This window comes from Dipodomys spectabilis, unplaced genomic scaffold (assembly GCF_019054845.1).
Source record: "Dipodomys spectabilis isolate Male_0828 unplaced genomic scaffold, ASM1905484v1 ptg000075l, whole genome shotgun sequence".
Taxonomy (NCBI): Eukaryota; Metazoa; Chordata; class Mammalia; order Rodentia; family Heteromyidae; genus Dipodomys; species Dipodomys spectabilis.
Window position 1 is genome coordinate 3,543,502 of NW_024870752.1, and position 72,089 is coordinate 3,615,590.

General features: G+C 34.7%; 1 protein-coding gene across 1 annotated transcript; it reads right to left on the reverse strand.

The window, feature by feature from the left end:
- Positions 1-13,150: 13,150 nt before the first annotated feature.
- Slitrk1 (SLIT and NTRK like family member 1) lies at positions 13,151-15,339 on the reverse strand. Its single transcript, XM_042682690.1, has one exon. The coding sequence runs from the start codon at positions 15,273-15,275 to the stop codon at positions 13,188-13,190; it is 2,088 nt and encodes a 695-aa protein (XP_042538624.1). The 5' UTR covers positions 15,276-15,339; the 3' UTR covers positions 13,151-13,187.
- Positions 15,340-72,089: the final 56,750 nt, after the last annotated feature.

Sequence of the window (72,089 nt, forward strand, 5' to 3'; positions counted from 1 at the left end):
TTGTTATTACTTCCCCTTGGATTATCAATTTTCTTTCATGTGTAATTGTGACTAAGGCTATTTCTTTGCAGTGTTACAAACTTAGTGGTTTCTAAGATATGATGTGATGGCTTGCTATTTTAAACCCTTTCTGGAATATACTTCTAAATAAGTGTCCTGGAAACAGAAAGAAACAAAGATGATTGGGAGACAGAATTGAAATAGATTGTTAATACAATAACCATGGAAAATATTCATCTTCCATATATTCAAAGTATTTCTTGGAATCTCTATGATATTGTAAAAAAAAATATTACTAAAGCTACTTAACATAATACTTCTCCAAATTCCAAAGCAAAAACAGCTCCTTTTCAATGCCAAATATTTTTATAACTTTTGAAGCATATGAATCATGCACCACAGTCACAGTAGTAGAAAACTCAACACAGATTACATAAAAACTAAGCTATGAGAAACAAGTTATGTATTCTGATACAGCTCTTGTCCTCTTAATTTTGAGTATTGTCAAAATGAACCTCTGATAGCATGGAGTATGCTTTTAGTCAACTTTTATAATAATAAAATTATGCATGCTTCTGTACATGGGGTCTTATCCAAAGAAAATCCAAAGACTCTGGTAGACAGCAAATGAAACACAATAGTTGTTGCAATTGTATAGTTATTTTAATTGAGGAAAATTTTGTTTTATATAACTACAGGTCTAAATTGCCCTTCCAATTCTGTGGGAGACAGGAAATAAGTCTCTCGTTTTGTAAGATAACAAAGAAGTTGCTAAAGGAGGTCAAAAAGTTGTTTGGATGATAGCTGTGTTCATTTGCTTGATTTAACCTTTCTGAAACACATATTTTCAGCAAAACAGCACAACATAGCCAATAATTTCATATATTATCAACTAAATACATAACATTTTAAATAAAAATTTCTGTAAGATGTTTAAAATCTGTTCTTGACTTTTAAAACATAAATTTGCTCTATAACATGTATGATTTGTATTTGATGTAACGTAAAAACATTCCTCCTGCCAACCACCTCATCGAAACTGTAGCACAAAAATTACAATTTTATAGATTATCATACAGTCATTAATATTTTAAAATATCATTCCTATGGCAGAAAATGTTTCTCCAGTGGCAGAATATTGCCATACAATTCTACAAATGTTTCTCTTTGTGTTTCGTTTATACTGAAGACTAGCAAAAATAATTTACCATGGAATGAATTAAGTGAATCTTCTTGCTTTCTTTCTTATCAGGAAGACAAATAAAATACTACAGTAATAGCTACTGATCTAAAAGAAAATCAAGTTTTGAAGTAGAATAAATTATATTGAAAATTGTAAAAATTATCTGTTTTAAAGGTATGTATAAAATGGGCAAGTATGTAGGTAATATAGTATGTCACTGTGATTTCAAGTAAAATAATAAAACGATTGTCCCAGGACTGTTATAGAAGATTGAGGAGAGTGAATACTGGTAATCCTTTACCAAACGTAATTGTGCAGCTAAAAACATGTTTGTGTTTACATCCTTCTGATCTCTGCCACTAATCAGATTTATAATGCTCAAGTACCTTACAGGAAATACTAATTTAAATATTACCTACCAAATATGTGTTATAACATTGCATAAATAACATATTATCCTTCATGCAGCCCATATCCATTACTAATAGCTAATACTTTCTGAAACTATATAATGTATTTGACATATTTCTGAATTATCACCATTCTTATGCACATTAACATACTGTGACACTAATCTGAGATAGGTGGCATTGATCTATTTTGTAAGAAAGCTAAAGTGCTGTAAAGTTAATAACTCAGTCACAATTACACAGCCAACAGCGCCCAGCTCTAGGGTTAGAAATGATACAGTCTGTTGTAGAGATGACACATAATTTAACCACTGCAGTAAAATTCTTGATCACTTAGCATTTTAAAATCACTGATGTGTTTTAACCCATACCATTTCAATCAGTATTTGTCCCCACTCTATTCCATATATAATTATAAATATAGTTTGGTACAAATTCACTGGCATAATTTTTAAATGTCATGAATTAGATGGCAAATACTGCATTTTAATTGTGAAAGTCAAAAATAATTTGTCTGATACAAAACATTTTGAAGATATTTGAATGAACATATAATAAATGTCCAATCTGAATTTTGTCAGGATACCTTAGTTTAATCTAGTGCAGAGATTAATCTCATAGGTCAAATCTATTCTGCTGACTGATTTTTTTCCCTGTCTATAAATTAGTGCACTTTTAAATGATTGAATTGTGAAAGAAAAATATTTATGGAATTCCAATTTTGTCTGCCTTAACATTTAAACTTTTATCAAGGTAAACATTAGGAAATTGATTTCTGTCTTATTTTCTACCTTTTTTGTACAACCTGCATATACACCTATCCTATACACATATACAATTCACTTTTTTTGTACAAGCTGCATATATACCTAATTGCTCCACTTATCATACATGTTATATCTTGGCCTACAAAGATCTAACTAGTTCTTATGTAGCTCGTTAGAGAAAAGATTACTTATATTTTCATTCTAGTCCAATAAGTAATTCAAATGTATAAGTTGAGACTATAATTAAGAGCTTTGCCTTAAAAAAAATCCCAGAACAAGATAGTGGAGACTCTAATCTAGAACAAAGAACCCCTCTCTCACCAATATAAGTCTTTCTTCTTGAAATTATTCAAAGGCTTTTAACTCATTTGTACCAGCTGCTGTGAAAAATCAAGTGGCAGTCTCATACAAATTTAACTATATAAAAAAATAAATAAGAAATCTGTTTATTTTTTAAAAAAGCCTTGCACTTGTTACAGAAATAACTAAAGATACTTGTGGTCTTATAAAGGGAGAAATTTGTCCTTTGGCAATGAGTAAAAGTTTTATTTCTATTATACCAGTAAACAATTTTTATAAAGTAATCCTAACTTATTTAGAAGATTATATTCAATTATACTTAGGCTTCTATAGATTAGAAACAGTGATAGTGGGCTGAAAAATCATGTATAGATGAATTGTTCTAGGAAATAAATAGAAACTTATAAAACTGGGCTGCCTAATCAGTTTGGACTAGATACCAAAATACAGTGCAGGGGTCTTAAGAGATAGGCAGACTACAGAGTTTCATTTAAAAAAAAAAAAAGGGAAAATAAGACCTCTCCAAAACCAGATGGCAAACCTTATCCCCACAAGTTAATATGGTCTTATCACCAGTCTTATCTTATTGTTTGTTACTGAAGTTAATCTTCTTCCCAGACATTTTCCCCTTCAGAAAAAAAAAAGTCTAAGCCTTTTGTTGCTTTTAATAGATAAAATTGTTTGCTTTGTTCACAAATACATTTAAATGAAGAGCTTAAACATTTCAATTTAAGATTTTTATTTTATTTTATTTTTATTTTTTGTCAGTCCTAGGGCTTGAACTCTGGGCCTGGGCGCTGTCCCTGCGCTCTTCAGCTCAAGGAGAGAATTCTACCGCTTGAGCCACAGCTCCAATTCCATTTTTCTGCTGTTTAATTGGAGATAAGAGCCTCATGTACAATCCTGCCTGCGCTGACTTTGAACCGCAATCCTCAGATCTCAGCCTCCTAAGTAGCTAGGATTACAGGCATGAGCCACCAGCACCCGGCTCAGTTTAGGGTTTATATTGCCCTTTTTGGACACATGCTATTTTTATTCATTCTGGTTGTATTTGTCTGTTTCAGTTGATATTCAGAAAATTATATTTTACTGTTTACTTAGTATTCCAGATATATGAAAATGTACAGAATTATATAACTGTTTCATAGTCTTTATGTGTCAATTATGTCAAAATGAACTTTTAGCTGGGCACCAGTGGCTCACACCTATAATTCTAGTTACTCAGAAGACTGAGTTCTGAGGATCATGGTTTGAAGCTAGACTGGGCAGGAAAATCTGTGAGACTCTTATCTCCAAATAACCACCAGAATACAAGAAGTGGTGCTGTGGCTAAAAGTGATAAAAGGCTAGCTTTTAGCAGAAAAGCTCAGAGACATTGCCCAGGCCCTGAGTTCAAGCCACTGTAAGGACAACACACACACACACACACACACACACACACACACACACACACACACACACAGAGCTTCAGTAAATCTGACCTAACGTAATATACACCAATTAAGCGCAGCCAAAAGCTGAATTTTTAAGCCCTAAAACAAAGGCACCAATAGTCATCAGTAAGAGAATTGTTCAACTCCACAACTATATTTTACGTCCTTAACTTTTTCTGAGCTCTCTTTTTCCATATTTGCAAACTCAACAAAACAGGTAAGTTGGCACTTAGATCTAAGATTGCAATGTCAAAATCTGTCAGCTAAAATCTGCTTTCTCAAGCTTTACTGCTTAATATTAGCCACCAATATTAAATTAATTGGTTAAGTTAATTGGTTACGTTAAAAAAAAAAAGCTTTCACAAAACTATTTTTTCTCTCCTTTATCAAACCAAACTCCCACCTAGACCTCATTTCTATCTCCATTTCTCTCACTACTCTCCAAAATACTATCTTCCCAAAATCTACCAAATAAGCAACTTCCCTTTCACTTTGCTTCTACATATCATCCTAATAAATAAGTCACAATGCATATTTCATTATAACACTTAGCTTAAAATTTCTATTTTCTTTTCTTTTCTTCTTCTTCTTCTTTTCTTTTTTTTTGGCTCTGTCTGCTTCCCAATTTCAGTTCTACTTATATCGAGGTCTCAGTCATTCTAAACCACTTCCTAGTCTCCATATACACCACACTCAGTTGCTCATCAGGATATTTTCCGCTCTGGCTTATTCCCCAGGATCTCTCTTCTCCAAACTCCTACATAAACATCTTTTTGTTTTCATTTTTCACTGATCCTTAAGAATTTTTATAAAGAACTTCTCTGACCAATCATAAAAGAGAAATGTTGCTCCCCTTCCCATTTTATTCATTGTTTCTCAAATTTGTGTTAGCTATTATTTATTTTCCACTTATTTTTTACAATCCTATATACAGTGTCCATTCAGATAAGCAAAAGTCTAATGTGTTCTATATGGCTTTAGAGCCTCGGTATCATTAACTGGGATAGAGTAGGCAGTCAAGAAATGCTCATTGAATACAAAGTGCAACTGATATAATTCAACTTTCTCTCTCTTTCTCTCTCCCTCTGTGTTTCGTGACTTTGGCATGACTAGCATGTATGTCCCTGACCAGAATGTTTTGTTGCCTGGGCAAAACACATTGAACAATGTACCATTGACATCTGCTTATTTCATAACTTATTACAAATGCTGAAGTGAATATATTTCTCAAGTATAATCTTCAAAGACAGCATAAATATAAATTTCTTCTTAAAGTGTGTATCAGTTTAAGTTGGCATCAGTGGCTCATTACTCATGTCTGTGAAGGTTCACACTGCAAGATGAAATCTGATAATCACAATTGGAAGTCAGCCTAGGCAATATAGAATTTGAGACCATTACTCCAAGGTTCTAGAAGTAGAGCCCTGGCTTAAGTGGTTAGCTTTCAGAACAAAAGCTCAGTGACAGTGTCCAGGTCCTAAGTTCAAGACCCAGGACCAGCAAAAAACAATACAAACCAAACAAAAAAGTAAGCAAGTTTAGCATACTGAGAACTTAATTACATTTTGACAGTTTGCTTCAACTTTACCCATCATCATCAGTCGTGTAAACTGATTTTTATAATAGTAGCTGTTCACATAAAAAAAAAATGTATATTTTTAAAAAGCTTGTGATAACTTTCAGATAAATGTTCAAAAGTACTGTTTTTTTGCTTTTTTTTGCCAGGCGCTGGTGGCTCACACCTGTAATCCTAGCTACTCAGGAGGCTGAGATCTGAAGATCATGGTTCAAAGCCAGCCCGGGCAGGAGAGACCATGAGACTCCTATCTCCAATAAACCACTAGAAAACTGGAAGTGGCACTGTAGCTCAAGTGGTAGAGCGCTCGCCTTGAGCTGAAGAGCTGAGGGACAGCGCCCAGGCCCAGAGTTCAAGCCCCACAACGACAAAAAAACATTATGAAATATTATAACAGTAATATAATACTCATGTCATTCACTATGACTGCTTTCCAGTTTTTAATAACTTAACATCAAACCTTACTTTTTGTGATATTGTAAAAAGTTGCCTAACCTACTGAATCTCCTCTTTTTAATCAAATTTTTTATCAAATTTTGATCAAATTTCTTAATTGTTGGAGCACTCAATCTCGGTGAAAATATAAGCCACATTCAATTCAAGTTTTCACAAACCATAGCATTTCATAAAGAATAAATTAAGGATTATCTCATAATACTTATTTGTTAGTAATTACAATCTGTTTATAATAATTTGATAACTAGTCAACACAATTAATTTGCCTTATTTACAAATTTTGAAAAGTTTGTTAAGTCTATTTCTTGGCTGAGATTACAAAACCATTAATGACCATTTGGTATATAAGCTACTTTACACATCCTAACACTAAGTATGTTAATAAAGTACACTTGACTCTAATCACAATTTAGTCAGACTTGCTGCAAAATGAAACTGACAAAAAATTAGCACATAAGTATAGGGCATTAGTTCATCTTTCCAGACCTTTCAACAGAACATTTCCAGCAAAACATTTTATGAAATAATACTTTCACCACTAATGTGGTTTTACTGGTATAAACAAGTTATTTCAACAAAAATCTACACTAAGTTGTGAGGATGTGATGATATAAAGTCAACAGCATTATTTTATACTCTTCACTAATTTGGACTTTTTGCTTTAGGAAATTAATATTGATATAATCCAAATTATGTTGAATCAAAATGAATGCACTCATATCTCATTTCACACACAACTTAGAAAATGTTGAACAAGATAACAATTCAAAAGAAAAGTATGCAGGAAATACACAGTTTCTGTGGATTCATTAATGTTTATGGTAACAGGAACCCTTCTGCGCAGCAATGACTACAGTTTTTTGCTAATGTTCAAGTAGCCATTGCTCATTTGACATTTCCCATTTTAAACAATATATTGATTTTCTTCTATTGAAAAGCTGTGGCATGATTCCTTTTGTGTTCTGCCAAGAAAAGAAATGGATTAAAGGCAAGAGAATAAAATATACATGTAAATTAAGGCATGGTTTGTATACTGTCTCTTGTTTGTTAAACCTTTGGACTTAAGTACCCAGATGTTAGACCAAGTAATTAGATATTGATTTTTAATTTAAAAAATGACAGCAATGGAATTTCATCTTTGTAGTATATATGTATGTGTGTGTATATATATATATGAAAAAAATATATATGTTACTAAAACTTTTGGGGTTTTTTCCAATTTTTCTTTCTTGTGGTTTGTTTGTTTGTTTCACTCCCTGGGCTTGACCATGGGCCTGGGTGCTGTCCCTGAGCTTTTGTGCTTTTTTGGTGGTTAGATATTTTCTCATGAACTTTCCTGCCCAGGTTGGCTTCTAACCACGATTCTCAGATCTCAGCCTCTTGAGCAGCTAGGATTAAAATCAATAGCCATGGGTACTTGGTGTATATCTATTTTATGCATAGAAATTAGAGACATCAAAGATGTCTTCTTATAACATTATAAAATACCTTAGTCAAATTTTTAAAATACTTGATTTCTTGACTAACTGAAATGGAAAATGTACTATTTGCTAATTGAAATTAAATCTAGTCTGTGTCTTTTTAGAATGATTAGCCCAAAAATTTTTTTAATGAATTTACAAAATAGTAGAATTTCGCTTTGTTTTAAACAAAAAGAAATAAAGTAAAACCATCAAGGTATTTCAAATATCTTTTTTCATTTAACACATTGTTTTAAGATTGTCACCTTGTAGGATTGACAGTGAAATTCTACTTTACATTAAAGAAAAAAATGCAAAAGTTTCTAGCTAGATTATTTAAGCATTGCTAATTATATACTACTCTACTATGTTTACAATACTGTGTGCCTTGTTTTTATACACTCAGGCACTCTTTGAGAATAGAATGACCTTACTTACTTTCCCCAAGAGAGTTCTTAACAATATAATTGCCTTTACATCTATTCTAGTTCTGCATACCCGTAACAAATTAATCAGACATTCAATTGTTTGTTTTGTTTTTTTTTTATGTGCATCTAGATGAGTAGAGAAGGCTACTCTGGAGTTTGAGGCAGGAAGATCACTTGAGCCTAGAAGTTCAAGTCCAGCCTAGGCAACATGTAAGAGACTCTCAAACCAAAACAAGAGCAAATCTGTACTGAACATATATCAAAATTTTTCTCCTTGTTATCTTTACTAAACAGTACACAACTACAGCTATTTACATGGCAGTGACATTGCATTAAGTATTAAATGTAAGCCAGAGGTGATATACAGAAGAATGTCTCTGGGCTGTTCAAATTCAATCTCTATTTACAGAAAAGACTTGAGCACCAATCAATATTGGTATCTGTAAAGATTTTGGATCCTATCTCCCATGATATCCAGGAATGTATTCTTGAAGTAACAAATTCTATTAAATGGTGCCCATTGAATAATTTGGTATATGACGTTCAAAAAATTTTAGACTATTAAATAGTTTTCCTGTAAGCACTGTAAAAAATTCAGGTATAAAAGATATTTCAAGAGTAAAATAGTATGAAATATCCTGAGAAAGTAAATGAAAGAAGAGTAATTATTTAGATAATAAGTCTAATCTAGCAATCTGTAATTGCCAATCAGTTGAAGTGAAATGTTACATTTGGCATTAAAGATTGATGAAATTCTAAGATGGTGGTCTATTCATTTGAAAATTGTATTTATTAAACTATTCATTTGTCTTTATATTCAGTCTCCTTATTTTTCTGTAATTCTATCAAATTGAAAGAAGTCACAACACAGTCAAGTCAGTTTATATTTCCAGATTACCCTGCAACGTGGGCTTCTATGAAATCATTTCACAGTATTTCTTCAAGTTTCAACATCAAACACAAATTCCTTCATGTCTTATATTTTACTTTGGGAAATATCATTTTGGTAATATTATAGATGAAAGAAATGCCTGGAAGTTTATATATATATATATATATATATATATATATATATATATATATATATATATAAAAGCCCTCTTTCTTTTAATTCATAACTATTTTACAATAAATAATATAGCTTTAAAATTTGATCATACTTTTAAATTATCTCTGTTGAAACTATATAGAGATTAGATTATTAGCACTGGTCACAGCAGCTATTATTTTACTTACAGCAATATAACTAAACAAGGTAGTTTGGGGCTTTTTGCCCCCTCTTTTCCATTGGGCACACCCAAAATTTCCACATTCTTATTTTATGAATTAAAAATAATTTTAACTGAGAACAAGCTATGTCACTAATGCACTTGACAACTACAGTTACAGGAGCACAAACAAAAAGAAGATGCTAGAAGATACATAGTGAGAACACACATATTATGTACCTTAGGCACTAAACTTTATATATATATATATATTATACATATATGCATAATTAAGTATAAATATATAAAATTATATAATTATATTACTCTATAATTATAGTAGAGATAACATAGTACACTAAATGAAAGGAACTGTCAGTTTAAATTATAAATACTTACAATATGAAATTATTGAATATATTTTCTACATGAATTTTAGTGTACATTATTATTATTTATTAACATATTCTGACAAGCCTATATATTTTGTGGTATATATATATATATAATTTATATTTAACAATTTGAACATGTACCTTTTCTACAGCACATTCATATTTTAATGTATCATATTATTTTTGATACTCTAATAGAACACATGAATGTAAGCTCTACTGAATTAAGGACAAGTTGCTTTTGTGGGAAGACATACTAGACATACAAATATCCATTAGTGATACTTAGTTTTGTGAACAGAATCTAGGTTGATTATGTACAGCAGAATTTTATAGCTTTATGTTTTTAAATAATTTCTTTAGAGTGAATATGTGATCATCTCCATAGAGAATGAGGTTTTGAAGTATGAAGGAAATTATTCAATGCCACTTTAATATTTACAATGTGTATCTGAGTCATTACTCCATCCTCAATGTCCCCATTAGTATGATAGAAATAACATTATTTTACTAAGCTACTCTGGATTTGTCAAAGTATGACATTTTTATATAAACGATTTAGCATAAACTTGACACATATTAAATACTCAAAAACTATTGGAGGTGCTATTAAAAAATGTTACCCACTTTTACATAGTTTTTACATGGTAATTTCCTCTCAATTGAATGAAGAGAAGTTTTTGCCCTGGACAAATTTCTGAGAGACTAATTTTCTAGCTTCAACTATTTGTATCTTTTATAAATTACCACCTTTTTGTTTATAAATTACCTCTTAAACCTCAGTGTTTTTTCCTCTTCTTGAAGTTATAATACATTGATAACTCTTTACCTTCTGCAATTTTCCCAACACAAATCTGGCAGATGATGGCTTACCACAAATCCACTCACTCTTTCCATGAAAAGAAGGAAAAAAAGGGGAGGAGGAAAGAAAAAGAGAAACTGGACAATGGTGGCTCATGCCTGTAGTTCTAGTTTCTCAGGAAGCTGAGATGAGGATAGCAGTTTGAGGTTAACCAAGGGAGGACAGTCCATGAGACTCTTGTCTTCAATTAACCATCAAAAAACTGGAAGTGGTGCTGTGGATCGAAGTGGTAGAGCTCTAGTCTTGAGTGAAAAAGCTCAGGGACACTGCCCAAGCTCCAATATCAAGCCCCAGGAATGAAAAAAAAAAAAAAGCTTTCATTTGCATAGTTCACTGATTTTTACCTTATGAATAGTGATCGAATAACAAAAGAATCAAGAGAAAAAATGAGGAATGGTCTTAGGACTAGTCATGATTTATAATGAAGTTTTTATTTTAAGAGTTAAAATAAATAATACATATCCCAGAATAGCACTGTTCTGGGCAATTATTTTTCTTTAGGTGTTCTGGATGGGAAATCTAGTTACAGGAGGTGTTTATTGGCTGATTCGTAATCGTGTGTGTGTGTGTGTGTGTGTGTGTCTGTGTGTGTGTGTGTGTGTGTCTGTGTGTGTGTGTGTCTGTGTGTGCAGTCTTTTGATGTATTCTTAAAGGTGGATATGTAGTGGAATGCAGCTCCCATCAATATGTGAGGTTTCTTAACTGTGGATAAAACGACTTACTTAGAATCCCAGAGGAATATGAGTTGAGGCCAAAATTACATTGAGTTATAAAATTCAAATAGCTCAATGCTTTTCTTCTTTTAATTATTGGGGTACTACCAGAAGTCCAGATGATGAGGGACAAGCACTTCTTTAGGATAATGATTGATTTCCATAAAGATGAATACTTCAACAAATTTCAATATGCAGTTGCTGGGGCGGAGAGGGTGGGTGGGCACTAATTAGTTTTGCTGTTTTCAGCAGATGTTGGTTTCAAATGCCAGCACTATCTCAAATGCCGGTCATTAGGACTGTCTTTCAAAGAGGAGTGCTGACCAATGAAATCGCCACTCTGTTTAATGAGACCGATCTAGGCAGTCAATTAAATCAAATCTCTCCGAACATCCTTAATCCATCTGCAGTGTGGGCAGCACCAACCAAAGCAGCAGCGAGGGATTTCCAGTATTAATAAAGGATTCACTGCCGCATTCCGAAAGGGAGGAAGGGGAGGAGATGGTGTTGGGGGCGGGGAAGACCTTACTTATGGATTGGCAAAGGTCAGTAAAGTCTCAGCAAGGGTGGGGGCTGGGAAAAGAGGAGCCTGAGAAGAGTAAAGGGCTGTGGTGATTACAGAAACCGGTTTAATATGGCCCAACCAGGGTTCCATCCCCCAACCATCCCCCGCCCTCACTCTTCCACCAGAAATCCAATTTACCATTTGGAAATATGAGGCTGGAAAAATGTAAGGACCCAGATTTGAAAACATTTTCACTTTAATACTGAAAAAATATGCCATTATAAAATCCTCGAATAGAATTAGTAAGTTTCACGTGCTTTCTCGGTTCTTTGTTCCTACTTTATAAGTAAGATTTATACCAGCACAGAATTGCTACCATAAGATCGCAGCCTAAGCACTAGAGTGACATTAATTGGTCATGCTTAACTGCCTCAAAATCTTTTTTTTCTTAAATAATTACACTGATAGTATAATAGAAATCATGGGTACTTATTTTACATTCAGATGGAAGGCATTATTGGATATGTATAGAAAAATATTCCCCTTCAAAAAAAAAAAATAAAAGAAAGTAAACATCACCATCAAAATAAAAGAGCCCCAAACAACCCCTAAAAACTTTCCTCAACAAAATACATTGGTTAACTCATAAAATGGACGGATGACTTTAGCCATGCAAATGTCTTAAATAAAACCTTTACATTTTCTTTTCTTACTTTTTTTTCACAGTAAACATACGTTCTGAACGGCCTACCAATCACAAATAATGGCGAAATGGCACTTTCTGATTATACTGTATTTTTTTTATAGAAAGTTTGATACGATGGGACTTATCAGGTAAGAGGGTAGGTGCTGTGACGTCATCTCCAGCTGCGAAGGGAGGATCAGGAGTGTCCCTGGAGCGTGTGTGGATTTCATGCGAGCCATGCAGCACTTGTTTTTTTTGTTTTTTATGTTTGTTTTGTCAGAAGTCAAAGTTCTCTATATACAATACATTCATGCCTTCGTGCAACTGCCCAACCCTGCATAGTCAACAGGGAGCCATCGGACGGGCTATCCACAAGGGGGGAAAAATAGATATTGATCTCTCTATATAGACGTGAAGAATATATGTATATATGTATAGGACCATGGCAAGTCACCCCACAGGTCCTTAGGCCAGGGGCGGGGCACCCCATTCTTCTTGTAGCACCCTGCAGCTGGGTGGGCTTGCATTCAAAAAGGAGCTCAGAGCGAAAAGAGCAAGCTAGTTGAGTTCTCCCAGCTCTTCACAGTCTGCTTGCTTTCTTGTTTGTCTCGATGGGGGAGCGAAAGGGTCAAGGCCGCTCGGCGGAGTGAGTTCCTAATCGTTCACTTAGGCTCATCGAGGCTTGGGGCACCCTAGATTTGGGTCAATGCTCTGCTACCTCCTGAGATGCTGGCAGCAGTGGTGGTGGTGGGGAGGGTGGACGTCTTCGGGCTCCCCTCCCCCCTCCCCACGTGGGGCTGGGGATTTTAGTCTGAGAGCGAATGAGAGCCACAGTCATACACTCTGTGGCCTCCATCAGCGTTGTAAGGCCCATTGTGCCAGTAGGAAGAGTCACACACGGTCTGGAGGGAATTGATTTCGGACGCTGAGGAGTTGGCGTCCCTTCTCTTCGAGCGCTTCCGGTTCCTCAGGATAAACACGAGCATGCCCACCACGGTGAAGGCGGAGGTGACAAATACCAGCAGCAGTCCCGGGACCAACACGGAGATGGACACCCTGCTGGTGTCTAGGTAGGAGTTGGAATGCGTCCCGGTCTCCGCCAACCCGGTGCTGTTTTTACTGTGCGAAGTTAACGTGGGCGAGATCCTGGCGTACAGCTGGGGGCAGATCTCGTCATTGGAGAGGAGCATGAAATCCTTCCTGAAGAAGTTCACTGGCGTCTCGCACTTGAGGTCGCTCATCAGCACTTCGGAGCCCAGTCGTTCTGCCCATTGTTTGAAAGGCACAATGGTGCAGGCGCACTCCCAGGGGTTTCCGTGCAGGTCGATCTGAATGATGGAGGTTAACTGGTCCAGCACCCCTGCCACCGGGAGGTACATAAAGTAATTGTTGTGCAGGCTGAGCTTGGAAAGCGAGACCCCCGCGAACACGTCCACCGGAAGGGAGCGCAGCAAGTTGTTGTTGAGAATGAGGATCCTCAGTTTGGGCATGGCGTGGAAAGTGCCGGGGAGGATGAGCTGGATCGCGTTGTATTCCACGTTCAAATATTCTAGATTCTGCAATCCAGCGAATTTCTCCCGGGACAGCGTGTCTAGGTAGTTACTATCCATGTAGAGCCACCTGAGATCCAGAAGGTTCTTGAAAGTGTTGTTCTCCACGCTGGCGATGTTATTGTTGCCCAGATCTAACAGAATGAGGTTCTTGTAATCCACAAAGTGGGATTTGCGAATGCTGTGGATCTTATTGTCGCGCAGGAAGAGCTCCTGCACGTTGGAGAGTTTAGGCTTCAAATCAGCCAAGCTGCTCACGTTCCGGTTGTTGCAGTTCATCTTTAAGCCCGCCCCGGGGATGTGGTCGCAGCTGCAGCCCCCCGGGCAGGGCAGGGCATTGCCTGAGGGTTTGTTTCGGGCGCCACCGGTGGCGATCGGGGCGGTGGGCTTGATCTGCCAGTTGCCAGGAATCTTTGTACCTCCATTTGGAGCAGCCCCTGGGGTGGCGTGGTCCTCGGCTCCATTTGTCTTGAAAGGAGTTGGCAGGGGACCAGGAGCAGCGAAGGTCTCTTCTTGGGCAGGGGGCGCCGGCAGACTAGAATCCACTCGGTTTTTCAAAGGACACAAGTCCTGCTCAGTAGTTTCATTGAGGTCTTTCCCCTGCAGTCTGGTAGGGGCTTCGCAGACCACTCGGCCGATCAGAGCGTTTTTGGGAATGTTCTCCAGCCATTCTTTCAGGGAGAGCAGATCGCAGGTGCAGTCCCAAGGGTTATCCTCTAGCAGGATCTCGGCGATGCCCGGGATCTGCTCCAAGACCTCCTCATAGGGCAGTGTTTTCAGCCGGTTTCCCCGGAGGTCGAGGTGGGTGATGGGCACGTATTGGAACACATTGGCAGGCAAGGTGCTGATGAGGTTGTCATTTAAAATGAGAACCTCCAGCTTGTTTAAGTCCTGGAAAGCCCCTGGGTCTATATCCCTTAATAAATTAAAATCCGCCTGGAGGTATTCCAGATCGTCCAGCCCCAAAAAAGTCTGCTTTCGAAAAGACTTGATCTTGTTATTATTGATATGCAGCCTCTTCACTAGCTGCAGCCCCAGAAAAGCCCCCGGCACGATTTCATGCAAGCCATTGTTTTCCATATGCAAACTAACCGCATTGTAAAAGTTAGCGAACTCATTGGGGAAAAGTCGAGTGAGGGAATTGCCGTGCAGAAATAAATGGTAGAACTGAGAGGTCGGGGCGGTGAAACGCTGCAGACTTGCAAAGCCTTTCTTCTCACAGTCTACGTGTAGGTCCCCTTCTATCTCATTGCAAGAACAGATCTTCTCTTTGCAAACGTCCCCTGTCACGTTTCCAGCGGCAAAACAAAGAGACGTCTCCAGCAACAAAATCCAAAGCAGCATTTTTAAAGCGAGCAATTCATCCCCGATCGCATCACAGAGTAACGGCAACCATCCTGCTCGCCACAGACACGATTCAAGTTCATTTAGTGCTCCAACGTCCGATCTCAGGGAAGAAGAAAAGGGTTTGGGGGGTGGGGGGGTGGGGGTGGATTCCTTCCTCCCTAACCCCCCCGCACTGCAATAGCCCAGAGACCAGTCAATAATTATATTAACAAACTACCCAGGCACGTAGTGCAAAGCAAGCAAAAATAAAATTAAAAAAAAGTAGGAAACAAACAACAACCCCCAAACCTGACACCCCCTCAACCCTTAAAAATGTATCCACAAGAAGTAAACATAGAAAATTAACAACAACAACAGAAAAAAAAATACAGCCTTACTGAATCGCGTCTAGTGGTCCTCACTAACCGGAAAGGGAACAATGCTAGTAATTAGAAGCGAGTGTATGTTAGAGAAACAAGCAGGGTTGCAGCCTAGTACAGGCGCACTGCCTTGGGCATGGCTGTGCGTCGGACTGACCTTGCCTCTGATACAAAGCTGGGGTTTCCGCCGCTTCTGCTGTGGAGCTGGCTGGAGAGGAGTTCCTGGTCTGGTTGCGGGTGGCCCCGAAGTCCACCCCGCGGTGCTGCTGTCCAGTCCCCCCGGTGCTGAAATCACGCCCGACTAAAGGACTCACGCTGCCCAACCAATGGCGCTGGAAATTTTCCGCAACCGCTGCGTTTTGTGATGGTCCATCCTTTGCCTTTGCTTCTGCTTTAGTCTTCTTTGGCCTCTTTTTTTTTTCTGTCTTTCCCCCCCTTTCTTTCTCTCTTTCGTGCTCTCTGACAATCCTGTGCTCGCGCTCTAGCTTACTAGCTCTTCTTTTCTTGTTCTCCTTCTCTTTCTTCTGCTCTTTCGGAATTACGTGCAGGGGGGAGGAGAGAGGGGAGCGAGTTGTCTGAGGGAGGAAGAGAGCGCGAGAATGGGGGGGGGGCAGGGAGAGAGGAGGAGGGAGGGGGAGAAGAGAGTTGCTAAGAAGCTCGGCTCGTTCCAGCCTGGTGCACTCGGAAAGATCTGACACCCTCTGCTGATCTGCAGTAGCAAAAATCCATCTGGTGAGGGAATGCTGAAGGGGGGAAAAATCAATCCTCGTACAGGGCAAGCGTTAAAAATGTGGGCATTAAAAGCTGTCAATCTACATAGACGCTTATTTTAAATGGATTATTTAATTCTTTCTGTGTGTTGGAAACTTTACCCTTTCCTTTCCTTACCGACCTCACGGCCCCCCCGCTTGTTCTAACATTCTGAAAAAGCAGTGCTTTTAAAACATTTATTTCCCAATGGCTTGAATAAAATTAGTGTCAGGGTGTCAAGCGAACAGCAATTTGAGGTAATTATACTGCACGCCATTTTCATTGGTGCTTTAAATGCATCTCCCTTCTCTGCGGTAAGGCGTTTTATGCCATTTGATGTGTTGGAAACCTTTCTGAAAAAAAAAATGGGGGAGGGAAGAATGTAGAAAGTGGCTGTTCGGAACATATGTATTACATAAGATCATAAGCGTCCATAGGATATTTGTTTCAAGGTGTATAATTTAGACACATAGATATCTTTGTTGTTGTTTTTGCTTTTAACTTATTGTAGAATTTTAGTCAATTTTGTCAGAGAGTTAGGTTCTCTCATGATATTTCCTGAACGTTATTTAAGTCTGCAGGATAAAAACACCATACATGCTTACATCTTTGCAGACCTAAAAGCTATCCGGAAAAGAAGGGAGGGGTAGTGAAATATCACAATCCTTAAATGTTCAGAAATCCTAGTGTGTGTCTCACACACACACACACACACACACACACACACACACACACACACACACACACACACAAAGTTTCCATAGACAGGGCAAATTAAAAATGCAGACAAGTAAATAACCAGTTGCATTTTGGGAAGAGAGAAGAGCAATGTCCCCTCTCTAAAGCCGGGAGTGGAGTGGAGGTTATCTGTGAGGAGCAGGCGGCTCCTCTTAGCACAGGGCCCTGACACCAGTGGGGCACAAAATTCAGTTGTCTTCCAGGGAGAGGGTGTCTTTAAGAGTGGAGATTATAAAGCCCCAGTTCTATAGGCTGCTAGGAGGGATGAAAATGAGAAGAAAAAAAAGGGTTTCTTCTAAGTGACTATTTGGCTGACTTTTTATCAGAATGGAGACATTGTCCATCAAAAAAAACATTTAGTTTTGTGCATTTTTTTTAGGTTCAGAATTTTAGCCCATTAAAAGAAGGGGGAAAGAAATGTTGTTTGGGCCTTTCTTCAGAGGTAGCTGAGATGATGTGCTTACAACACTTTCCTCTTTAATTATGTCGTAGGCAAGTCAGACAGCTGTTACCAGCCTGCTAACAATTACATCAAAAATCAAATATTCAATCATGTGTACATTTGCACATTGTGGGGACAGGGATTTTGCAAGATGAACTTGGAGAAGGAACATTCTCAAGGCTAGTGTGGAGGTGTTAAAGTACCTTTGCTTTCTCTCCTCCTTCTACCCCCTCCCCCCCCTTGCTGTATTTAATAGTTTAGGAGAATTTAATCCAAGATGTGTTCATATAAAAATATGATGTAATCCTCTTCTGTTGAAAGTCAGTACAAAAGGGTTACAGATGTTTCTTTCCGTGTGTATATATGTGTATGTCTTTGTGTCTGTGTGCATGTATATATGAATCTATGCATGTGTGTAGGGAAGGTGTGGAGAGTATATTTGTGTCTGTGAGTGTGTATTTGTATATGAGAGAGATCTTTTCCAAACATTACATTCTGAACCAATCTTGCTATTATTTCTTATTTAATTTGATCCATTACCACATGTAGGGAACAGGAAAAGAACTTATTCAATTTGATGCTGTTTCACTAAAGAAGCACTGTGCATTTGGAAACTGCCCAGAGTTGGAGATACACTGATAGGACATTTCTGTTTGTTTGCAAATGATAGCAGTCAAGGCCTAACATCGTGGTTCCAGAAACTTCCCTGAGAACAGCAGACAGGCCAACCTGTCTCTGTGAAAACTGGTAAGACCCTGAAGAAGAGAGAAAAATGTTGCCTAATTAAAATGAATTCTATTGACCATAACTATGAAAGATAAACATGTGTAACATTAATGGTATACTTACAGTTTTTCTAATTAACTAGATGGTATCTTTATGTGAAGAGATCTCTCTTCCTCCCCCCTCACCCCCCCCGCCACCCCCCTGCCACCCAAAAAACAAAAAAGCTGTTTAAACTGATTTCAATAAACAACCTGCAATTCATATTCAGATTTCAATATCTCCTACCCATTACAATAAATTTCCTTTTCTCCTCACCTTTCTCCATACCTTTCTCCCACTTTCTGTCCTTCCATCTCTCTTTCTTACACAGACACACATACACCCCCCCCCACATATACACACACTGACAAACACCTTGATCATGTTTTTTTTTCTATTGAATATTTCCAATTATGTCTTCTTCATAAAGTTTACTCTCATTGTGTGCTATAGAAAGAAATGTGATACTGCCCAGATGAACAACTAACCTGAATAGAAAAGTACAAAGATTATCTCAACTGTACAGTTATCCAACACAAAATCTGCAAGCAAATCAAACACATGTATATATCTTTATTGCAAATGCACTTTCTATAATGAGATACCAAAATTCAAAAAATAATTGGTTTTATGATAAGTGTATCTTGACAAAATCTTGTAGAAATGTGTAGACTTCCAAGATGACTATTGAAATAGAACAATACTTACCTTAATGTGAATGTAAAAATATACAGGCTCATGCCTGTAATCGTAGCTACTCAGGGAGCTGAGATCTGAGGATGGTGGTTCAAAGTCAACCCTGGCTGGGTTAATTTCCAATTAACCATCAGAAAACCAGAAATGGCACTGTGGTTCAAAAGGTAAAGCACTTGCCTTGAGCTGAAGAGCTGAGGGAAAGCACTCAGGCCCAGAGGTCAAGCCCTATGACTTACAAAAAAAAAAAGTGTGTGTGTGTGTGTGTGTGTGTGTGTGTGTGTGTGTGAGTGTGAATGAAATGTTCAGTATGATCTAAACCTTTCTAATACCTTTGAGGAATCTCAAAAAGTATCTACTCTATTTGTGCTCATGTGAACTTCTTCGATTTCTTTGCCTGTCATAACAAGGGATCTCAGGAGTCTTGATAAAGGATGCTACAGGTGATGAGGTGAAGTGAGAATATTCTTTCAGGGCTGTGGTTGCATAGGCTGTGACCAGATCAGTAGCATCATGAAATGTGAATACAGCATTGTTTCTCAAACATGTTTCCCTGTCAAAAGAGAAAAATTAGATGCATCCCACAATCATTTAGATTGAGGCGAGGGATTTTAAATTTCTTACACTATTTGTTTACATATCAAAGTTTTTTTATGTTTTCCACACAGCAACTATATTTTTCAAAATGGAGGTATAGAAGCTAAAGATGGATTGAATGTATTTTCATTCTTCAATACCCTTAATATTATTTTTAAAGGTACTGTCTTAACATTTAAGCACAAATGTAATACTTTGCTACTAAAGAAATACAAACTAATATATCAGAAGTCATCTCCATTTTTTCTCATTTACAATAATTTTTATCCTTCATGCAACTACAACTGTTTGGTGTGTAAAGAATGGGGCATTTGCATCCCATTTTATATGTATGGAAGCTAAGAGGAGGAATACTGCATAAGTTATCAAGGTTAAGTAATATTAGTTGACCTTGCCCAAGGGTTAGATAAATTTTACTTTCACTATGATTACTTTTTTCTTTAGACACAATGTTACTTACTAATTTATTTAAATTCTCTGGAGTGTTTCCTTATGAGTAAATTAACTCATTGAAGTTTGTGATTTTTGTAATTCCCTTCAAGTTCCCTTCTGTGTGTGTGTGTGTGTGTGTGTGTGTGTGTGTGTGTGTGTCTGTGTCTGTGTCTGTGTGTCTGTCTGTCTGTCTCTTTCACTTCCTTTGTCTTTCTCTTCCTCTTTCTCTTCCTCTGTCTCCTATCTGTGTTTATCTGTTTGTGTTTCTCTGTCTCTGTCTTCTCCCTGTCTGTCCGTCTGTCTCTCTAACTTAAAACTCAGTATCCAGACTTGCAATGTCAGCACTCAGGACGATACATTGTTAAAGGCTCACCTGTGCTCCTTGGCTATCAGGGAGAGAAATTCAGTCTCACAATATCTTATTTATCTAATTAAAGAAAAATCACTCACAATTTTAGGCTCATTGATCAAAATATGATTTTGCTTTCTGAACAGTCCAATTCTCAAACAAAACAAAATAGAAGAACAACAATACAAACAACAACAAAAAACTTTCAAAAATCAAAAAAAAAGATCTACTACCTCTTGCTTCCCATAGATTTTTCAGGTTTGGGCTCAGACTGTTTATGATAATTGCATATTCTCTATGATTTGAAACAAATATTATAATAACCATTATAGGAGATAATATTGTAGGTCTGAGTTTAATTCTTTACCATTTTCCCTGTTTCACAAAACAAAATGAGTCCTTGGAATTCTTCCTTCTTATGAAAACAATTGTCAACTAACAGAGATAAATCAGTTGTACCTATAAACAATAGAAAGATAATGTAACATTTCTTCTCATGTCCTTCCTTTTGTCTTTTTGAATATTTTTTCTTTTATGTAGCATATTTTAATTCAAAACTTGTCCAATTTTTCTTGTTACCAAAATAGAAATGTCTGAAAAACACATACAAATTATTTTAGATTTTATTTTGTGACTTAAAACATCCTTTTCTTACTTTTATAACATTTAAATTGTTAAATGGTGCTAAGATTTAGGTTTGGCTCTCAAAAAGAATTCATATCATAATGTTTTGCTAATCTAGTATATCAAATGATTATTTGGGGCTTATAAAAAGATCATTGGTTACATGATTTTCTATAGCTGTACATTTCATTTGGCTTATTTTACTTATTTAAAATAAGTCCATTAGTCTGTAATCCTAGCTACTCAGGAAGATGAGATATAAAGATTATGGTTCAAAGCCAGCCAGAGCAGGAAAGTTTATGAAACTCTTATCTCCAATAAATTACATCCCTCCCAAAACAAAGCCAAAATTGGAGCTGTGGATTAAGTAGTAGAGTATTCACTTCAAGCGCAGAGTTAGCACCCAGAACCTTCCTCGGTTCAAACCTCAGGACCAGCACCAAAATATATAAATAAATAATAAAAAAATAGAAGAAGCAAAAGGAAAAACAAAAGTCAGGTTTGCTTTACAGAAGTGTTAGTCTTTGATGCAGACCACACTACATTAATGCAACTAAGAATGATATGTATTTGCACAATAACTGATAATTATATTAATGAATATTCAAGTAATTACTTGTGACATCAAGTAATTCATTAGGTTAATTTTGTATTGGGTGTATAATGCCTACAATTTTTAATCATAAATAATGAAACAAAAACAAATCTTTATAGATCATTGTGAACATCATTATTTACAGTCTTATTTTTTCTTAAAATTGTCAGGTAAAATAAATGTTAACATTTTTATTTAAGCTAAAATAATTCTTTCTCATTTTTTCTGGTTCTAGTTTATAAGAACTACAAAAGAAATGGAAATGTGGCTAAAAGTAGTATAGCAATAATCTTGAGCAAAAAACTATAGGACAGAGTTCACGCCTTGTGTTCATGATCCAGTATTAGTGCACCCGCAGGCATACACACACACACACACACACACACACACACACACACACACACTACACACACATATACACACAGAGACAGAGACAAGTAAATGCTAGATTACTAGATACATTAGATTATTTGATATCTTAGAACTGAAGATGTAGTTTAGTGGTACTGAGAATTTCCTTATCACATAAATAGGCCCTGGCTTTAATTCCAGCACTGAAAATAAAAAGGAAATAAAAATGTACAAATATTTTTACCTTTCCTAGTTATTGTCTATATCATTTAATATAGTTCATTTATTATTATTATTATTGTATATTTTTTGTTGGTTGTGGAGATTGAACTCTGGGCCTGAGCACTGTCCCTCAGCTCTTTGGTTCAAGGCCAGCACTCTATCACTTCAGCTACAGCGCCACTTCCGGTTTTCTGATGGTTTATTTGAGTTATGATTTTCACAGACTTTCCTGCCCAGGCTGGCTTTGAACTGCCTTCCTCAGATCTCATCCTCCTGAGTAGCTAGGATTACAGGTGTGAACCACTGGCACTTGGCTAATTATTTTCCTAAAGCTTAATATGTTTTCCATGAAGCTATTGCTGACACTACAAAAATGTTTTTCAATTTCTAGTTACATTTTTTTTTCAGTTTGTGCCTGTACCAGAGCTTGAATTAGGGATCTCTTACTCTTACATGTCTTTCTTTGGCTCACAGCAGTCATAGTACTCCATCATTGAACCAAACCTCCAATGGGCCTCTCCAGATTTTTTTATTTTTTTCGTATGGAATTTCTTAAACTTTCTTGTTCTGGGTGGCTTGGAACTACCATTCTCATTTCATCCTCCTGAATTGCCTCCTGAGTTGTGCTCAGATCTACTTACTTTTTGAGTATAGCATTTTCCTTTCTTCTAATTCTTCCACATTTTGGTTTAAACTTATTCAAAATATTTCCCACAGTCATTAAAAATTATCAATCCATTTCACCTTAATGTATTCAGGAAAATGAGTTCAGAATTTTCATTTAAAATATATTGGCATATATTAAATTGCCATGCTAAATGGTTTGATCATAACATTTGCATATGAGCATTTACTGTACACTGACTATGTACCCCCTTCTATTACTCTTTCTATCATTCTTCATTTCTCTACATTTCCTTTTGCACTCCAAGAATGGCTGAGTTTTCAATTGCATGTAATATTTTTGAAGCTAAGGATCAAATTTTGTATATGTAGTTTCTCTCATCTGCAGAATATTGGACAAAAATTATTGTGATATTTCTCACTACAATTTTTATATCAATATCATAAAAGTAGGAATCCTTTGACAACTTGAATAGCCAAGAAAATATAAGCTTGTAATGTTATTTGTGATGCAAAATATATCTATATTAATGTAAAATACATTTGAAATGTAAAATATATCTTATTAAATCTAATTACTTTCTATCTAGCTTTAATTGATAATTGTTGTGAAAAAGCATCACTCATGAGCAATTGATGAGAGCAATAAAAATACTATAAATTTCAGTGTGAAACTCAGAAAACAATGCTTTGATTTATACTTTTTTGATAGATGCTCTTGAATTTTAGTACTGATCAATGATTTAACTTCTAAGGCTTGTTTGGAGGTAATCTGCATAGAAACTAGGACAAATGCTAATTATATATTATAAGCTTTTTCCCAGATCACATAATGGCTAGGGTTCACATGATTTTGTCCAATTGGATTTGCAAGCCTTAGTTCTGAAATTAGAGCTAATGAGCTCAGGAAAGAATAGAAGCATAGGTAGTGGCAGGAACTGGTACAATACGTGGCTCTGGCACAGTGCTGTCAAGGGATATGTGCCTGAGTTATGGCTGGAGTGATTACAACCAGTTTTTATCATTGTATAGAGTGTCGTTAGCATCCATGCCATTGCATGATTCCAGTAACATTGATCTTAGTACCACTTTTGTTCTTATCATATATCAAATCTAGTTCTGTATTCATTCCATAGGTTTTCTTATATCTAATAAATCTGATTGTCTAAAATGCAAATAGAATAATTAGGCATTCTTACTTTGCCAAGAACATGACGGTTTGTGCTGGGTTCTGTAGAAGTAGATGTTAATAGCACAAAATCACACTATCCAATGTTTTCAAAGTCATAAAAGAAATTAAATTGTCACTATAGCAAAGAAGACTTCTCTTTGTATCCTGAAAAGGAATATGACATGAAGAGTGAAATAACCAGCACATTCTTAGTAGAGTCAAAAAGCTGATAGTAATTCTGAATGTTGACCTCACAGAATCTGATCATGCTTGTTTCGATTGTACATTTAGATTATACATGATTTATTTATCTTCTGGGTATGCAATTAGCACAGTTCTTATTCCAATGGCAGCATTACTTGGATAATATTTTTTTGAGAACTAAAACCCTGTGTTTATTTATTTATTTATTTTTATTTTTGTTGGTCGGTCGTGGGGTTTGAACTCTGGGCCTGGGCGCTGTCCCTCAGCTCTTCAGCTCAAGGCGAGTGCTCTACCACTTGAGCTACAGCGCCACTTCTGGTTTTCTGGTGGTTTATTGGAGATAGGAGTCTCACAGTCTTTCCTGCCCGGGCTGGCTTTGAACCGCGATCCTCAGATCTCAGCCTCCTGAGTTGCTAGGATTACAGGCGTGAGCCACCAGCGCCCGGCACCCTGTGTTTATTTTTTAAAAGGTGTCTATAAGCAATATTTAGAGAGCAAGAGTATCCAAAATTATAAAACCCATTCTTATATTAGCAGTTGTAGAAGCTATGAGATTAAAAAAAATAAATGAGACACAATGAATAGGTTTGTGCATACATTCAATTAAGAATTATTGTTACATGAAGTTGTGAAATACTTAAGAGACCATGGTGGAAGAATCCAGGGCAAGACTCACAATATTCAGTGACTTTTTGGTTTCATCATGCATGCCTCATATTGTTAACATCTTCATTGAGAGCATATTTTCTATCCACCAAATGATAAATGACCCAAACAAATGTTAAACTGGAAACTTCATAAATTAACTGATATTTTAGACTGAATTTTATGTCTAGTAATTTTTATGTTTAGAATAGTTAGTAATTCCACATGTGTCTTTCCCATGCGACAGTTTTGTAAGTTGACCTCACAATGGTGTGGTTCAATGTTTTTGTTGGAAATAAATAAATGAGACATGATCAATAAATACATGCATAATAAACACATTAACTAAATATCATTTTTATAATTTTGTTCATACTTATTGTAAGGTCCACTCCTGGAGATGGCGAGCAGACTCCACCCTCCTCGCAGCAAACTCTCCACCCAGTACCTGCATTACCTAGGCAACTGACACCTGGAAGAGGTCACATCTGAATTTGATGTGGTCATACCTCTCTCAGCCCATACCCTAGATAAGGCCTAGCCCAGGTCCAGATGCTCTCTTTCCCACCTCTTTCCCAGCTCTTTCTCTTTCCAGCTCTTTCCTAGCTATCTCTTTCCCAGCTCTCTCTTTTCCAGTCTCTTTTCCAGCTCTGGCTCTTTCCCAGCTCTGGCTCTTTCCCAGCTCTCTGTCTTTCCCAGATCTTTCCCAGGCCTTTCCCAACTATGTGGAGGGCCAAGATGGTCTGGTGCCAGCCAGAACGATGAATAAACCTACCCCTTACCTGAATACCACGTGCGTGGTGCTGTTCTTACTCGGCTACCACTTTTTAAAAACCTAACACTTATCACTATTGATTTCTTCTAAATTCATCTTAAAACTGGAGAATTGATGTTACTTTATGACTTGCAAGTTTAGCAAATTGGCTAAGTATTGAGTTTTGATAGACCAATTCATAAATAAATGAGTGTAATGACATTTTATTAGATTTTTTAAAATTGCTATCACCTTTGACCTAGCAGCCTTTTTAGATAACCATTTTTTCAGCCCACCTACCCATTAAACATTCCAAATAGAGATATAATCCCTATGTTCATATACTAGAGAAGTGTGGTGATCAAGAAACCTTCATAATAGTTAAGAATCTGCTGTTCTCAACCCATCTTCCTCCTGTGGGTGTTAACAACCTCTTTGATAATGCATGGCTTATTCCTACAGATTGTTCTACCCAATGAACTAAAAATTTTGGAAATTTTGGTATTCCTGAAGGAAGATTTGGTGAAATAAACACTACTACTTCAAATGTGTCAATAGATTCAGGAGATAACACATGACACTGTCTCAAAGGTGGTATTGGAATGTGAAAATTGGATGTGGTATCTCAATGGGATGTTTCAAAAGGAAATCAATCAAATACAAAATCTTGTTCCTATAAATTATAGTTCAGCTCAGAAGATTTGAGCATCTGCAAATGTGTCAGTCAAAACTGTCAAAATTGTTCTCCTACTCTATGCTGAAGGAGCCATCCTTTTCTTTTGCTTTTCACTTGAGGCTTATTATAAGTAACGAAGCTCACATATTTCTGTCAAAGGGTGTGCCATGCCACTATCCCACCAGTCCTACAACTCATGTTAACATGCAGCTTCAAAAAAGGCTCCTGACAACAAGAGGAAGTACTAGTACCTTCCTATCAGAAGCTTGTATGTGAGTTTAACAGCTCAGAATAAAAGACATCCAGAAACAGAAATTTAGTAGACAGCTTAATTAAATAATTTTGAAGAAACAAATCCACATTCTAATCTAATGCATCTTTGCTTTTATTTATCATCAACTGGAGATAATTCCCATGCCCAGCTATCTGTACTCTAGTAACAATAACTTAATCTGGGTGCTGATGGCTCACACCTATAATCCTATCACTTTTGACCTACTCAGGAAGCTGAGATCTGAGGATCATCATGGTCAACCCAGCCTAGGCCAAAAAGTCCAGGAAACTCATATCTCCAATAAAAACCACTCAGAAAAAGCCAGAAGGTTCTGTGCCTCAAGTGATTTCCTTGAGGAAATAGAAGCTCAGGGACAGTGCCCAGGCCCTGAGTTCAAGCCCCAGGACTGGCAAAAAAAAAAAAAAAAAGACTCGAAAATCTGAATTGGCACTCATGCATTTTAAAAATCATCCATTTTTTAGAAATATCAAAATTATATCCTTAAATTAATATGTTATAGTAAAGGATTATTTTTACCTGACACAAGAAGTATCTTGCATGAACATCATGGTTCTTAAAAGAAAAATACAAAGAAAATTTTATGCCTACTTGCAATTTGTGTAATCATAATTACTCTAAGTTTACAGAATATTATTTAACTAAGAAAATAATATTGATTAAATGTTCAGTAAATAGGACTACATAAAACGAAGCTTAAACTTTCCACAAAAAAGCTCATTTAAAATATTTCCTAAAACGGGCATCAGTGGCTCATGCCTGTAACCCTAGCTACTCAGGAAGTTGTGATCTGAGCCAGCCCAGGCAGGAAAGTCAGTGAAATTCTTATCTCCAATAAATCACCAGAAAACGGAAGTGCCACTGTAGCTCAAGTGGTACAGCACTAGCCTTGTGCTGAAGAGCTGATGGACAGCATTCATGCCCAGAGTTCAAGTCCCATGACAGACAAAAAAAAAATCCTGATATCATATAGAGTGCATCATTGAAATCAGAAAATTTCCTGAATTTAAAACAAATGTTTTATAAATTCTTAGACTCAATACTTAAATTAGGAAAAGTGTTATATATTAAAACATTTCCAGTCAACTTTCACAAAAATTTTAGTATTGAAAGAATAAACATCATAATTCCACTCATAATCAATGATTTGTGTAGGAATTATTATTTGACTTTGAGTATATAAATACCTGTTAAACTTTGTGCAAAGAATGAATTGCAAGTTTACTCTTTAATTTCCCAGAAATTGATAAATTAGAGAGTATTAGATATTTTAGCATCCTTAAAGATTGGCAGATTATTATCACTTTACATTTCTTCTGAAGTTAATTCATTTTCATCTTTTATTATTGTTTTGAAATCTACACAAGGAATGTCTATTTTTGATATGGATGTTAGCAGTAGCCCATAATGAATATGATTAATTTACTATTGATTATCGATGTAGGCAGGGACCCACCTCACTTTCCATTGTTCCTACACTGTTTCCCACATGTACCATCCTGTCTTAAACTCATGGTTGCGGACGAGAGAGGGGAGTGGATACTTTTCAGAAGCTGCCTTTACTTTTGGAGTCACTCATAAACAAGTGTTTATAATAAAAAATTTCTAATACATATCTAATGTTATAGGTACAATTAAGATTTCAGATTTCCTGTGCTGCTTTGGCATTCTTTAGCTTTGTAGTCTCAAGGGTCTCGCTGAATTTTCTACCTCTTTCTAGTTACAATCCACATTTATTAGAGAATGCACTCCATTCTGCTTTATCATCTTTAAACCAGATCAGCTACACTCTATATTATCCATAAGCTAATATTTTACTTCCTTGGCAGACCATGAAATAATTCAAACCAGAGAATCCCATCCTCATATAGAAATACTGTTCATCACGTTCCCTTGTTACTGTTAAATGTCCTACTTCTTGCAGCTCTTGCTTGTTGATTATGTTCCAGCGTATCGTCTCCAGGTCTCAGCACAAAATATATTGCTAATCTTCTCCAGAATTTGAATGTATGGATTAATAACTCTCTGTTTTCCTCATCTTTCCAGTGTTAAATGTTTGTTCATTCTCAGATCTGTAGAAGCAAAACTTTCCTCCTTCACCAATGAGATGAAGAGAAATGTACTCAATAAGAAATGTACTCATTACCTTACTCATGTAACCATAAACCCTTCATATACAGTCTTTGCCATAAAATAATATAAAAAAATGAAAAAAAAGATTTCAGAAAAAATAAAATAAAATCAATTCTCAAATTCTGAACAAAAACAACAAATTCCAAGTAACAGTATTAAGATGCATACATAGATGTTTGTATAAGAACATTTTAAAAAATAATTAATTATATATATATGTCTATCACTGTTTTTTAGCAAAAGGTGATATTTTTGAGCTTCATGTTTATTATTTATTTATTTAGTCTTGGGGCTTGAACTCACGGCCTGGGTGCTGTCCCTGAGCTCTTTTGCTTAGAATACCACCTTATCACTTTGAAACATGTTCCCACTTCTAGTTTTTGAATTGTTAATTAGATATGAGTGTTATTGGGACTTTTATGTCAAGGCTAGCTTCTAACAGCAAACTTCAGATCTCAGCATCCTGAGCAGCTAGGATTACAGGCATAAGCCACCAATACCCTAGGGGCTACATATTTATAATATTTAAATACTTAAAGACTCAACAGTACCTTTGATGTCATATTTCAGTTTGCTCATTAGCTTTACATGTTTTTCTTTACCATTTGAAGTCCTGCCCCTACCTTTGTGAAGCTATGTTGAACTAGTTCATACCTGGTACTATGTAAATAAATATTATGATTCTCAGATTTTTACCATGATGGAAGCATTTTGCTTGATAAATGTTAAACTCTAACAACTCAGTACAAATTTAAAGAAATTCTAGTTATTTACCCAGGAAATGCATCTCTTCAGTTCTGAATTTTTATATATTAGCTAGATCTTCCCAGTGGATCTATTATTGAAAAAATAATGATGGCTGCAGTTCAGTACCCAGAAAGAGTAAACACACTACTAATGCACTTTTTGAATTTCTCATGTGTGTTTATCAAAAATGATAATGTGTAGGAGACTACTACATCCCAAAGTGCCACGAAAATGGGAATTATATTGGCTGGATTTTCAACTCCTTGAAAAAAAGGAGTTATGTTATGTTTATCTTTGTATTTTACATGTCTGTCAGAAGGCCTGTCACAGTGCAGCTTGGTAGAATTAAGCAACTAATTAATAGCATGTTTGGTTCCAAAGAAAATATTTGAGGTATCTTACAGGAAATAGATACAAGAACATAACAACTATCAGGAAGGTCCAGGCACATTTAGCGAGGGAATGAAAGTGGAAATGCCACTAGTACTCAACTGGAAATTGTAAGATCCTCAGAACTCACTTCCTTACACTTTTACCCTTGGGCATTACAGCATCAGGAACAAAGTGAGAGACAAGACTTTTTCTTTTTTTTTTTTTATTTTAATTTAATTTTATTTGTGAACATACTGTACAGAGGAGTTACAGTTACATGGGCAGGATAATGTGTACATTTCTTACCAAGCATTGCAGCCTCCTCCTTTGTTTACCCTTCACATCCCTTCCCAGCCTCCCCCCTCCCCCCCTAATCCCAATCCTTCTCCTTCCTCCCCCCCCCAGCCCCCCCCCTACACCAAGACTTTTTCTTATTTATAGGGCATCCTTCTGTAAAAGGCTTTCTGCATTTGCAAAAGTGCTTACAGGAGGTCAAATTTATAGAATCACTGTGATGCATTCTGTTTCTATTCTCTGTAGGTAAGGATAGCACAGACAGAATCTGTGCTTATAGGTTATTAATCATCACAGTTCATGCCCTATCCTTTAATCAAATATATTTTTCCTTTAAAAATAGTGCCTCTTCATTTATACATATCCGGAGTTTAGAACATGATTATTGTTCTTCAGTAGGCAAGCAAATTCTGGATGGAGGTACTGAATCATTTTCTAATACTGGGACTTCTTCAACATTAGGATTATCTTTGGAAACTACTTTTATTTCAAAATCCTTGAATTTAAATATATTTTAGTGTCAAATTTTATAGACTAGATACTAAGATATATCAATGTTGTTCATGAGATAACTCCTTAAAGAAAATTGAGGAATACATTTTAAAATTTGTTTTGTAATATTTTATTTTGAGATAGAACCACTGTGTTCCTAGAACATGCAGAATATTGAGACCAAAAAAGAAAACAAAAACAAAAACAAAAATGTCAGGTCTTATCCAGCTTAAAATTGTAATTGTGGAGTAATATAAATGGATTCCATATGTTTCACAAACTTACATACTAGTACATTTTTACATATCAGTACTTTTTTTATAAAAGATTAAAGAGTTTAAAAAACAAAGGATTATACAAGTGATAAATTTCAACTATTTTAAACACATATGTGAACACCTTTAAAACCAGTTTACAACAAAAAAATGTTCTTCCTTTTGCATGTAGGAGACAATGATTTTATGTGGACTTCTGTTATTTCTTCTTAAAATTTACTAAATAATAAAATTTAATTCTATTTTGTTCCTGGAGGTCAAATACTACAAAATTTTAATAAGAAAAAGGAATAAGTTCAAGTCTTCTATTGTACACTAGGGTAACTATAATTCTTTTATTCTTGAAACCCTTGAGTGTATATTTTAAGTATGCAGTAATGCGCAGGAATGAGCCTATAATCCTAGCTATTCAAGAAGCTGAGATCTGAGGATTTCAGTTCAAAGCCAGGTTAGAAGGAATGTCTGTGAGACTTATCTCCAATTAAGCACCAAAAACACTGGAAGTAGAGTTGTGACTCCAGGTACAGGGCTAGCCTTGAGCCAAAAGCTCAGGATAGTATCTAGGCCCTGAGTTCAAGCTCCAAAATCAGTAGTCATGGTATGAAATATGCACTTGGTTAAATATGAACCATGAAACCTGTAGACAAGAATGGGAGAGGCTAACCAGGGAAGACACTGAAATGGGTGACATTGTCAAAGGAATACTATACTCAAGACCTGACTTACATGATTGTAATGTCTCTATACAACTTCTTAATTAAAACAATACAACTATATTAAAAAGAACAATATGTGAAATCTTATTGAGTTTACACTCATCTATAGTGTGTTCACAGTAATATTTTTTTCACTTACTCACACAAATAAAAATAACAGCAACTTTCAACATCAATTTTAAAACTTTTCTATCATTTCTTCAGAGGATTGAACTGATTTCTTATGTTTGAGCTTCAACATTTAGAAATATTTGTTTAAATTTAAAGTTATTGTATTATTTGTATACTTATGAAATACTTTAAAATCATGAAGAATCTGTCAGGAAAGACATGTGTTCTCTCTAAATGATAGAGAGTGAATATTTTCTTTTCTGCTTTCACCCTATGCATATTACAAAAAAAAAAGCCAACTAAAGACTTAAGGATCCAATTCAAATTCTGAAACTGTTTCTAGTTTAGTCATTGCTTGAGCTCCAATAGATTTGAACTTACATTATTTCATAACGTCATCTCTACAGTGCTTGCCCTTTTCAGCTATTACTTATTCTTTCCTCCTGAGTTGCTTTTGAATTAAATTGTAGAACTTAAAAAAATCCGCTAACAAACACAGTGAATTTCTAAACAACCTTTGAGTCAATAAAATAGCATGTCTCCAAGACTTCTAATTAATCACTATATAGTATTTTCCATTAATGGCACATGAGACAGTATTTAGTAAACATTTGTCTAAAGATGCCGTATCTGCCCAATAAATGTTGATTCAGATACTAACAGGTTTATGATCTATCCACAAGATATGATTTTTTATCTTCAGAGAACTAAACATTTTAAAACTTCATTTTATAGACTCGTCTCAAATTAATTATCAGAACATGCTATTGTGTTCATTTATTGACTACACTTCAAAATTATTCAATTTTTCTGGAAATCAAAACAATTCAATAAAAAGTAGATTGGGAAAATGTTAAAAAAGAAAGATATTCTTTCATTGTGATAATATAAATAATTCCAAAGGACATTCTGTGAAGTCTTAAATAAATCAAACACAAGATGTCATAATATCAGATGTTGAATTCTGATAGCTTATAACAACATCGTTATCTAGGCTGGATAAGGGTGTGATAGATTAATAATGAAGGGACATTAACCAAAGAGTAGAAAGTTTCAGTTAAACAGGAGAAATAAGTTATTAAAATATGTTGTACAATGTAGTAAGTGTAACTTAGTATGTTGCGAACTTAGAAAAGTAACTTTGACATATTCTCTTTACAGGAAAAAATGTGTAAGATGAAAGAGGTGTTAAATTATTTTCAGTTAATCTTGACACAACTTGTACATATATCAATACACAACTTCAGACCCCATAAATATAGATGATTTTCATTTATCAATTAAAAACAACTTTAAAAATTAAAACAATTCAGGCTGAATCTTTTGCTGCCCTCACCAGGACGCTCAAACACATTCAACTATAATTTACTAAAAGTTTTTGAGTAATTAATTTAAATATGCATATCTATAATTTATATGAATATAGATTTCAACTGGATATTGTCATTCATATTTAGTATCCATTCATTCATTTACTCATTCGTATGTTTAAGTTTAAATCAGGCACCAGAAACACAAAGGAAAACCCAGTGAAATTGCCAAAATGACTGATGTGAGAAATTTTTAAGATTATTGAATTGATTATTCATTAAAATGCTAATCTTTTTATGGATATACAATAAATCATGAATAGTGTAAATTAATGAATTTTCAACCACAGATGTACAGTTGATATGAAAGAATTTTTTACTTCAATAGAATAGAAATCACTCCATTTCTTCAATCAAGGCAGTGAAGTAGGTAGAAGTGGCCACAGGAAAGTGTGGGATCCTTCATTCTTCATGGCCATTCCAAATGCTAAAGAAATTATCCTTACTTATTCATTCTTACTCAAAGGCCCACTTGTCCAATTTTCTCTATTTTTGGATTTTCAAAATAATAATCACAGATAATTGCTAACCTAGTATACATGTCTTTTCTTGTAGAAACTCTACTGCTTGCCCTGTAACTTAATAATTACAATGTTAGCCTTATTATTGAAAAAGTCCTTCATTTTGCACTATTAGTTCTATAATTATATTGAAGTAAACTGCAGTTTTCTATGATGATAAGGAAGGTTCAATAACACAGATCAATGGAATCATAAGTATTTTTCACCTGCTTTTCTGGATGGAGTTTCAGATGACATGTATCTCTCTACTGACCAATGATACACAGATGAATAATACAACTATTCCTTAAATATGATTATAAATTTTCCTTAATAAACACATCTTACAAGTTTTAAAATGTATATACAGTTTAACTACCTATATAAATATAGACATACTACTAGATCATAGCTATATGTACTAAATTACTGAAAGTTCTTAATTCACAAATGTAGATTCTGAAATCAGATCACTAATGAAGAAAAGAAATAACATGAAACCTAATTCAACAAACATTTAAAGTTCTACTGAAAATGAGTGCTGAATTTCTTTAAGGACAAATACTCAGCATCAGGTATAATATACTAGTAACTGCTACTAAGGCAAAATCTGAGTTACATTTGTAAATCTACCATAAATGCATATTTGAAATGTCACTTCTATATCACTGTACCTTTGTGTATGCATGCATTGTATTAGTATATATTTATGTGCATACAAGTACAGAGGTTATGGCTATACTCTCATATAGCACATGGTAAATTATAATATACATTAAATATTTAATTAGAGAAGAACGTATTTTCTGAAAACGTTGCATATTGTTATTGAATACATAATTTTTGCTTAATTCAATGCTCAACTATCCATAACAGACCTGTTAATATCTCATCCAACGTTCCTTGATATTAGTTTAATTTCATCAAAATGATACTATTTTTATTTATTTAAGCCTATTTTCAAGCATGAATCTATCTATCAGCCATAAATTAGGCTAATGGCATGTTTTGGGATTGATTAAACAATTGCTCAGATTTTAGTTATTATTACACATATACATGAATTAATAATTTTATTTCTTATCATAAATTAAAACTTCTCAGTCATTATAAATTGTCATGACAATATTTGATGTTATTAACCAGACTCCAATATTCAAATGTTAAGCATGATGAGGATGAGGATGACAAAGAAACAAATCATTGTTTATCTGTCTTTAATATTCACTATAGAAGTGCTGTCACCTTAACAGCACTGGACATAGATATTTAATTAAGTATCTTCATGTCACATTGTCTTCTTAGGGTAGCCCAGCATTTACTTGTATCCTGCCAAACTATATAGTAATGGTCTTCCCAGGAAAGTTAGAGTTTTGAACATTTTATTTATTTATCTATCTATCTACTTATTTATTTATTTTTTGTCCGGGCTTGAACTCTGGTCCTGGGCACTGTCCCTCAGCTCTTCAGCTCCAGGTTAGTACTCTACCACTTGAGCCACAGTGCCACTTCTAGCCTTTTCTGTTTATGTGGTGCTGAGGAATCGAACCCAGGGACTCATGCATGTGAGGCAAGTACTCTACCACTGAGCCACCTTCCTAAAGCTTCTGAAAATTTTCTTAACTCATTTTTATGAGGATTACATAGGGTATTTATTACTTCATTGTTACAGGAAAAATGGAAATAAGAAAAAAACAGTTGCATATTCATTTTATTCTGAAAGATCTTCATATAGTTCTAGAAATTTTAATTCATTTGTTGCTTGCTACAAAAAGGCACAGCATTTAATTATTTATGTTGTTTTCAAGAAATATCTCAAGCTGGCATCAAGTGTTTTTTCTTTCTTGCTATTGTTTCTAACATATTTATAAGGTGATTTTTTTTTTTGTTGCTTTGTATGTTCCCCCCTTCCCCCGCCCCACGGTATAACCCCTGTTTTCACTGTATTTGATGTTGCTTTAATTTGGGGAGGGGAAGGGATAAAAACAATTTGTTTAAATAGGGATACAGGTGGGCCCATTTCAGCTCTGAAATGTACAAGATGCTATGTCCAACAACGAACTTTACAACTTCAGCTGGGGGCGGAGGGGAGGGGGCTGGAGGCGGTGGGGGCGGAGGCAAGGTGGGGCGAGGGAAGGGAGGGCAGGGATGGTAAGGGAAACAAAGGAGGAGGCAACAATGCTTAATAAGGCATGTACTCATTACCTTGCTCATGTAATTGTAACCCCTCTGTACAGTATTGTCCCAATAAAAAAACTTACTAATAAAAAGAAGACAAAAAAGAAACACCAGATATTGCTGGAGAAGAAACCTAGGTTTTGATGTATTGTAGATAAATGCTAGACTATTGAGGGGTATGTGTAGTATATAATGTCTCATATACTAGAGCCTTCTAAACTGATGAAATGCTGTTCCTAATGTAAGTGTATTCAGAAAAAGTGACATATTTTTAGTCCGTCAGTTATTAAATTTCTTCACCCTGTGTCTGAGGTGAAAGTAAACGTCATGCTTCTTTCCATAAATAATTCTCAAGAATGATAACATACTAATGAAGATGTTATATAACAAACCAATGAACTGAGATATGATTATTGCAGAAATATGGTTTATAAAGTGTATTTGTCTCTGGTTTATTCAGATCACAATACTCAATATATTTTATGTGTATTATATATTATTTATATTATATACATACATACATGCATGCATGTACAATACATACACATGCCACATTGCTTAGTCTCACATTTTAATACTACATCTTTTTTTTAACATCCAATTATAATACAATGCTTGTTGGCCCAATTCACTGGACATCATCTGGGTTTTCTTATAATAGAGCAAACTAAATGAGATGCAGTAAATGACACTAATTAAGTCAACCACTCAAGCAAGGAGCTCAGGGTACTGTCAAACTCTGTTCAATCAATGCTATATTAAGTTGCCATATGTGCTTATTTCTATAGCCAATGCTAAGTACATGTATCACTTATGTTTAGAAATTTTATCCTGGATGTTAGATCTACATAAATATAAAGAATCACCATTCTTATCATACTTTAAATAGGAGCAATAAATGTTGCCTACACTAAACCATGCAACAAATTATCATGGTACTCTTGGCATTGTTAACACTTCATTAAGGTTCCAATGAGGAGAAGATATCTAATTTAATTTTGGTACTTAGCACTGTAATATGGGAATATAGTGAAAGTATTCATTATAAGAAGAGCTAACTTTTCATAATTCCTTTTTCTATAGCTCTACATGTCTTCAAACTTCATTTTCATCTTCATAAATAAGATTGAATCTGATTATTTAAGAAAAGCTAAAAGTGGTTTACTTGTAAGTCAAATTATTAATATTATGTTTTAAAAAATATCAAGTATCTGCTAAATGGTTTACACTGGAGTTCAGGCTCACTTTTTGGTGGCTCAACTTATGTATTTATATTAAAATAATGAAATAGACATAACAAAAAGCTAAATTAGTAATAGATGAAGCTTTTCCTCTTCCTTTTGAATAGATCGGTACCTTTCATCAGCAGTACCAGTCTAACATGGAAGATTACACTGAGCTTATATTCAGATGACTTTTTGTCATAATGTTAAATCTTTGCAACTCTTGAACAGAAGCCAGAAAATGAAGTCACATATTTACATATATACATTGTATGTAAAATGTCATACAGGTTACCATTCATAGATTATGCAGGTTTGTAGCACATTGGAAGTCACAAATCAGTAGTGTGTGTGTGTGTGTGTGTGTGTGTGTGTGTGTTCATAGATATGAATGTGGCAAAAATTTCAAGATGCATTAAAGCATTGTTAGGGACAAAGTAAGCTATAGAAAGTCAATAATACAGATGGGGCAAAAAAGAACATGACTCATGTTCAAAGACTGATACGGATTGAGAGTGATAATGGGAATTGTGGTGATAGAAGGCTTTGAAGACTGGTATAAGAATCAATATGAACTACTGGCTGTTCAAATTTAGGAGTAACATGATGTGACTGAGACATTAAAAGGAAGATTTAGCCCCCTTAAACAATGGACTACCACGAGTTTTAGAGGTTAAGAGACAAGTAAAGCAGCTCTAAAGTAAGCAGTGGATATATGATGTTTATGTAAGTATGATTGGTAATAGCAAAAGTAAGAGATCAGTAAGGATTCTGGCAATATGAAAATACATCCAACTGATATTAGGAATGATAAGTTCAAATCACAAAATCAAAGCCAGACTTTATCCATCATGTTTTATTTTGTGGGAAAGAACAACATGCATGATCAATTTTGCAAATACTGATGTTATAATGACAAAAAAGATTTGTTGGAGCTCATTTTGATAAGCATCATCTTATATGGTCCTCTCCACAAAATGATGTTTATCGAAATGAACTCCAAGAAATGGAAGCAAGAGGTTTCCTTTAAAAAAAAACTGTATTGTTTGCAGTCCTTTCTGTTTTCTTTACCCCACCCCCCCTTTGGTTTATTTCCCGTTTTCATTGTTTTTGATTTGGTACCCCTTGTCTTGTACATAAGTTTATCTGATTTGAGGAAGGGAAGGAGAATCACAGAAATGGTAGGACAAAGTTAGTGATACTCACTAGACACTATGTTGTAAATGAACTTTACCATTTGGAGAAGAGGGAAGTCAGGGGGAAGTATGAGAAAATGAGGGGAGGGAGTAACACTGTTCAAAAAGAAACAAACTTATTACCATGTTTATATAATGGGAATGCCTCTGGAAGTAACCTTTACAATAAGATTTTTTTTTTTTTCCTTCTGGTCATAGGGCTTGAATTCCAGGCCTGGGCGCTGTCCCTGAGCTTTTCAGCTTAAGGCTAGCACTTGAATCACAGTGCCTCTTCTGGTTTTCTGGTGGTTAATTGGAGATAAGAGTCTCACTGGAAACCATGGGACCTATGTTTCTTTGGGCTTGGCTTACTTCACTTAATCCCTTATTTGCAATATCTAGTATATGTATGAGTCAAGCAGAAGAGGTCAGATAATGTGATGTTAGGAAAATGAAACCTTAGATATGTATTTAAATGTTTTTTTTTTCTTTCATGCATTTGTTTCTAACTCAGTTATAACATTATCTCTTTGTTGCTTTGTATGTCCCTCCCCCACAGTATAACCCCTGCTTTCGCTATATTTGATGTCGGTATAATTTGTGGAGGGGAAGGGGAAAAACAAGTCGTTTAAATAAGGATACAGGTGGACCCGTTGCAACAATGAGAAGTACAAGTTGTCATGTCGAAAACGAACTTTACAACTTTGGTGCGGGGTGGGGGTGGGGGGGGTAGGGGGGGCAAGGATTGGGTGGGGGAGCTGGGGGGAGGCTGGGTAGGGATGTGAAGGGTAAACAAAGGAGGAGGCTGCAATGCTTGATAAGAAATGTACTCATTATCTTGCCCATGTAATTGTAACCCCTCTGTACAGTATGTTCACAATAAAAAAATAAAAAATAAAAAAAAAGTCTCACTGGACTTTCCTGCCTGGGCTGGCTTTGACTCAAGATCCTCAGATCTCAGCCTCCAGAATAGCTAGGATTACAATGAGCCACCAGCACCCAGCTTACATTAAAAGAAAATGACAAGCAAAAAAAATAAAGATTAATTATCTATACATATTTCGGTGTATTACATTTATGTTGTAATTCAATAGTATAACTCTACATATGGAAATAGTCATGGCTACTAATTAAAAAATAAATGAAATGACGAAAACCAAACATATTAATTGATCCTTTTTTTTTTGTTGTCTGTCATGGGGCTTGAACTCTGGGCCTGGGTGCTGTCTCTCAGATCTTCAGCTCAAGGATAGCAATCTACCACATCAGCCACAGCACCACTTCTGGTTTTCTGATGGTTTATTGGAGATAAGACTCTCACAGAGTTTCCTGCCCGGGCTGGCTTTGAACCATGATCCTCAGAGCTCAGCTTCCTGAGCAGCTGGGATTGCAGGCATGAGCCACTGGCTCCCGGCTTAATTGATCATTTTAAAGGGTCATTTTCTATTTTGGGAAACCATTCCTTCCCTTGGTTAGGAAAAGATTTCCTTAAGTAATAAAGTGGTGTATCTAATAATAAACTCTTAGAACATAACTTCATTCCCTACCTCAAAGTTATTTTTTTATTGTACACCTGGTTCAATAAATCCTGAGTAAGTTGGACTCTACAGAACCTGCATTGATGGGAAAAAAGATCCAAGAAGAAAGAAGTAAAAGTTAAAAATCCACCCACAAATAGGTATATAAATCATAGGTCAAAAAGTTATCATTGATTATAGAGTAAAAAGCAGAATCTTGACGCAGGTGGACCAAGGTAAATCCTGGTTTAAGCCTGATACAATAATCTACATGAGAAAATAATAAGGGCATATATTTTTCTACAAATTACTACTATTGGATATAGCCAAGTGTTTTTGGACTACAGGATCTAATGGTTCTCTTTTGAAGCTTAGGTGAATGCATATTTGCTCTGAGAAAAATAAAACATAGTGCTAATTGTTTTGCTAAGTATATTTGAAAAACTGAGTGATACATTTTATATTCCTCATATTCAAAAGTTCTTAGAATTCATGAAGGAAATCACAATAAGTATGAAACTATACATGGCAATTTGCCAGATACTACATGCGCAAATCACCCAAACAAATTTCATAGCAAATTATTATTCTGTGAGATGCACTATTTTTCAGTCCTCTAAGGGAATACAAAAATACAAAGAGTTATTTCAGGATGTGGATCTCATAAAAGAGTATACAAAAAAGTTAATACTTATACATCAATGCAATGATAAGCTAAGATAATAAAGATGACATCTGACAGGAAGATTCTAGGAAATGATTTCTCTTATTTCAAAGATGCACTTGGATCCAAAGTTACCAAGTATATGTCATTGTATCACCTTCTGAATTTTAGTGCCCGCTCACATGCCTATCATGACTAACACTACTATAAAAAAATTCCAAAATCTTAAAATGGATTCATTTATTTTTCTCTGAAACATCCCTTCTCTATTTTTCTACATATGTGAATTGAATTTTTAGTTGATTATCTCTTACATTACAAATATTAAAAATAACTTGTTGATGTACATATTATTTATATCAAGTCAACTGCCAAATTCTTTTTTAATTCCATCATCAGGTTATCTGCTATCTGTTATCTATTCTCCAATGGATCTACAAGTTTTTAGAATCTAATCTTTAAATCTCTGCTTCATATCACAGTCTGAGTTATCTTCATGAAAGTAAGTAAAATTCTGTCATTTTCCTTAACTGAAACATTCCATAATGTCTCATTATCTGCAAAATACTATTCAAGTCCTTTAAAAATAGCTCTCAATTACTCCTTCCCAAATTACTTTTTCCAATTTCATCACTTGACTCCAAATTACCTTCATCATCACTTGTATCACTGCTCACTGAAATTCATGTCAATCACAGTCTTCTACCGATCTTCCTCCCCTACTCCCATCCAATTCTTATTTTGCCATCCACTGCGACCTTTTTTTTAAATGATGATCATGGACAAAATACTCGAAAATTGGTCTTTGCCTCATATGTTGAAAAGGGAAATAATGGATTTTTTTATTTTTTATATTTTTGCCAGTCGAAGGTCCTGAACACTGGGCCTGGCTGGGTGTTATCCTTCAACTCTTCAACTCAAGGCTACAGAGCTCTACCACTTGAGCCGCAGCACCACTTCTGGCTTTTTCTGCTTATGTGGTATTGAACTCAGAGCCTCATACATGCAAGGCAAGTACTCTACCATGGAGCAACCTTCCCAGCGGATTTTTGTTGTGTTTGAAACTAGATCCTATTTTGTAGCTCAGTGTGTGTCAAAAATCTTGATCTTTACCTCAAAATTTAGATCCTTTTACTTCAGCCTCCCAAGAGAAAAAATTACACATCTGACTTAAAATAATTATTAATGTTTTTGTATGTAATGCTGTGGAACAGATTCAGGACATATGCAAGTTAGAATACTTAGGGTTTTGAAAGCAACTATATACAATAACCATATTGGAGATGTATATGTATGGGAAAATACTCAATAAGTACATTTTAAACTAATTTTGAATTCGATTTAAACATACATGCAATGGACGAATGGGTCAAGAGAATGTTGTATACACAATGGAATTCTACTCATCCACTGTAAAGAATAATATAGCATTCAAAAAGAAATCCAAAGATTTGAAAAACATTATATTAAGTGGATTATGTCAGACCCAGAAAAGCATGCCTTGCATGGTTTCTATCATTCGTGGTAGCTAGAATGTGCCTATAAATCTATAAGAAAATACACTGGGTGGTAAGCAAGAGGTTACAAATGAATTTAGTAAAGTAAAGTAGATTTGGTGGAGAGTGAAAATAGTATAATTTTTTAAAAAGACTAAGTCAAAGCCCAATAGAATAAATACCAAGAAACTGGTCATTGCAAGAGGTGAGGGTGAGGCCAAGGGGAAAGTGGTAGTAGAATGTAGGGGGAAGGGGAGAAAATGCAGACATGAATGCATTGTACCAAAACAGATTTGAGAAATATAGGATAGGGGTAGGATGAAGGGCTGGTGGTGAAAATGTTGAAGCTGTGCCACAGATCAAGATTCATTGTACACATAAACTGCATTATTAAATGGTAAACAATTAATATAGAACCTAAAATTTAGGTAAATAAGGGAAAAGGTGGGTTGTGAGGAGTGGGTGAGAATGTTGAAAGGGGTGACACTGATCAAGATGCATTGTATTCATCATTAGTGTCGGTGGATGTAGTTCCCTTGTACAACTGCTTAAGGACAATGAAAATATTTTAAAAATGAAATAAAATATACAAGCAGAAAAATGCACAAGATATGACTACAGAGTATGAGGAACATGAATCTGTTGACATAATGGTGCAGAACATTTCTAGAAGCCTACCCTCAGTACTATCTCACCAATAATAACCATTAACCCAGGTTCTATAACCATTCATGCTGATATACTATATATATATACATAATATATGCATGATAGTTTGTTATAGATATAGATGATAGAAATTTATAGACACAGGTGTGATAAATATAGATAGAATAGAAAAATATGATATAGAATTGAGAGATAAATGAAGATGTAGTTAGTTCTCACAATGTCCAATGTAATTGTGATGTATTTATTTTTCTAAATGCATAGTTTATCCTTTTATAAAATGGTTATGCCAGAACATATTGCTCATTCTAATAATGAGAAGTGTTTATGAGAATTATAATACCTGGATAACTTTCATAAAAACTTTCTACATATTGTACAAAGCAATACTACTCAATTAGCTCTGCAAAACACACACACACACACACACACACACACACACACACACACACACACACACACTATGACAAAATTGTTTGATGAAAGATTTTGTATAGTTGACATTTGGCCAGTTGGCCCAGTGCTTACCAACATCAGCTTTCTTTCCCACTTTCCCATAAACACCACAGCAGAGTATGAGTTGTTTCACATTTCTATCCACACTTGACATTCTTGACATTGTTATCCTGTGCATTTTGATGAAGACTCAGTAGTGTCTATTTTAGATTTTCACTTGCTTTTCCTAGCTGACTAAGGAAGTTGGATTTGGTTTCAAATCTGTAATTGCCCCCAAACACATCCTCTTCAGCATTATGGGCCTTTCCCATATCCCTGCTATATCTTGGTTGACATTATATTATTTATTTAAAATATTTTGTTATATATTCTAAAATATATAGATTTATGGGCCACACATGTCTTTTCTCATTGTATGGATAACATTCTCAGTTTCTCACTACAAATCTGGGTGAAAAGATATTCTTTCTTCTCATTAACCTAATAAAATTTGTCATTTTTATTGTAGTGATTTTTTGGAAAAGATTCCACAATCTCTAGTTGCACATAATTATTAAGGTATTCTTACCTATTGTCTTGTAGAAACTCCTTTTTATAGCTTATATGTAAATCTGTAATCCATCTAAATTCCTTTTTGTTAATGTGGTGAAATCAAAATTCACACTAAGAGAAAAATTTATAGCCAGCTGGCACAGTTTTGTTAATCAAAGATACATTTTTTTTCCTCACTGTACCTCTGCATTTTCTTTTCTTTTCTTAAGACATTACATTGTAAGTTTAAAAATAGTTTTAAACACAGCAGTTTGTTCAAGTAGTGGACATTTTTTTTAAATCAAGTTTGGAAACTATATATCAAATAATGTAAGAGCTTAGGTCTAAGTCAAGAGAAGTAAATGGTCGATATTTATTTAGGAAACCACTTATTTCAATTTTGCAGAGAACCATGATACTTCTACCTATTTTCTCCGTTCCTGAGAGGGTAGGTGCACAACATAAACTCAGTTTATCCTCAAATAGAGCCCTCATTAACAGATAGGGCTAGCCCTGAACTGTAATTCAACCTAAGAGACAGAGAGGCTGGTCACCTAGCTTGGTTTTTTATTTCTGATTATTGTGAAATAATATGGTTGTGCAGTAATCTTTTTCTTAATGTATCTGTGTGTGTGTGTGTGTGTGTGTGTCTGTCTGTCTGTCTGTCTGTGTGTATGTGTTTGTGTTACAACAGATTAAAACTATGGATGAAGTACCCAAACTTTTATTTATTGTTTCAATTTTGAGACAGGGTGTAGCTACATTTTTTGCCCACCCTGGCCTTGAATCTGTGATCCTCCTACTTCTGCCTTCCAAATAGCTGGGAGTAAAAATGCAAGAAAATTCCCAAGTTTGAGGTATTTCTTAGGTCTGAATCAAAGATATACTGTACGGGGCTGGGAAGGTGGCTCAGTGGTAGAGCGCTTGCCTTGCATGCTTGAGGCCCTGGGTTCGATTCCCCAGCACCACATAAGCAAAAAGAAAAAAGCCGGAAGTGGCGCTGTGGCTCAGGTGGTAGAGCGCTAGCCTTGAGCTGAAGAGCTGAGGGACAGCGCCCAGACCCAGAGTTTAGGCCCACTACCGGACCCAAAAACAAAAACAAAAAAAAACAAACAAAAAAAAAAAGAAAAACAAAGATATACTCTAAAGTAAACGCATAAAGTAAACACATAAAGTAAATGCATGACAACATAAAAAAAGAGGTAGAGAAAATAGACAAAAATAAATAAGGGGGGAGGAGAAGGGTATAGTGAGAATAAGTGGGAAGGTTGCTTATATGTATGTGTGAGATCTCATAGTGAAACTCTTGAAAATTTACCATGTGGAAAGAATAAATAAATAAGAATTTTGACCATGTAATTGTAATCCCTCTGTACAGTATTTTCACAATAAAAAAGGAAGAATTTTAAAACAGGTTCTCTCAGAAGTGTGTGTAGGAATAGAAGGCAGGGTGGGAGGCAACAGAGAAGGGGAACACTGGTGAATACTGTGTGGCCAAAATATGTACTGTGTGCAGAAATGGCACATGGGATCGTTGAGTTGTGAGGGGATGAGTCTGGTCAAGGAATTCTGAATGTATAGAGAGATATGTCAAATGCAACCTCTTGACACAAATAAAAAATGTGTGCTTTTTATGGGCTTATTAGGGTCCAGCCAGATGAACTAACAATGTGGGAGCTTGTCACTCTATTCATAGCAAGAAAACTGAAACAGAAAAAATGAAATACAAGAAAAGAACATCTGAGAATGGAGGAGTGGATTCAAAAGGCAAAAAAGTATCCATAATAAATGAAGAATAGGCACAAAAGAGAAGTTGTTTGAAGTAACCATGATGAAGAATTATCTAAAAGATAATAGTACATAGAAAATCACAAAGAAAGCTTAGGGAACATGGATTATTGTCAATAAATTAAAATGTATAAATTATGTATATAATATATGGATTGAAGTAAGCCAAGGCCAAATATAAACGCTTAAAATAAGTTATAAAAATAAGCTATATGTCAAGCGCTGGTTGCTCATGCCTGTAATCCTAGTTACTCAGGAGGCTGCGATCTGAGGATCATGGTTCAAAGCCAGCCCGGGCAGGAAAGTCTGTGAGACTCTTATCTCTAGAAAACCAGAAGTACACTGTGGCTCAAGTGGTAGAGAGCTTGCCTTTAGCTGAAGAGCTGAGGGACAGTGCCCAGTCCCAGAGTTCAAGCCCCATGATTGAAAAAAAATAATTATTTTTATTTGGTTTATTAGATATATGTTGATATACTATGGGGAAATAAAAATATACACCTAAAATTTTAATTAGTATTGTAAATATTACCACTTTTGTATCGACCAAAGGTTTTAACAAGTATGTCAAAATATATATCTCGAATGTTGTAGCAGACTTTTTCTTTAAATCGTGATAGGTTTATTTGAACAACTGAACTGTATAGTGAGAAGGTCTTCCAAGTTTTTGTTCATAGTCAGGTGTACAAATTCTACCATTCTCAAAGTTCCTAGGGTCCAGACCACTAAAAGAATCCCAGGAGAAAGCCCTCAGCCACAGTGGAAAGCTACTGAAGAAAATGTTTATGGAGCATGGGGATACTTTTCTCTGAGTGGCTATAGTTAAAGGAATGTATCTTTTCCAAGAATGGTGAAGAGAAGATAATAGGATTAAAAGCTTGCCACATAAAAGGAAATTTCAAAAGAAAAATCAATACCCAATATCTATACACAATCCTATACAAGCCTTTCCTTTATCTTGCTAGGATCCCCTTCACCTATGCCAATTCCATACCCAGACAAAGCAAATTATAAACTAATGTGTCATAGATTTGAACAAATCTATAACTTTACTATGATTAAATTTTAATTAAATTCATGTGTTGACTCTAGTTAAATTTAGTTACATTCAAGTATTGGAAATAACAGTTTAAAAATTCTTTGTGAAAATGAATTTAAAAAATCCTCCAGAACCATGGATCTTTCATAAGGTAGTGACTGTTCCATTTTGTTTTATTTTAGTGAGAAGGAGAAACATCACAACGAAAGTCCGAGCTCATTTGCTGCAGAGTCAAAGACAAAGGGTCTATTTCAAAGGCTTCATATCTCAAGATTTCTTAGAGAAGGGGGAAAAAGAAAGCTTCAGATCTTATTTTCAAGAAATTGTATTATGTTAATTACAGTCATTAATGATGATGATGTAAAAAACAGCATCTCACACTTTGGCAGAGCTGAAAGGAATGAATCAAAGGTCTATCATTTACTGATTTGTACTTAGAGCATGTTACATTCTAGATTAACCATAATATCATGCTTTAGATGGCTGTAAAATCATCTCTATTATTGATGGCTAAAAAATTCTATACCTTTTATTTTACTTTCTGAGGAAAAAGAAATCCCTTTCTTAATCTTTAATGCAGTATGTAGGTCTACCTTATTTTATGAAAGGGCAGTACTGTATATTTAAAATATATACTCTTTAATACTTAGGGAAGGGTTTTACAATTGGTTGAACTTCAATTTAAGGATGCTCTCAGCTTTCACATGGGACGAGGTGAAGGTTTCCTCCAGAGTGTTAACTCTTCCTGTTTGATCGTATTTCTCCTCAGCCATTTAGTTGGCTTCAGGTTCAAGGGTAAAATTAGAAAATGACAGATGCCCCTCCAGACCTGGTCAGCAAATGCTGTGTGACAAAGTCCACTTCCATCTACTTTTTTCACTTAACCTGCCAATTCCATTGGAAGATTTCTGGAGAGGATGCTCACAGATGGGGTCTATCTTTTTATTTTGTTCTTTACAAAATGTGGATAATTCTTCACAGAATTTTTGGTAGGGCTTATTATATGGACATATTGATATAAAGAAAATGTCATACAAAATGTTTTATAGTGAGAAGACACAGAATTTCATTATTTGTGCTGTTGATGTCTATGGTAATCACAGAGGCTGTGCCTGAAGAAAGCCATGAAGGAAAGTATCAAAAGACAAGATGCCAGCCTGTTTTACTCTCTCAGTCATATGGTTAATGAATTTACACAGGATGCTTGACTTATTGAAAGGTAGAGAGGAAAAATGGAAGGGAGTAATCATATCCTTCATGATTATAAGAAAATGAAAGTTAGCGGAAATCTATCAGGAGAGGGTGATAAAGTTTCCAGTAGTAATATTATATTCCTCCTTGATTACACTCCACAAACTTCCTTCTGTTCTCCAAACTCCACTCCTCCAATGAGGAAATTAAGTCTTCGATGTCTGTTAAAAACAGATTGTGAACTAAGATGCATGTTTTTCAGGGAATTGAATCATTCTTCCTTTAATTATATCTAGAACTCTGCAGTGTGGCTATATTGGTAAGTTACTCAATAAGTGGCCTGTAAGTTATTCAGTATTTGTGCACTAAAGTGGTTTATATAAAATTACATCATATACCTATTCCAAAATTATTCTATTACTTATTATTTAGGTATCTACAAATATTTTTGGGGTATTGTAATTAGCAATGAGATGAGATTTTTTTCTTTTTTTGAGATTTTTATACATTTATATTTTGACTTGTTATCATAAAGATTATGCACAGAGAAGTTGTTATTTCATATGTCAGATAATGAGTGCTATCTTGTAGTCTTTTCCTCCTACCTCTGCCTACAAATTGTATAGTTCATTTTCAACATTATGTCTGCTGAGTACCATTGCTAGATTTGTTCAACCTTAAGAAGCAATTTGTAGATGAAGGTAGACCATTTTTACTAAGAAATATATTGCTCACTAAGCAAATATTCTAATTTTCTCCCAATTTTAAAATATGTTACAGTTATGCTCACATGGCTTTCTAGTCTCATTTGGACTCTGGACTTATTTTATCTCTCTGTGTCTATCAATTCTACTAAGCACAATGTATTCTTAAAGAAAGCTCCTTACCAGTTTGCGTTTTCCATGATGATGATGTCTATTCTATTTTCCCTCTCTGGAAATTGGCCTCTTCCCCAATCCATATGGCAAACTCATACTTACATTAAAAAATCAGCTCAAATTTATATGCTTCCCTGAAGCTTTTTGTGAAGATCCTCATTTTGCTTTCATAGTACTTGGTTTATACCTCCACTCACCATATTTTATTTACAACAATTTGTTCACACCTGCCTCTCATTTTATTGTGGGCTCTCTGAGGGAGGGTGTCATATTTTATTCAGCTTTTTCTCTTCAACATCAAGCATAGAACCTGGCACATGGTTCACATCAATAAATACTGACTATTGTACAAGAATGGAAATTGCCCTGTTTCTTTCTAAAATGAAGGTTTAGCACCAGAGCTCAGCTTAACCAAGGAGGAATATCTAAAAATAGAGCTGTTTCACATGCGTATTATTTTGTTCTATGTCCTTTTGACTTTCAAGTATAGCTATTTATTGTTTCTTATTAGACATTTTAGCTCTTTAATATTGATATGTTATCTTATTCAAGCAATAAATCTGTAGAAAATTAATATTATATATAGAAAAAGAGACCTGCATAGATGCACATTTGTATGCTGGTGTTCACTTAGTTCTTTAATTTTGATGCTTTTCAGAACTTTTCAATGACATTTAGACTGCAAAATTTATATTCCTTAAGAAATAAGTAAGGAATGATAAATAATTTCCTTATTCTTAATTCATAAAATAATCTTTTACATTCATAAAATAGCTAGCATGGTTTATGATAAGTCACTTTTCTATGAATTCATTATTGTCACATTTTTTTATTTTGTATAACCTTCTATGGAACATAAACATCTGGTCAAATTGTTATGTATGTAATTATTAACATTTATTGCAGTCTAAAAGAAATTATTGCATATCAAAGCAGACGCTTGAATAATGAAATCTAAATTTAAAACACTTTCCTTTGGCTTATCTTGTAGCACAAAAACATACTTTTCATGAATAAAATATTACAAGGAAATGAAATTGTTAAGGAATAGCGTTCCATCTTTTGCTTTCATTCAAAAAATTTCCTGTATTTTTAGTGGGAACCATAATCTCCACTGATGATAAAAGTCTTACTTTTATTTTGAAACCAAGAAAAGTATGCCCAGATAGCTTTCTAAAATTTACTATCAAAATTAAGATAGTTTGAAAAGTAGTGCTAAGTATTGGTTTGTATTATAGTTCTGATTTTCAGTTATAAAAGTTTTGACCTTGAATAATTCTCTTAACTTCCAAAGATATCTTATTTTATTATATACACTGAGTCAATGCATATGAGCATCATTAGAATTTTGTTGCATAGTGAGGTAAGAGCAGAACCTGATATGTCTGCAAGGGAAGTAAAGAGGACATAAAGAGTAATAGGAAGGTTCTAGCTTAAGGAATTTAAGTTAAAGTTTATTTAGATCCTAATATTACTACAATAATAATTTGTTATTAATTATCATTTTCTTTATTCCATGATTAGATCTATAGCAACCCAGTATTCATACTAATGTGTTTTAGTGCTGTGTGTGGTTGTACTATATTATGGCTTAGCTTGTTCTGATTAGTTATGGTAAATAGAGTTGCAGTAAATTTAGTCCATGGGTTAAAAATTAGAATAATACATGAATTTTTGGTAACTTAAAATATTAATAAATGCTTAGTTTTTGGTTTTGGTTTTGGTTGTTGTTCCATTTCTGGGTCTTGAAACCAAGGTCTAGGCACTGTTTCTGTTCCTGAGCTTTTTTGCTCAAAGCTAGCATTTTCCCACTTGAACCACAGTTCCACTTTTTGCTTTTTGCTGGTTAGTTTGAGAAGAGTCTTAAAGGCTTTCCTGCTGAGACTAGCTTTGAACCATGATCCTCAGATCTCAGCCCACTGAGTAGTTAGGATTACAAATGTGAGCCACCCATGTCCAGTGAAAATCTTTTGCTCACTTTTTAATACACGTATTCAGATAAGCAAATAACAGATTCAGATATGATTAGATAGTATAATAAAGACTTTGTTGGTTTATTAGGTGGTTGATTTTTAAATTTGATACCAAAACATTTTTGTTCAAGAAACATTTTGTAAGTTGAAAATAGACATATATATTTAAATGATTAGCATGATGCCTTTATAAAGAGAAAAATATGAATAAATGTACAGGAATTCTTGGAGCAACTGAAACAATACATAAATAATTTGCAGCCTTGTAGCCACAGAATTGATGCCTGTCACTCAATCAATTTACCCTGAGAGTCAGGGAAGAAACCATTCAGAGGTGCCTGAGGTACATGTTGATAATCTTTCTATAACACACAAAGAGGCATTTACCTTTCAAAAACACTGCCAAGGGCTCATAAACATAGACATTCCTTAGGGAACCATTGCTGCTTTAAAAGACTGTTGAGCCAGAAGAAAACTGCAGTTTTTAGGACTCTAATTTATAATATTGTCACTTTGTTCATGAAACAGTGTTTATTTCTGTTTTCATGCAGACATAGCCTTTGATATAAACTATGAAACTAATAGAATTGGATGGGAGCTATGATTCCTAATTCATAACCAGCTATCTCTTCTATTTTTTAAAGGAGTAATTTGGAACCCTGTTGTTTAAACTATAAGGAGAGACATAAAAGTTGTGGGAGTTCTTTGGGAGTAAATGATAGGATTCAACAGACAAAGTAAAATGATTACTGGCAGATTTTCAGTGAGCTAAAACTTCACCCAAAAATATAGGCCAGAGAAACCCACTTTTATATTAGTGAATTTATTTTATTTTAAAAAAAATTTAAAGTAAGTATTTTATTGTGAAAATACTGTACAGAGGGGTTACAATTACATGGACAAGGTAAAGAGCACATTTCTTATCAAGCATTGTTGCCTCTTTGTTTTCTCTTCCCATCCCTTCCCATCTCCCCCCCAGGACCTACAAAAATAAGAATAAAATAAGACTAAAAAAAATATCAACATATTTCAATGTAGAATTTTAAATGCTTATAGAGCTCAGTATGTGAACTAGATACTCAGATATAAAAGCTTTTTAGGTATTATTATGAGCTGGAGAGTATGAATGAGTTAATATGGTCAAACTATTTTATGTTCAAATGTAGCTTGGAACAATGAAGTTAGTTGAAACTGATTTGGGGAAAGGGAGGGATATAAGAGAGAGTGGGAGCAGGTATAATTCTGATTGAGGTACATTATACACACACGTGTTAAAATAAAATGAAGCCTCATGCAATTAGTTTATATTAACAAAAACATATAAAAAGATGAAAATGCTTTTATACAACCATTCTTCATTGATAAATGAGAGAAAAATGAAGAAAAATAACAAAATATTTATAACTCAATAAAATGATATACAGTGTAACAAATTTGTTGAATATAGAATGTTTTATATATAATACACATGTATATATACATATGTATAATCTTTCAAAGGTCTTATGGAAGGCTTGGCTAGTCAGTAAGCAAAGATGATAAACTACTTTCATGCAGAACACTTAGAAAGCTGAGTCATGATGAATAGTTTGCCAACCATGTAGAAGGAAGACATATATATTAAGCAAACAAAATATGCAATGATATTCAAGGAAAATTAGAGGCTGGGAGGAATACTCTAAAGAGAAGTACCTAGAGGAAAAGAAATAAAACAAGAAGAAAGCAAAGGTCAGACTATGAAAACATTTTATAAAATGCTAATAATATGAGATTTTTAAAAATCTGACAATGGGAATTAGAAATGGCTGAACTTTTTTGAAAAGTCAGTGGATTTAGAAATATATTATGAAAGACAAGAAAGCCAGGAAGAAAGGCCTTTGTATGACATCACAATATCACCAATAGCATTCCTTCCCATATGTCTAGCAAAATGAAAAATTGAAATATATAAACATGAAAAGTTAGAAGAATAGGGAAATAAAGAAATATGATCACAACATTCTGTTTATTTTAAATATTTTTGCCTATCTAAACCAATATGTATGCAGTAACTATCATATCACAAGGTAATTAAGATAAAACATATGGAGCACACAGATGTCTTAAATACAAATAGGAAAATCAGCACTTTGAAGAAGATGGATAAATTAAATAAGCAAAGATATTTAGTGCATTGAACTGAGAGACAAAGGTCATTTAGTGAGCTGTTGTCTGAGCAATCTATCTGGCATATCTAACCAAAGATATTAATTAGGATTCCTGTTTTTTAGAATCCAATTGAAGAAAATGTAATAAATATATTTTAACATTAATTTTCACATTCAAGTTTAGCAAGTCTAAGGGAAAGATGAAAATTTTGCTTCCATATTTCATATATCAGACAGGGCCTTGCATGTAGAATATAAAGAAATCCTAAAACAACAAGAAAAAGAAACATTCCAATTTTGTAAGAAATAGAAAAAAAAAGGTGAACAAGTTTTAATAAAAGTAGCATATTCATGTAGGCAATTACAGAGGTAAAGGTGCTTATTTTCATTATTTACTAGAGAAATGAAAATTAAAGCCATGCAGGTATAAGTCTACATAGTCATCTAATCAACTACAGTACTAATAGGAGTTGATGATGTATACAACCTAGCCAGTTTTATGGAGGTAGGTACACTCATCAAACACTTATAAAACTCGTGTCATGTGGACTGTAGAGGACTGCATTTAACTACATTGTTTAACTACACTGTATAACAAAGTTTTAATTACTTTAGGAGATAGTGAGAGGGAGATGTACTGACAGGTGGTGATGGATGAGAATATGATTACTTTGTAAGAAAATACCATAATGAAACTTCTGATTTGCACAATAGAAACATTTTGAAAATTAAAATATATCTCTTAAAATTGTAACAATGAAATGTACAAGACACTATGCCCTTAAACAAACTTTACAACTTGCTGGGGGAGGGAGGAGTTGGGGAGGTGGAGAGGTAACGGATGGTAGGAGAAAAACAAAGGAGGGAGTAACAATGCTCCACAGGAAATGTACTCATTACCTTACTGATGTAACTGTAATCCCTCTGTACATTATCTATACAATAAAAATATATATTTAATAAAAAAAGAACAGTGCTAGACCACTTGAAAAAAATAGATCAAAAGATTGAAACAGCCTGAATCATGTTAAGATTTTTTATTACTTAATTGTATGATTGTCTCTTCTCCCCATCTCTAACTTGATTTCTTACTTCTATTTTTGTTTCTTCCCTCTCTCCCTCCCTCCCTTCCTCCTTTCCTCCCTCCCTCTTTCCCTTCCTTCCTTCCTTCTTTCCTCTTCCATTACTTTCTTTCTTTTCTACTTCTTTCCTTTTTTCACATTTATTTCTCTATCAAGACACCAATGGTTGCTGGGTGGGGGTGGCTTATGTCTGTAATCCTAGCTACTCAGGAGGCTGAGATCTGAGGATCTTGTCAAAGCCAGCCAAGTCAGGAAAGTCCTTGAGACTCTTATGTCCAATAACCCATCAGAAAACTGGAAGTGGAGCTGTGGTTCAAAAGGTAGAACACTTTCCTTGACCTGAAGAGCTCAGGTACTACTCCCAGGCCCAGAGTTCAAGCCCCACAACTGACAAAACAAAACAAGAAACACCAATAGTTTAAATCATCCTTTTATTTTGACCTCAGGATGATTTACAATCCGAAGAAGGATATAAATAGCAACTTTTTTTCATGTGTTAAAACTTGAAGGAAACAACCACAAGTCTTTTACTATAATCCTACTTTTAGGGAGATTGCTTTCAGGAAATTTTACACTTAGAAACTGAAGCCTTATCACTGTGATTCCTAATATACATAGAAACATGTCAGATATTGGTTCTCTCTCAATTTGGAATGAAAGGTACTCACTGCTCTATTCCTATATTTAATTCTGTATAGCCTGTGTATTGGACAATGAATTACTCCTAATTTTCTCCCTAAATGCCTCCCCTATACTTATATATACATAACTCTTTCTTATTTACAAATCATTTAATTTTAAGCTAGAAGGTAAATCATTAAAAACTATACTGGCCTGTGCCTTTTATACCATATATATTTTAGACCCAATGGATACATATAAGCTTTGATTAGTATGATGTGATTTTAGAAAGAGAATATAGGTCTAGTTGTTTTCCTTCTTGCCTATGTAGTGGTCAAAATCAATCAATCAAACAAACAAAAACCAAAAACACCCAAAGCTCCTCAGATCCTTCATTGATTCACCTGCAGCACTGTTTATGAGTATTAAGAAAGTGCTTACAACAAAGCCAGGAATATAGTCAGCATTTGCTAAATGATGGTTATCATGCTTATTCTTAATAAATAAATATTATATATATTTTTCTCTCAAACAAGAATTTTAAGTATAATGACAGCTACATTCTTAATTAGCTTTGGAAATCTAAGCATCTTCATTTTTTAAGTTCAACAGAGGTAAATACTAAAGCTGCTGGAGTTTTTATATTTCAACAGCTATATAATTTCCTATTCAGGTCTTCTGGAAACAGATGGACTTTTAGAATTAGAAACAAAGTTCAAACTCTTGCACACAATTTCCAATAGTATAATGATGTGGGTAGAAATTTCTTTTTCTGTAATTCATGTAAATAACAAAATTAACAAATAGTTCTTCAATTGATATTTGTATTTTGAGGTAATTAATATTTTTAAATATTTTATTGTAAATATACTGTCCAGAGAGGTTTCAGTTACATGAGTAAGGTAATCAGTGCATTGAGCATTGTTACCCCCTCCTTTGTTTATCCCCCACTATCCCTTTCTTCCTCAACTCCCCAACTCCTCCCTCTCCTCCCCGAAGTTTGCTTTCAACATAGTGTCTGGTACATCTAATTGTTACAATGGGTTAACCTGTTTCCTTGTTTCAGCATTTTGTTATTTTCCTTTCCCTTCTCAAATTAGAAAAATGTGTATACAAGATGCAGGGCACCTTAATCAAATATAATGAAAACAGGTTATACGATGAGGGAAGAACATATAAAAGAAACAAAAAAAAATCACCCAAAGGATCACAAAAAAGACCATACTAAAGCTACCAGCACAACTATGTTTATCACGGAATTCATCACCTTAGAAGAAATTGGACAAACTTGCTATTTCTTTTATCTTTAATCTATAGAGAAAACAAAAAAAGAACCATTGTCTTTTTCTTGGGGGGGGGGGCAGTCGTGGGCATGAACTCTGGGCCTGGGTGCTGTCCCTGAGCTTTTCAGCTCAAGGCTAGTGCTCTACCACTTGAGCCACAGCACCACTTCCAGCATTTTTTCTTTTTGCTTATGTGGTGCTGAGGAATCAAACCCAGGGCCTCAGACATGCAAGGCAAGCGCTCTACCACTGAGCCACCTTCCCAGGCCAACCACTGTCTTTTTTTTTTTTTTTAATTATGAAAATACTGTACAGAGGAGTTACAATTACATGAACAAGATAATGAGTACATTTCTTATCAAGCATTGTAGCCTCCTCCTTTGTTTCCCCTTCCCATCCCTTCCCATCCTCCCCCCCTCCACCCAATTCTCCCCCCCCCAAAGTTGTAAAGTTCATTTTCGACATAACGACTTGTACATCTCATTGCTGCAATGGGTCCACCTGAATCCTTATTTAAACGATTTGTTTTTACCCTTCCCCTCCACAAATTATACCGACATCAAATACAGTGAAAGCAAGGGTTATACGGTGGGGGAGGGACATACAAAGCAACAAAGAAATAATCTTATAAATGTGTTAGAAACAATCCCATGAAAGAAAAAAATATTTGAATACATTTCTTAGGGTTCATTTCCCTAACATCACCTTACCTGAACTTTTCTGCTTGACTCAGACATATACTAAATATTGCAAATAAGGGAAACCATGGGACCTATGTTTCTTTGGGCCTGGCTTACTTCACTTAATATAATGTTTTCCAAGCCATTCCATTTCCTAACAAATGGGGCAATGTCATTCTTTCTAATGGAGGCATAGAATTCCATTGTGTATATATACCACATTTTTTTGATCCATTCATCTACTGAGGGGCATCTGGGTTGGTTCCATATCTTAGCTATAGTAAATAATGCTGCAATAAACATAGTTGTGCTGGTAGCTTTAGTGTGTTCTTGTTTGTAAACATTTGGGTAAATGCCCAAAAGTGGGATTGCTGGGTCATAGGGGATCTCTATGTGGAGTCTTTTGAGGAACCTCCATACTGCTTTCCAAAGTGGTTGAACAAGTTTACACTCTCACCAACAATGCAGCAAGGTTCCTTTCTGTCCACATCCCCTGCAGCATCTGTTGTTATTAGAGTTCTTGATTTTAGCCATTCTAACTGGAGTGAGGTGGTATCTCAATGCTGTTTTGATTTGCATTTCTTTTATGGCTAGGGAGGTTGAGCATTTCTTCATGTGTCTATTGGCCTCCTTCTTTTCTCTTCAGAGAAGTTTCTCTTTAAGTCTTTAGCCCACTTATTTATTGGGCAGTTGTTTCTTTGAAGATTTGTTGTTGGGGATTTAATTTTTTGAGTTCCAAGTATATTTAGATATGATACCCTTGACCGTTGTATGGCTAGTTAAGATCTTCTTCCAATCCGTGGGCTTTCTATTGATCTTGCTAGCTATGTCCTTTGCCATGCAGAAGCTCTGAACCATTGTCTTTTCTTTCTGACATATTTAACATGGCACACCAAGTCACATTGGGTGAAAGGCAGAAATAGCTAGCTAAGTCTAGCAGTTTACACAACATAAATCAATGTGCTAGGAATAACAGGGGTTGATTATGGAAACTGATTCATTCAGAAAATCCTGATGTAATTCACAATGGCAGGGAGAAATGGATTAATCGCATATCTTTTTAATTTTATTAGATGAGGCATTGTATTAAAATATTATCCAGGCTATTTCACATTATATAACTCTTTTGCATTTATGATGTTACAATGTAAACTTAATTATATAAAACACCACAGTTATAATTACTTGATAAATGATGGGCACAATGATTCTTAAATATCTTTTCTAAGAATATAATGGTTTGTTATGTGTTTCTTAAAAATATAGTCTGATGGACATAGCTTATGGTACTTTGACAACCAATGTTTCCTCTTTTCAAGGCACTGTAAGTAGTTCTTGCTGAATAGTAGTCTTTGCTGGAAACAGAGACATCGTCCCAAATATTCAAACCCTCCAAAACCCATGCAGTTCATTTTGCTCTCTATTTCCTCCTAGAAATATAACTCATAAAATAGAAAGAAATTGCTGGACATTTTAAGTAGTTTGGTATTCTTATTAAAACTGCTATACAGGAATCTTTCAAATACATGCACATGTGTGGGTGCACACACTTTCGATGATTTCCTTAAAATGTCAAAATAAATGGAGCACTGATCTAAGCTAATCAAGAGGCTGAGATCTAAGGATCGCCCTTTGTAGACATCCCTTTGCAGGAAAGTTTGTGAGAATCTTATCTCCAGATAGCCATCCAAAAGCTGTATGTGGAGGTGGACCTCAAATGGTGGAGTGCCAGGCTTGAGGTAAAAAGCTAAGGGATGTACCCAGGCTCTGAGTTCAAGTTCTAGAACCATTATATACACAACAAAAAAGGCACAATAAATTTGACAGTTTATTACTTTTTTATTTTGGATGCATAATCATTTCCACCATCCAATTATCAACGCTCTTCACAGTAATCTATATTAATATTTAGTGGATAATATAAAAATAAAAATAATCTACCAATTCTCATAAAGTATCTATCCAAATAAAACATACTGTGTGTCCTAGAATCCCAGATTTGCTTCAATACAGGCAGACATGCACTTGTCTTCCTCTTCCTACCTAATGTCACCTATCTAAGAATAACCTCAAGATTATATAATCACTCACATAAAAATATTGTTTCCATTTCAGGAAAACAATCTAAGTCTCTTATATATCTTCCACCAGTCCTGTTTGTTCTCTATCAATTGCAAAAAAAATTACTGCTGACATTTTAATTCCAAAACAAAAATCTGTTCATGTACTTTTCTGCTTAAATCCATTTGATAAACTTTCTCTCACTTGTCCTTCCCAAATAGATAAAATGTAACAAGTCACTTTTATGAGAGTGAGTGTATGGTTACTCAGTTCTTTCCAACTGTAGTTTATGATCTAATACTCATGTTAGAGGCCATGTACTGTGTAGTTAAGTGACAGAGATCAAACAGACTAGAACTAGAGTAGACTAGATGAGAACTAGAACTTTTAAGATACACAAGAAGGAACATGCAGGTCAGATGAACAATGTTCTTATCATCTCCAGATTATAGACTTTTAGGTTAATAGATGAGACATTGGTTGTTTTTCAGAGGAACAAAAAAGCAAAGATACCTCATACTATTAGTCCAAGCAAAACTCGACTCATCTAGATGCAAAGAAAAGGAAAAGAGGATAAAACCTTGTAGTCATCTGCAATCCATATAGATTACCAACAGGAGAGACTCATTGGAGTAAATATATGGTTCCTCAGACACCTATCATCCCAGCTACCTGGATGCTGCAGGAAGGAAGATTATGTGTCACCACTATTCCCAAAACAAAACACAAGAACATCTCCAAAGAAGTAACTAAATTTATGTATATATAAAGTATTCATATATATTATATATATACATATATATATATATATATATATATATATTTTTTAGTCAGTGTGGGGCTTGAACTCTGGGCCTGGGCACTGTCCCTGAGCTCTTCAGCTCAAGGCTAGCGCTCTACCACTGGAACCACAGCGCCACTTCTTGTTTTCTGAGTGGTTTATTAGAGATAAGAGTCTCATGGACTTTTCTGCTCGGGATAGCTTAGAACTGCGATCCTCAGATCTCAGCCTCTGGAGTAGCTAGGATTACAGGCATGAGCTACTAGCCTCAACCTTCAAATATTCTTTTATGAACCTTTAGTGGCACTGAATGCAATTTTCTTAGAGTGAACAGTGGAACTCATTTCATCTGTGCACAAATAAGTTGATAAGTATCTGCTTTTAAAAGTTTCTTCATTACCTTACTCATGTAACTGTGACCCCTCTGTACAGAATCTTTATAATAAAATAAACTTTAAAACACTGAATAGCAAAAAAAAGTTTCTTGTGCAAATCAAATGATTTAACCTATGTGTAATAGTTAAATTGCTAGAAAAAAAATAAGACCTAATCGAAGTGGAACAACAGCATCCTTCACGGTAAGATATTGATCACAAAGGAAGTGTAGCTATTAGCTGGAAAACATGACATTAGTTGTTCCAGAGTTTAATGAAGACAGGGAAATGCCTTTTTAGTGCGCAACAATGAAAGGTGGTTGTGTTCAGTCTGAGCTGATGTTGAAAACCATGTACAGAGGAATATGCAGTCTCTGACCCTGCTAAGTCAGAGACATGAAGAGATTCCGGCTTTGTTCCGCTTCTTACCTTTCCATTGCCAGCTTACAGCTTCCCATTGCCTGAACTTCACTTAAAAGAGTGAACAGAACCTGCCAGCTTTAACTTTCAGGAAGATTCCTGCAATAACCCAAAACAAAGTAAAGACTGCCAAGGAGCCGATTTTAGAACAACCATGTTCAAAATAGAGGATAAAGAGTTAAGGAAAATGAGTGTGTATTATATTAATATAACAAGTATTAGGCTTACGACGGTGTCTCAGTGGTGGAGTGCTTGCCTTGCATGCATGAAGCCCTGGATTCGATTCCTCAGAACCACATAAGCAGAAAAAAGCCGGCAGTAGTGCTGTGGCTCAAGTGGTAGAGCCCTAGCCTTGAGCTGAAGGGCTGAGGTACAGCGCCTAGACCCAGAGTTCAGGCCCATGACCGACATACATACATACATACATACATACATTCATACATATATATATGTCAAGTATTACATTATATAAGCTAGTTGTACAACATGCTGCATTTTGATATTTATGACTTGTACTTTGGTTAAATTGACCCCATTTATGATACCCATTCTTAACTAAGCTCCATTCTCCCTCTTATTTTTAACAGTATATGCATACACAATGAGCAGACTGAGAAAGAAGTCAGAAGAACAATGCCATTCATAATAACCACAAAAAATCCTTAGGAATAAAGTGAACTGAGGAGGTGAATTTCTTCTAAAATATAAACTACAAAGCATTGAAAAAGGAAATTGAGGGACGTCACAAGATGGAATGACCTCTATTCATGAAATGGAAGAATTAATGGTGTGAAAATGGCTCTACTACCAAAAGCAATCTATAGATTCAATGCAATTCCCATCACAATCTCAGTGAAATTTTTCACAGAAATAGAAAAAATCCAAATATTTAATTGAAAGAATAGAAGACCTTGAAATATCAAAACAATAAAAAATTGAAAAAGACTAATGCTAGATGTGTTATAATAACCACAATAGAAACAAAGTCAATGACTGCCACAAATATACAGATATAATGTAATACAATATATTGAAATACAATAATAAATCCAGAAATAAATCCATACAGCTACTGCCATCTGAGTTTTGGGAAAGGAACACAAATCATTTGTTGAATAAAAGGAAGTCTCTTTAACAGCTTTCTTTACACAATACTAAAGTATTCTAATCCACTTTTTACATGTAAACTTCTATAGATTATATTGCATTTTATGAACTAGCATATCCCCAGGAACTAACCCACATCTCTTCCAAATATAGTGCCCCAACAAATAGTTTGTCATTCTCTGAAATGCCTCTAGCACTGACCATATTCAAACTGATAGCAACAACTTTTAGCTCAATGAATGTTTCTTTTCCCGTATACTTCTGATTCTAACTTATATCTTACTTAAAAGTGCTTATATTTTCACTTATTAGATACTTATATGGAAATACCCTCTTCTTTCAACATACTTTTGCAGTCCGTCTATTCAAGTGAACTCATTCTGTTCAAGTATCAAACACAGCTACCTAGCATACGTGTATGTGTCTGTCTGCTTTCTTTTTTCCTTTTTTAATACTAGATATTAAATTCATTAGGAAGCTTTTCTAAACAAATGCTCTACTATGTAAGCCGGGTCCTCTTTTTGTCTTTTCTTTTATTTATTTAGTATTCCAGATAAAATCTTACACTAAATTACCCCAGACTGGCTTTGGCCTTTGATTATCTACTTCTGTCTCCCTATGTAGCTGGGATTATAGGTATGCACTATCATGCCCAGACAGGACCATATTCTTCAGTGGATATACCATCTTCTCTCATAGATTATCCCTTTGAACTTGTTTTCATTTATTTGGTGACAATTTTTTGTCTTATATGAAATTCCCATATTTCTCAGGTGTAATTGCTTATATCAAAACTTTGTGTAAATCATATTCATCCATTTTCTACCAATCTCAACCTTATGTAAATTTGAAAATCACCTAGAGATTAAAGAAAATCTGAATAGTCCTGTTTCTATTAAATAAAATAAGTCAATAATTTTCATTCTAAAACACTACTATTGAATTCTACTATATAGTTAGAGACAATAATTATATCAGCTCTATATACATTTTCAAAATGTAGAGGCAGATAGAATATGTGCTAACTCACTCTAGGAAGCCACTATCCCCAATTAACGATACTAATACCTCTGGCCTGTTATTAAGCAAAACCATGTCATCATAGGAAAAAAAATTCCTGACCAGAATCTGCCAATGTACAAAAAAATTGCAAGCTGTAGTCAAGTGAGATTTATCCAAAGCATTTGAATCTCATTTAATATTTGAAAATCATAAAATAAAAATGGCATAATGCAAAAGTTAAAGAAGAAAACCAATCACAAACTTGTATTAGGAAATACAAACAGCATTTGACTAAGTGACCACACATTAATGATATAAATTCTTCTTACTACAAGAACACATGGTAATTGCTTAACTTGAGTAAATTCAAGTAAGAGAAATGAATATGTAGGTCTGTTGTAGAGATGTTGCTTAATATGAAGAAGATCCAAGATTTAAGCCTTGGAACTCCTCTTTCCAAAAAGTATCTACTTAAACCTACAACTAAGACACGTAGATATGAAAATCTACAAGGTTTTCCCCCCACTAAGATCACTATGAACATAAACACTCTTTCTGCATCCCAGCAAAATCAAAATTGCTAGCTAATGTAATGACAAGAAAACAGAATGACTAAATCAATACACACTTAAGGAAGAAGTACAATTTACTTTGCTCACAAAATAGCACGCAATAGCACACTTGCCTGTTTACCAAATTATCAAAGGATAGATTTAAAAGTATTTTGTGGACAAATAAGCAATTGACAGAATTTTCCAGAAAATGAATATGTAAAAGTCAATCATTTTCTTAGAAATGAACCATTGGATTTTGAGATTCAAAATAAGATAACATACATTGGCCTTTATATATTTCATTCATATTTCTAAATGAAATATTTATAAATTAGTATAACATATGCTTAAGATATACACTTGCTGAATTACAAGATATTTGTATATATTTAATTATATAAAATTATAATATAATTTAATTAATATTTAATATCAACAATAAGTAAACAAGTAGCCTATTAGGACCTTCATAGAATGCTCATCAAAGAACACAAGATATGCCAACTAAGCATATGAAAATATGTGGCCATATATTATTAAGAAATGGAAAGCAGAACTACAACTTGTACCACTATATACCTTTTAGAATACTAACATCTAGTATACTAACAGTATTGAATACTAGGGAGCCTCTGGGATGATAGGAAATTTCATTCATTGTTGATGAAAATGCAAAATGCTGTAGGCCACATTGGAATAAATTTGGCAGGTTTCTTTATATAAAACTAAATTTTTTTCTTACCATATGGTTCAGTAATTGCATCCCTTGTTATTTATCAGTAGGGAATGAGAATTTATACTGACAGAAAAACAGTATAGGGATGGTTATAACAATGTTATTCATAATTTAAAATGTTTGAAAGGAAGATGTTCTTCCATAGATAAGTGTAAACAACCAGTATAAAACATCTAGACAATTAGTGTTAATACTAAAAAGACTTATTAAATGATATATATGAGGGAACACGTGTACATGGTTATAAGTAAAGAAAGCATGTCTAAAAATGATCAATGCAATATGATTCTAATTGTATTTTCTGCTGGAAAAATGCAAACCATAGTACATTACTATAATCAGTGGCTATTGATGCTACATGATGGAAATAGGTGGAGATATTTAGAATACTGAATTTCTATGTATAATACCATAATGATAAATATAGGTCAAGTATATGTATCCAGATCCACAGAATGCATAGAACCAAGGGTAAACTCTAATATAAACAAGACGTTGGATGATAATGATGTGTCAATGAGTAAGTTCAGCAATTGTAACAAACGTAGCACTCTACATACGCTATTGATAATGGCGAGAGAGGTGACTGCACTTATACAGGAAAAAGGGAAGATATGAGTTATCTTCTTACTTTCCTATCATATTTGATGTAAACTTTAAAATGCTATTAAAGGATATTTGAAAGCCGGGTGCCAGTTGCTCACACCTGTAATACTAGCTACTCAGGTGGCTGTGAGATCTGAGGATCACCGTTCAAAGCAACCTGGAAAGGAAAGTCTGTGAGACTCTTATCTTTAACAAACCACAAGAAAACCAGAAGTAGCGCTGTGGCTCAAGTGATAGAGCTCTAGCCCAAGCCCAGAGTTCAAGTCCCAGGACCGACAAAAAAAAAAAAGGATATTTGAACAAAATATCTCTGAGGATTTCAGAAATCTCTCAGCATTAATAATATCTATATCAATTGTTTCAAAACCTCTAGGAAAAGCCAAAGCATCAATAATGAAAACTGGGAACCCATGAATCATGATTGAGGATATTTTCCAAGTAGTATCAATATCAAACTTGAAAGTCATTATACTAAATAGTGAATTCTTTAAAAATCATGGGTTATTTTGCAGTGGCTCCGATATTTATAACCACTCCTAAAAATCAGTAGCTCCCTCAACAATGTTATGCAAATAAATTTCAGAACGTGCGCATCTACTTAATATAGAATTTATAGCCTCATTTTAGAATAAAATTAAAAAGAAGGGAGCACGCTAACATCATTAATTTGAACTCTTTTCAATTCTCTTTTAGAACCAGATAAATGTGGATGTTTTAAAAATTATACTCAACCATTCAGGCTACCAACTGATTACATGCACTGATTAAGCTTAGGAAAATTCTCAAACAGTCCTCTAGGAAAATAAATCTAAGTGAGCTGTTGCAGCTTTATTAATATCAGATATTAAGAATTTCATTCAAATGACTTATACATTATTTATTGTGCAGAGTTGACTGGTTTTAAGAAAATATGATGCTCATATATTTTATATTTATTATGATCTGTATCAAAGTTGACCACATTCAGTTTTTCCAGAAAATTGACAAAAGTAATCCTCAGAGATGTTTCATGACACACTTTCCCTGTCAGCTGAGTATTTCAATAAACACTTACTATAGGAAAAAAATCCCATAACTCAGTTCTCTCTGTTGCCTCTGAAAATTCATCTAAGGTCTATCTATATAAAATATACAGGAAAAAAGCAAGTAAGGGAAACAATATGTAGTTATTTTGTCCATGACAGCTAGAAAAATGCACTCACAGTAGAGACCTGGGCAATATTGGAAAAAGCAAAAGGAAAGACAATGATATTTCTTTCTTTGACTAGAGAGCTTCCAGGTGTAGAGAAAAATATCTTGTACTATAGGCATATTCATGTCAATCTTTTGCCATCATAGGAATTCTCTTTTATAATCTGTTTTCTAATGAGCCTATTAAGGAGATACTGAATAGGAAAAAAAAAAAACACCAATATTTTTCTGCAAAAGGTGACAATAAGGGTCAACCAGATTATCATTTAAAGAGAAAGGTATTTTATCACCACTGAAGAATTGAAAAAGCAACAACAACTTAGGTTGATTGGTAAGTAGCATTCTTATGGCATTTAGAAAATACATATATCAGGGTGCCAGGACAAAGCGAAAAACTACTTGTAGGTATGGGAAATCAAGTTAATGTTCTAGGAATATAAAATGATGTATATTATTTATATTAAAATCTGGATCGAGTGAATGAAAAAAATACCATGTATTAAGTAGCTGAGTGTAGAAAAAAATCCTCCAGACAATTTGGTAAATAAGTATTTATCCTTGTCTTTTCAGAGACTGTCCCTGGACAGAAATATAATTAATTTAATTTAATTTAATTTTATTTTTTGTCTATCGTGGCGTCTGAACTCTGGGCCTGGGTGCTGTCCCTCAACTCTTCAGCTCAAGGCTAATGCTATACCACTTGAGCTACAGTGCCACTTCTGGCTTTTTATGCTTATGTGGTACTGAGAAATTGAACCCAGGGCCTCATGCATGCAAGGCAAGAACTCTACCACTGAGCCACCTTTCCAGCCCAATTAAAAAGATATTTTTATTGGGGGGCATATGAGAAAATTTCAAATTTTGATTATGGAAAGCTTATGAAGTAGAATACATTTAGTAATAACTAATATTAAATTATTGATTGGATGCTCAGGATATTTTGCACAGTTGGGAGATGTTCCAGGTCACATTTAAAGTAAAATTTTCTGTGTGTGCTTCCTCTCAGAAACACCTCTATTAAATGCAAATTCTTTAGTGATAGGTAAGAAATGTAAAGCCTTTGCCATGCAGAAGCTCTGCAACTTCATGCAATCCCATTTGTCCAAAGTTTCTTTGATTTTTTGTGTTTCTGGGTCTCTATTAAGAAAATTTCAGCCTGTGCCAAGGAGACTTAGGGTTTCCCTTATTCCATCCTGTAATGTTTTCAGAGTGTCTGCTTTGACTCCGAGGTCTTTGATCCATTTGGAGTTGATTCTGGTGCAGGGTGATATATAAGGATCTAGCTTTAGTTTTCTACAAGTAGTTAAACAATTGTGCCAGCACCATTTACTGAAGAGGCTGTCTTTCTTCCATTCTATTTTTTTTAGCTCCCTTATCGAAGATTAGATGGCTATAGGTCTGTAGGTTCATTTCTGGGTTTTCAATCCATTGGTCCTGAGGTCTGTTCTTGCGCCAGTACCAAGCTGTTTTGATTACTATGGCTTTATAGTAGAGTTTGAAATTTGGTATTGATATTCCTCCAGCAGTGTTCTTGCTGTTGAGGATCGTTTTTGCTATCCAGATCGTTTATTGCTCCTTATGAATTTTTGGATTGCCTTTTCTATTTCCTTGAAGAACATAGCAAGATCAATAGAAAGCCTACGGATTGGGAGAATATCTTCACTAGCCATACAACAGACAAGGGTCTCATATCTAAAATATACCTGGAACTCAAAAAATAAAATCCCCCAACAACATTCTTCAAAGGCACAACTGCCCAATAAATAAGTGGGCTAAAGACTTAAAGAGAACCTTCTCTGAAGGGGAAAGAAGGATGGCCAATAGACACATGAAGAAATACTCAACCTCCCTAGCCATAAAAGAAATGCAAATCAAAACAACTTTGAGATACCACCTCACTCCAGTTAGAATGGCTATAATCAAGAACTCTAAAAACAACAGATGCTGGAGGGGATGTGGACAGAAGGGAACCTTACTGCATTGTTGGTGAGAGTGTGAACTTGTTCAACCACTTTGGAAAGTAGTATGGAGGTTCCCCAAAAGACTCCATATAATGCTCCCCTATGATCCAGCAATCCTACTTTTGGGCATTTACCCAAATGTTTACAAACAAGAACACACTAAAGCTACCAACACGACTATGTTTTATTGCAGCATTATTTACTATAGCTAAGATATGGAACCAAATGCCCCTCAGTAGCTGAATGGATCAAGAAAATGTGGTATATATACACAATGGAATTCTATGCCTCCATCAGAAAGAATGACATTGCCCCATTTGTTAGGAAATGGAATGGCTTGGAAAAAATTATATTAAGTGAAGTAAGCCAGGCACAAAGAAACATAGGTCCCATGGTTTCCTTTATTTGCAATATCTAGTGTATGTCTGAGTCAAGTAGAAAAGTTCAGATAAGGTGATGTTATGGAAATGAACCCTAAGATATGTATTCAAATGTTTTTTTTTTCTTTCATGCGATTGTTTCTAACGCATTTATAAGGTTATTTCTTTGTTGCTTTGTATGTTCCCTCCCCCACAGTATAACCCCTGCTTTCACTGTATTTGATGTCGGTATAATTTTTGGTGGGGAAGAGGATAAACAAATCGTTTAAATAGGGATACAGGTGGACCCATTGCAACAATGAGATGTACAAGTCGCTATGTTGAAAACTAACTTTACAACTTTGGTGCGGGCGTGGGGGTGAGGAGCGGGGAAGATTGGATGGGGGGGCGAGGGGGGAATGGGAAGGGATGGGAAGGGGAAACAAAGGAGAAGGCAACAATACTTGATAAGAAATGTACTCATTATCTCGCCCATGTAATTGTAACCCCTCTGTACAGTATTTTCACAATAAAAAAAAGAAATGTAAAGCCTAATGAAATAATACCTGACATTGAAAGGCAAAAACTTGATGTACAACAATGTGTTATTAATAGTTGAGCCACATTTATGTTTCTAATGTTGTCAATGTCATTGAAGATATAAAACATATAGATTTGATTTTTCCAAGTAGCAACTGTTCTAGTAGGATCTCCAATATATCCAAGAAATTAAGGAAGCATCTGCATAATCTATGAACTACACTTCAAAATGATACATAGAAAACGCTGAAAAAGCATAATGACAGAACTGACATAAACTGTTTTATAACTGTTCATAAAACAAAAATGGAAGCATTTAATAATATGTTAATGTGGTTAAAATAGGTTAAATCCCCCCAAAGCATAAAGATTGTCAGTATCATCATACAATATTCTAATATAATGATTAATATTAACATGATTATTTTAATTGAAATCAATTTTTATTGTGTTTTGATTGCATTGTGAATTCTCAGTTAAATCTATGTTGTTAAGGAGTGGTAGTAGTAGTAGTAGTAGTTAATAGTAGCTTTTTTGTTTGTTTTATTGTGAAAATACCTTACAGAGGGGTTACAATTACATGGGCAAGGTAATGAGTACATTTCTTGTCAAGCATTGTTGCCTTTGTTTCCCCTTCCCATCCCTTCCCCTCTTCCCCCACCCCCTCGCCAAAATTGTAAAGTTCGTTTTTCGACATAAGGTCTTGTATATCTCATTGTTGCAATGGGTCCACCTTCCACTCCACAAATTATACCAACATCAAATACAGTGAAAGCAGGGGTTATACCATGGGGGAGGGTCATACAACGCAACAAAGAAATATCTTATAAATATGTTAGAAACAATAGCAAGAAAGAAAAACCATTTGAGTCCTTATCTTAGGGTTCATTTTGCCTAACATCCACTTATCTGACCATTTCTGCTTGTCTCAGACATATACTAGTTATTGCAAATAAGGGAAACCATGGGACCTATGTTTCTTTGGGCCCGGCTTACTTTACTTAATATAATTTTTTCCAAGTCTTTCCATTTCCTAACAAATTGTTGTTAACATAAAATCTACTATCTGAAATAAGACAGTCTCACCTAGACAAAGGTCATATGTTTTATTTCACATGTAGAAGTTAGAATTAAACTATAAAAGTATATGAAAATACAGGATATATGTATATGAATATGTATGCAAATATATAGAATATATTCATACATATTCACTAGCAAATGGACCAAATTTTGGTATACCCAGGAATGGATTTCAAAATGAAAATCAGCAAGCTAAAACATATGTTGTTTGAGAGCATGGGACTTAGGGAAAGGAGAGGGAAGACAAGTGGAGGAATGAATAGTAGTTGAATATAGCCATAAACGCAAGTTATATGTGTGAAAATGAAACCAGGAAACCTGAAGGAAGGCCAAAGTGATGAGTAGGGTTGGGAGAAATGGGAAAAACAAAAATGGAAGGGTAACATGGATCAGGACGCATTGTACTCGTAGGTTGACATGTTCAATTAAAACTCTTTAGTACAATTACTTAAAAATAAAAGTATGTGTGTATATATATGTGTGTACATATATATGACTTGTTATATTTTGTCATTACTTGTTTCCACTATCATCTGAGTATATATTTGCAGAAAACTGATTTTTTCTCAGTATTGTGAACAAATAATTAGATATGATCATATCTTCTAAATCATCAAATGTAAATTAAGCTACTTATTTTGTCTTTCTGAAGACAACATAGTGCCTTATCTTTTAGTACGTACGCTTTCTACTTAAAAAAAAAAAACGAGTTCTGCAGATAGGCATGTGACATTTTATTTCTTAAAGGCTCCTTTCTAATGTTAATGCATTTTGGCACAGAGAATCAAAACCAGAAATAGAACACCTACCTGCCAAAATCATTCTGGGAATCCATCAGTAGGATATTCTGCAGCAACATTAATCTGCCCTCATAGATGCCGATACCGAGAACCACAAATGTCAAGATTTCCCATTGACCTGGCCTCATTGCAAGTTGAGAAAGTGACAGTGGCTATTTTGGTTTCTGTAAAATTAAGTGTTCCTTAGTTGCTTTTAGCTAATGCATAAACAAAATATGAAAATTAAAAAAATATTTAATTTTACCTTGCTTTTAAAATGTTAAATAGGCTTTGAACCAGAAACAGCATCACATACACAATCATTACACACACATATAGTACACATGCCTAAAATAATATAATTCATTGTATAACATAACATGATGCTGAATCTTTTCTATCAGCCTCTATAAAAGTGGTCTTTGTAAATTTTTTCTCTGAAGTCTTACATTAAATTTCCCTCAAATTACTTTTTAATTAAATCAGGCTGTCTGTCTTTCAGGTCAGATGTAAAATGATGTATTGTGAACATAATGAACATTGAATTATGCATGTGGATACTGAGGGATGGTTAGTTCTGGAGAAATATGCTGCAAAGCAATGTGAATGTCTCCTCATAGTAAGGAAGGCTAAAAAATGTGTCTCTCTTAGAAAAAGAGCACAATGGCACAATGTCTATGTGCCTTTGGTCATATAAAACAATATTTATTTATATGAACTTCAGGAAATGGAAAGAAGAGGTTTTTACTTTGTTGCTAATTTTGTTTTATTTTTTCATCTTTCTTGTTCATTTATCTGTCTTTGGGAGAGCAAAGGGGTGGGAGGATACAGAAATCCAGGGACAAAAGGTGAACAAATGTAGCAACAATGCTCACTGACGCTATGTTGAAAATGAGCTATACAACTTGTGGGTGGGCATGAGAGAAAAAAACTGGGAAAGAATGAGATATATTGGACATTGTCCAGAAAAAAAATGTACTCTTCACCCAGCTTATATTAAAAAAATAAAAGAAATGTGTCCTTAAGAAACTTCCAATGTTGAACATATACATATTGAGCATAAAGATTTGGTAAAAGCTTAATAAATTAGAAATTCAAATAACTCTCAAGGAACTGAAAAAAATTCTTAGGACTATGACTTTTAAATATGTTTTCCATAATCATAGATTTTCTTCTGCTTAGAAAGAACAGAATAATATTTTTTTAAATCTATAAAATATTATATGAAAGTTGGCATACATTTATCCCTCCATTTAGGTTTCTCATACTATAAAGTATTAGATAAATATGAAATCAAACTAAATGTCAATGTAAGTAAAACCACATGTTAATTTATAACAGTTTTACAAAACTTTCATGACAATGAGAGGGATGACTGTGGAGGCAAATGAGACAGATGAGGTAACAAATGATATTTTGCTAGCAAATATCAAGTGCACTAATTTGTTTAAAATGGGGAAAGAGAAAGCAATAGAGAGGGTTATTCTGATTAAAGTATAATATATTCATATCTGAAACACTGTGATGAAATCCTTTGGTACAATTATATACACGAAAGCAAACAAACACAAAGTGAAATAAAGCAAAGTAAGTTCCACAGAGAATACGGTTGAATATCAGCAGGATGGGGAGAGTCAGAGGAGAAAGTTTATTTGCTTATATGGAAATGGAGCAAAGATACTTACTGAAATTGTTCTAAGAGAAGAACTGGGATAGGGACAAAGTGAGAACAGGTGAGTTTAGTTAGGGCATGTATTCTAATATTGCACATACATGGAAAATTCACAATGAACATTGCTGGGACAACCAATATATGCTAATAAAAACATCAGAAACAAGAAAACTACAAAATATATATAAGCAATGATGTTTTACAAATGAGACAAAGAATAGTATAAAATTAAAGTGACAAACTAACATTTCTTCTCTTTAAATATCTATGCAAATTCACATTTAAGTTATGAAATGGAGATCAAGAGCTAAGAATCAGGAAGAAACTGGGTTAAAGTTTAGTGAGGCCTAGGGAAAGATTAAGTCTCTTTTGGTCTTTTTACTATAGATTTCCAGCTAGATTTCATTAACTTCTCTCTTAGCCTAGGTCGTGGTAAATGATTAAGGACACCATTTGGTAGCAAAAGCTACAGACTAAAACATCATTCCTAATTCAGTACATTTGCTACTCTCTGGACAGCCATTTGGCTTCCACCACTGGAAGAGTCAAGTTCACAAACCTTAGTGTTCCCTTTAAAATGTGACTTGTTTTCTCTGGTTTTCATTGTTGTTTGCAATAGATGAATGTCCTTGAATTAAGCTTGACCATGCAAAATATATTATGGGCTGGCAAGATTTCTTTCTATAGGGCAGAGTTAGTAAATT

Coding starts and splice junctions, on each gene's coding strand:
- Slitrk1 (XM_042682690.1), bottom strand. CDS start 15,275: ATGCTGCTTTGGATTTTGTTGCTGGAGACGTCTCTTTGTTTTGCCGCT.